The 68,889-nt window shown below is 33.5% G+C and overlaps 4 protein-coding genes across 7 annotated transcripts; 1 reads left to right on the forward strand and 3 right to left on the reverse strand.

Moving 5' to 3' along the window:
* Window positions 1–1,013: 1,013 nt before the first annotated feature.
* On the reverse strand, window positions 1,014–2,409 carry LOC110092203 (probable sugar phosphate/phosphate translocator At2g25520). The gene has a single exon (XM_020816643.2). It carries the CDS (start codon window positions 2,184–2,186, stop codon window positions 1,116–1,118), a length of 1,071 nt encoding a protein of 356 aa, XP_020672302.1. The 5' UTR covers window positions 2,187–2,409; the 3' UTR covers window positions 1,014–1,115.
* An 18,510-nt stretch (window positions 2,410–20,919) lies between these two features.
* Window positions 20,920–25,969, reverse strand: LOC110092205 (pentatricopeptide repeat-containing protein At4g21065). 2 transcript variants are annotated; one of them, XM_020816645.2, is made up of 5 exons: window positions 24,277–25,969; window positions 23,979–24,175; window positions 21,624–21,843; window positions 21,351–21,512; window positions 20,920–21,175 (listed from the first exon to the last, which is right to left on the reverse strand). In XM_020816645.2, exon 1 carries the CDS (start codon window positions 25,884–25,886, stop codon window positions 24,327–24,329), a length of 1,560 nt encoding a protein of 519 aa, XP_020672304.1. In that variant the 5' UTR covers window positions 25,887–25,969; the 3' UTR covers window positions 20,920–21,175; window positions 21,351–21,512; window positions 21,624–21,843; window positions 23,979–24,175; window positions 24,277–24,326. The 2 variants fall into 2 exon arrangements, with proteins under 2 accessions (XP_020672304.1, XP_028550953.1); XM_028695120.1 differs by lacking the exon at window positions 23,979–24,175 and having other exon boundaries at window positions 24,176–25,969.
* A 626-nt stretch (window positions 25,970–26,595) lies between these two features.
* LOC110092198 (50S ribosomal protein 5, chloroplastic) lies at window positions 26,596–30,530 on the forward strand. Its single transcript, XM_020816639.2, has 2 exons — window positions 26,596–26,818; window positions 30,006–30,530. Exons 1-2 carry the CDS (start codon window positions 26,641–26,643, stop codon window positions 30,350–30,352), a joined length of 525 nt encoding a protein of 174 aa, XP_020672298.1. The 5' UTR covers window positions 26,596–26,640; the 3' UTR covers window positions 30,353–30,530.
* A 5,307-nt stretch (window positions 30,531–35,837) lies between these two features.
* Window positions 35,838–58,949, reverse strand: LOC110092189 (translation initiation factor eIF-2B subunit gamma). 3 transcript variants are annotated; one of them, XM_020816620.2, is made up of 14 exons: window positions 58,729–58,948; window positions 58,537–58,632; window positions 58,375–58,452; window positions 55,716–55,796; window positions 55,426–55,645; window positions 55,292–55,350; window positions 48,060–48,109; window positions 47,893–47,980; window positions 47,634–47,825; window positions 47,093–47,185; window positions 44,776–44,880; window positions 44,531–44,647; window positions 38,153–38,235; window positions 35,838–36,228 (listed from the first exon to the last, which is right to left on the reverse strand). In XM_020816620.2, the coding sequence occupies exons 1-13, from the start codon at window positions 58,792–58,794 to the stop codon at window positions 38,170–38,172; spliced, it is 1,311 nt and encodes a 436-aa protein (XP_020672279.1). In that variant the 5' UTR covers window positions 58,795–58,948; the 3' UTR covers window positions 35,838–36,228; window positions 38,153–38,169. The 3 variants fall into 3 exon arrangements, 2 of the variants coding, with proteins under 2 accessions (XP_020672279.1, XP_020672278.1); XM_020816619.2 differs by having other exon boundaries at window positions 38,157–38,235; window positions 58,729–58,947; XR_003700805.1 differs by lacking the exon at window positions 35,838–36,228 and having other exon boundaries at window positions 38,212–38,235; window positions 44,776–44,852; window positions 58,729–58,949.
* Window positions 58,950–68,889: the final 9,940 nt, after the last annotated feature.

Consider the following 68,889-nt stretch of genomic DNA (forward strand, 5'->3'; position numbering starts at 1 on the left):
TATAAGTTTGCTGAAATCGGAGTTCATATGGTCCAAAATTTAACTTTTGGAAATTTCCAACTTGATTTTGCCACGAGATTCGTGCTTAATCAAGATAAATTTTTGATGATATATCAAAACAAATAAAATTAAATATAAAATTATTAATTCGACAAATTTATTCTATTTCAAATGACCAAATTGATATTTTTATATAATATAATAAAATCAATCCTTTTCCTTAAATTTGTATGTTCAGATAAATAACACCCAAATAAAGCCAAGCCAAGCCAAAAAAAAAAATTTACAAAAAGTAGTTTATCAAATAAAAAAATCTTTTGATATCTGAACTTTGCTCATGAAGATAGATTTTTGGATAGATGCTAATTGACATATAGGACAGCAGAAGTTACAGTGAGAAACAAAATTAGATCGTAAATAAATGAGCATTAATTAGCTAAATATCTCAAGGAGATAAAATCCATTAGCATCAGAACAAATGAGGAATTTTGCTTCAAATGAATCGAAATTCTATGAGTAATCAGAAGACTCTGAAATTTGTTTTATCCCTAAACTTTCTTCAGATCTTATTTGATCAAAATCAAAACTTCAAGTTCAACGCTAATTTTCTTCTTCAACAAACTAAAACTTTTCACTAATCCAAAAGCCCTTTATTTCATCAAATTTATTTCTGCTCTCACAGAGCAAGTTGGATACAAAATTTCTAGTTTCACATTAATTTTACCTGCCCTAAAAACCAGTAGCCATGGATATAGCAAGTCGTTTAAACAAGAAGAAAAGATTTATGATTTCGCTCAAGTTGAAAACTACATATATATGGAATAATAAGTAATGGGCAGAGATTAATAATAATAATCGAAGTCCCTATATCGCATAGAAAAAGAACAAAAAAAAAAAAAAAAAACCCCAAAAAAAAAAAAAAAAAAAAAAAAAAAAAAAAAAAAATCCTAACATAGATCCTCCTCTCTTCACTCCCTTTTCCCATTTTTTTTCTAGTAAATAATCATCTAAGATGGCATAAATAAAGATATAGATCGATTGAAGGGGGCACAAACCGAACCAATGGATGGATCGCTAACAACAGCTCGTCAAAATTACAAACTTGATCATGGAGATCAAACCTGGGACTCATTCTTGCGCCCCAAGTCCTCACTTTCCTTCTCTTCAATAAGATTTCGTGCCTCCTCATCATTGGGTACTGTTTTCTTCTGAGCTTCCTTGGCCTTAAGCCCCTGCAGCTTGATGTGGTTATAGTAAGCCACTCCGAGGAAAGCGATGCCGTAGCCGATGAGGTTAATAAATGTGACGGTGTCACGGATCACAGACCATGAGAAGGCGATGAGAAGCCAGTCCTTGACAACACCGGCAACGTTCATTGTCAGAGCAGAAGTCTTCCCAACTAGCAGGAAGACGGCGAGATTGAGCGCAAAAGCGCAGAAGGAGTTGGTTCCGAAGACAAGAAAGTCAAGGTGGAAAGAAGAGGTGTTGCGGAGTATGGGGAACTCAACGATGGCCCAGGGAAGGGTAAGGAAGACAAGGCAACAGGGAGATACATAGTAAAGAGTGGTGATGGGGTTCAGGGTAATTCCCTTGGACGTGAGGAGGATCTGAATCAGCACAAGACGGGTCGCCTCAAAGGCAACAGCGCCAAGCTGGAGCAAAACCCCCCATGCATCAAATCTAGCCTCACCATAGGCAGCGATCGCAACACCAAACGAAATAGAGAGCATATTAGCCATCGTTGAGCTGCGGAAACTCTCCTTGTTAAACAGAATCGAGATGGAATACACAGCCACAGGCATCAGGGCTTTGAGCATCTGAATAAAAGAGACGGATAGGTATATATATGCCGAATTCGAGAACCAGAGTGAAAAAGCGTAGAGTGCCCCTATCGGCACAACGCTGGAAACATAGAGTTCCCGTGTCATGGTAGGGGAAGATGGAAGGTCAACCAGACGAAGAACTCGGACAAGTATTACAGCAAGAGAGGAGCAAAAGGCCATGTGAATCATGGTGAGAGAGATAGGGTAGGGCCAGTTATACATCTTAGGATCGAGAATGTATTTGTTGTAGACGATGACGGTAAAACTGAGGAAGATCCATATTCCGACATAGAAGTATGAGAGAAGTACCTTCTTCACCACGCTCTCGCTTGCGATGGAGCCCGGTGACCCCTCGCGACCCATCGATCTTCTTCCGGCAGACTCAGAATCGTAGATCGATAGATCTGTAAATCCCTCTCTTGCTCCGATTGAGAAGAACACACCGCTATAGAGCGGTGTCAGTGCAACCAAACCCTAAACCTAACCCTAATTTATCTGCGAAGAAGGTAGAGGGAGAGGAATGTACAGAATGTGAGATCTGGAGAACGGAGGGGGGTGAACGGGAATTATAAAGGGAGTGCTGGCTGCTGACGGACTTTGGGTTGGAGTAAAAAATTCCAAAAATAGCCCTAATAATTTGTGAGAAAGATCCTTTCTCCTTCGAGCACGGGTCTGGCGATTGCCTTCGGCTTTAGCGCTTGGCATCCCCTCGAATTTTTTAATTTTATTGATTCTTCTTGGGTTTTACATGTGTTGAGGGCTAGAAATTTTATGACAAGACTAGCATATAATTATTGTTGTGGAGTAGAATATACGCGGTGGTAGAGTTAAAAAATTTTCATCTTAGTGTTGTACGGATATCTAGCACACAAACATAGAAGAAATAATAACACAAGAATTTTTATGTGGAAACCCTGAAAGGGAAAAAACCACGGGGTCTCGCCCAGTTGAAATAGTTCCACTAGCGTTTTGTTTGAAATACAAGAGGCTGACTCGTCCACAAAGTTAGGACGATCAGATTACAATGATTCTCTTCTAAGTTGAGATTCAATTACAAAGTTGAGCAGAGTTCTGACGTCACTAAGGAGATTGGGAAGAATTCAGGTGTCGTCCGAAAGTTGGACTGAATTCCGGCGTCGAACAGAACTTTGATGTTGCTTATGAAGAACTCTGGCGTCACCTGGATGCCCGGCCGAATTCCGACGTTACTCAGGCGGCTGGAAGAACTCCGGCTGTGGTCGAGGAGGAGTTATTCCCTCCAATCCTTCTCTTCTCTCTTCTCTTCTTCTTCTCTTCTTCTTGTTTGGGGTCCCCCCTTATGAGAAATGAGGGGTCTATTTATAGGTTTTTTGGAGTGGCATAGCTAGCAAATAGGTGTGAGATCAGGGGCCAATAGGGAGTGGTCGAATGGACAGTTGATATTGAATCCCTTGATCATGCACCGTTCGTTAGACATTTGAAGGTCTTAATGATGTCGGAATTCAGCAATTTTGGGCTCGTTGGATTCGTCTCGTCGAGCCGTTCGATTCTACTATAAGCTCATTAAAATCAGAGACCGTTTGATAACTCAAATTGCGGTATGAACTTTCCAACAACACTTTGTGTTCTTGACTTGGGCTCATTTGGGCTCGGATTGAGTTGAATTTGGTGTCGTTGGGTTCATATTTCCGAGACGCTCAGTTCGACTATAAGTTTGTTGAAATCGGAGTTCAGGTGATCCCAAATTTAATTTTTGAAGTTTCCGGGTTGATTTTGCCTCGAGATCGTGCCCGATCAAGATAATTTTTTGATGATATATCAAATATATAAATAAATAAGTACAAATAATATCATAGTTTTTACATAAAAAAATTATTAAACTTATCTAGTTGAAATGATTTCACTATATAAACGTTGATAATTTCACTATATATAACATTGCTTAATTTAGAGGTGACAAAATTGCAAGAGTATACATAGCTAATATAAAATATTGCTGAGCCTAAATGAGGTGAAAGATGTTCAGACGGTTGTAAACGTGTGAGAACGATTTGACGGCGTTGGTTAAGTGTCAGCAATCAGACAATTGTGGTTGTGGGGTGGCGAATTGACATTGATGGTCTAATGATGGTAGTTGTCTGACGGTTGGGGTTGATTGATGACAACGCAACGATGGAAGTCAAGCAATGAAAGTCTGACGAGGGTGGTAGTGCGGTGTTATGAAGGAAGTGGTATGGCCGTGGTTGGGCGATGATTTGATTGTGATAGTCAAGATTTGGTTCGACGATTAGGTTTAGACGGCGAATGATTAACAACGATGGTCGGGTGGCGGTGGTCCAATAATTGTGATCGGGAAGCGGTGACTCAACTGTAATTTTTGGTCAACAAAGATTTGATTGTGAAGGTTGGGCGTTGGTTCGACGATGGTGGTAAGGAGGTACAACCCTAACTGCTTAATGAGGCGCAACAAACCCCCTTAAGAAAATAAATTATATATATTTATATATATAAACGGTGAAAAGATAAAATAATAAAAAATCTTAAAAATTTAAAACAAAAAAAATCCCCCTCTTAGATTTATGAGTACCCTCTTTGAATGTAAGAGAGGCATAGTTCTTCTTAAGCTCTGATTCCCCCGATAAGATAAGAGAAAAAGTGTTTAGCAACAATTTAAAAATCATCAAAGATGATCAGGGCTTTGCTCTCTTATGTAGGATCTAGTTCTCCCTCGTGAAAGGTGTGAAAAGTTGTTTCACAAGTGTTTAAAAATCATTAGGGGAGATCATGGCTTGGTTCCATACCTTGGGTTCTAGTTCTCCACCATAAAAGGAACTTGTCTATCCATTGAGAACTTGCGTTGTTGGCGACCCTTACTATCTTGCAAAAGGGTAAGTATCTATCTCTATAAAGGGCCAAGAAGTGAGATAAAACTATAGTTCCCCATTCAAGAGCTACACTTCTTTAATATTTCTTAAGGGTGACTTGATCTGCTTGGGATTGGCTTCAATCTCGTAATGAATGACTATGAATCTAGGAAAAAATTTCTAATATGACTCCAAAAATGCACTTGGCTGAGTTGAGTCATATATTGTGATGTAGAATGAGGAGAAAGAATGGTTCCAAGTTAGCGATATATTAGGATTTTCTTAAGTTTTTTACAAATATATTATCAACATATACTTCCATGAGTTCTTTATAAGGTTTTTGAAAATTTTATTCATGAGACATTGGTTGGTCTTGAACCCTTCTTCCTGTGTGCTCGATCGTTTTCGATCTCGCAGGCTTGTTTCGATTGGAGTTGTTGTCGGCGTCAAAGACCGAAGTCTGGTCGTTCGCTTGTGTCCAATTCCTCTGATCTCCCTGCTTGGTATAAACCCTAACCTAGATTTTTTTTTTCCAAATGCTTGCACATTAGGTTGAAGAAGATGATGATTAACGAAATTACCTCATTATTGTGAATTTGTTTATATGATTTTGATGAGTTTACAATGTTGTTTGAACGAAAATATTGATTCAGTAGTATGAGTTGTAAACATTTAAAGTTTTTTTTATGCATAAAATATGTTTTGGGTTTTAGAGTTTACAATGATATGGATGCCTCCAAAATTAGTAGATAAGCTATATGAACATGCATAATAAAGATGTGAATGATCAAATACGATTCCTAGGGCTTCATATAGGGTTTTGATTAAATTTAAACTTTTTCTAAAAAAGGCAAAAATCTAAAGTGCTTTAGGATTTGAATTTAAATTGGATTTTAAGGTTTAGATTTCACACTAAATTTTTATTTAAGTATTTAAGGATTGCCGCATGATTGAATCTTCATTGAATGATTGAATAGTTTTTAAGATATTGAATGAATAAAGTTCAATGATTGAATATAGATAATTGATTAAAGTTTAATGTTTGAGTGAACATTTGATTAAAGTTTATTGTCTTAATGTAGATGGTGTTTATGGTTTTTTTTACAAAAATTAAAACCTTGCATCAATTAGTTCTCTGTTATCCTCTGTTCTTCAAATCATTCTTGATCAATTACACAATTTGTGTTTCACCCACCACGGCACCAAACTTAATTAAAAAGGAAAAGAAAATTGAATTTTGAGCCAATTGAATTTAAAACTATTCTTAAACTTATGATATATTAACCAAATGATTTAAAAATTCCTAAAAAATATAAAAAGTAAAAGAAAATCAAGTGAGTAATTGATCCCAAACTTCTTACAAAATAAGAAGCAGAAAAAGAAAGCTATAACGAATCGTTCATTACCAATAATTATTTCTTTATTTTGATGTACAAGATGATGAGCTAATTTAGTAATTTTTTTCTCAGAAACTATTTTTAAATTATTTTTCTCAGTTTTGATGGACAATTCATCCGATGCTTGACAGACTTCTAGAAACTTATGTTTGTTCTGCTGATAAACTGTAGTTTTTTTCTTCAAGTTGTATGGATTGTAGTGGATATTTTATGTATTTTTGAACTTATGTTGTTTTGATTTTGAATTGTAGTGGTTCTTGTAATATTTGAAATCGTAATGCTTGCACTTATCTATTTATAATTTAACATGTATGATTTTGCTATCATCTGATCTCTATGCCTATTATTGGTCTCTCAAATTCTATTTTCAATGTGAAGAAAAAATCATCTTATACAATGAACTTTTGGAGAAATAGAGAGAGAAAAAGAATAATTGAATGTACTTCTAAAGGAAGAAGCTAGTTGAATGTTATGTGCGTAGTTGTTTCATAAAAGAGAGATGATTTTGACAATTGAATGTTATGTAGGGTTTGATGATAGATTGACAATTTATTCAACTACTTGTTTGTAATAAGCTTTACTTCTTCTTGTTTGTCAAAAGCTTCTTTTTGGTAGTGATATAGCATGAACTTAAGCTAATAGGTGACTTGGAAGATAATATTTTGATTCTTTCTTTTTTTTTTTTGGATATTTTATGCTCGATGCCAAAGTGATTTATAAGTGAAGAAGTGACATTCTTTGTATGAGATCCTACATGATTTCAAAATGTTAATCTTATTGAAAATCGTTAAGCTTGATTGTTATTAATTTTTTTTTGTGATGTTTTGTTAGTTCTTGTGCTATTTTTCTTGAGATGTTAAGTTCAATTATTCATGATCATAATATGTGGGCTTTTGTAAAGCTTATTGAATGAGTTTGCATCTCATAATGAAGTCAAATTCGTTTTAAAAAAAAATTCTGGGAGGTTGTGGCGATTTTAACTGCCACAAGATTTCAGACATATTGTGGTTTTAACCCTTGCTAAATTTAGCATTTGTCACTTCTAACCCGCCACTAATATTTTTGAAGCGATTTTATGACTGCTGAATGTCTAGCGTGATTACAATTCGGTGCAACGACATTCAGCGGCAAAAATCTGATTTTTTGGTAGTGAAAGTATTGTGAAATGCAATTTTCTATTTAGTTTATGATGCAATCTCTATGGTTGTTTAGTTTAATGGCTACCAAATGATCATATCAAGAAGAAATTATTATGTGCGGAGTCCATATGTGTCCGGATTCCAATCAAAATTGGGCACTTCGCATGTACACGTGGTGTGCATTATACACATCACGTAATACACACCACATGTACAAGCAACGCGATCAATTTTGATTGGAGTTGGGATGCAAGCTACGTCCAGACTCCGCACAGAATAATTCCTCCACATCAAGAGCCAAGTCAACATATTAGAACAATACTTCTAGCATTTATTTTTTAATAATTTCAACTTTCTTTATATTTTTTTATGATAAATTTCTTTTTCTTATATTGAAAATTTATGTAAAAATATTAGGTGCTGATCAACCAAAATTTAAATGATTTTTTTTTAAAACATAAATGTTTATTTTAATTTTAATAATTCATTAAAGTTTTTGTAGACTTCGAGCAAATGCTATCATAAACTTCCACGTATATAAGAATATGTCTTAGACAACTTTCTTATTACTTTGTTTTTCATACCGCAATAGCAACTTTATAATCAGTTTTATAAAAAGCTATAGCCAACCCAAACAGACCTTAAATAAAGTTTTTTGAACCCAATAAAACTCGGTTGAAAGATAAGCTCATAATATCCTAAGGTGGGCTGCATCAACTCAGTGGGACTGATTGAATTATGAAAAAAATTATATTATGATATCTTAATATAATTTGTGATAGAATGAGTTTAAAAATTATAAAAATTGCTTATAGTTTAGTGTTGCATGTAAAAAAGTTATATTACACTAAAATCAAAATAATTCTAATAATTTTTATGCTCATCATAATTTAAATTTTATTATAATATTTTGATATAATTTTCATGCTCAAGAGTTGGTTGCAGCATCCTATTTAAAAATTTATGTTGAGTGAGATCCAAACTATTTTTTGGGTTTAAAATATGATAGATTCCAAAAGGTTATGATTTCATAGTGTTAGTTATAAGATAAATCTTCCAAATAAAGAAGCTATGTATTGTTTGTTTGTGAAAGGATTCCAAATCCATTAAGTACTTAAAAAAAAATTATGAACTCATATGGCTGAGGCTGATAATTGTGGGAGGTGAAAATTTACTATACATATTGGAAATTCTTTATTTGATTTGAAGAGATTATAAAAATGGCAGTACATTTGAAATAATAGTTGGTCGAAGTTGGTTGATGATAGGCGATCAAGAAGTGGGTAGCTAGTGGCAGTGACCTCCTACGTTCGGTGACTATGGCGGATAGTTACGACCAGAAACGATAGGTGGTCACGATGACAAGAGACATTGACTGATGATGGTCGTGGCAGTGTGGGCAACTGTAGCAGTGGTAGTAGGCGACAACAGACTACTGGTATCACTTTTGCTTAAGCCATATATATTAGAAAATTACTTAAAATTGATGGATTTTAAATACACTAAAAAATGAATTAGAAGTGATTTTCAAAACGTTTGAAACATAGCCAAACAATTGCATTTTCAAAATCACTTCCTTTACTTTACAATTATTTTTAATATGTTAAGAGTATTCTATTCTATTAGATGACTTAAAAATTAAAAAAATATTTTAAATTTCAACTTTAATTAAATATATTTTAAATTAATATCTTCTCCTAACTTCTTAAGATCATCTTAAGTAAAAGGTGAAAGGTTTATGTGCCTTACAAATAGAGTTATAATCAAATCATACATCTTTGATGAACAGTTTGATATTTATTCATATAATGCTTTTTTTTTTTAATTTTGCTATTTTGAAAATTAAATAAGATAAAATTTATTATTTAGTACTCAAAATGTAAATAAATTAGCTTAAATATTATTCCTATCCTTCATCTGTGATTATATTGCAAAATCAGGTTTGATCATAATAGAATTGAATTATAAAATTATGATTTAAGTCTATTATTTTTTTAGAAAGAGATTTTTTAATATATTTATCATTCATCAATAAATCTCAAAATAATTTAAAATATGTCAATTTATATTATCAATAACATAAATTTATAATTAAAAGAATAAGTTTTGCAAAAAAAAAAAAAAAAAAAATTTTCTAAAAAAAATATTTTGATTTGACTCACCGAATTGATAGTGACATGCAAGCGTGTATGCGAAATTCCACAAAGTTTAGCTTTCCAAAGTTCAACGCCTGAATTAAAAATTGGACAAATTTCAGCTTTCAACCACTAACAAATTTCATTTGCAGAAAGTCTGGCTTTGTTCGGTGGTACCGTAAAAACCGGATCTAAGCATTATTAGATGCTAGAAATTGCTGATTTACACCCTTCATTTTACTTAAATTGCATATATATCCATGTCTATTTTCTTTTATGAGTAAAGTTTGAGTGAGAAAAAGTTATAAGATTGCTATATATATTTCCATTTCATAGCATAAGTTATGTATAATTAAATATTGTGCTTAACCATTTAATAAAAAGTAGTATTCAATTTACTTTTACTACCAATAATATTTAAATTTTGATGTCTATCATTATTATAAGTGATATTAGAATAAAAAAATTAATGAAAATTAAATAAAAGACACTAATAACAATATCATGTAGATGTACACAACTATTTTTTTATTGGCATAGTTGTCAACTTCCTCTGATGAGAGGTCAAATGGTGTTAAGAGTCGTCCCTAATAGGCGATATGTCAAGCTTCACTATGGTCATCCTTTCAATACAAGGGCTAGAGATTGCTATCAAGGTCATTTAGGATTGTTGACTTAACTGGAATTGACTTGACCTCTCGTATCAGGCTAAGACTCAAAGCTTTGTGATCACATTGAGTAGCAATCAATGGAATTGAAATCTTTAAAAGCAATAGTTGAATAAATTAGACATCATTATTGTTCTATAAGCATTGGGTATGCCCCCTACGACTCTATCTCTTAAGGTAATGTGTCGCATAAGTATATTTTTGTATAACCAAATTTACTAACTTAAGTTCTCTATGATCACCCAATTTAATAAGTTACATGTAAACTTGCCACCCACTAATGGAGATGTCATCTTCATGATATCATGTGATTCACAAACCTTCATCATACACTATCTATAATGATGTTATGGGCTCATTCGATCGGCCTCAAATTTCTCAAGGGATAATTTCAAAAAAGGATAATTAATGATGAGTTTACTAACTTTTTCATGATTGAAGAGCCATATGTTTCTTTATAGTTCTATTCAAATTAAGCTTATAATTGTCTTCCCAATAACATTGGAAAGATCCTTGGATTTGTTAAGTTGTTATCAAGTCGGCTAAGGTTGAATAGCATAATGAGTATCATTTCATTTGCAATGTTGTTGCAAATGCAGAAGATTGTCTAGAACTTGATGGGTTGTATTTTGCTATATTTTCTCAAACTTAAGGGAAAATTTTATAGGATGGTAGTGAGGCCTGCAATGCTTTATGGTGACGAATGTTGGCCATTAAAAGAGAAGCATAATACTAAGTTATGTGTGGCAGAGATGAGGATGCTCAAGTGGATGAGTGGCTTTACCCTTAGAGATAGGATACGAAATGAGCATATACGTGAAAAGGTTGGAGTAGCTCCAGTAGAAGATAAGATTAGAGAGAGTCGCCTTAGATGGTTTGGTCACATAAAACGGCGACCTTCCGATGACCCGGTTAGGAAAGTAAAGGTATTAGATTTGACTTATGTTAAGAAAGGTAGGGGTAGACCTAAAAAGACTTGGTTAGAAAATATTAGGAATGACCTTCACTACAGGAAAAATGCCTATTACCGGCGGTTTGGCCGCCGGAAACTACGATACCGGGCGACCAAAGCTATGCCGCCGGTGTGAGACCTCGTTCCCTTACTGTTCCTCTCTGACTTGGATTTTCCTCCCAGGATCGTCCGGGACGATAGTGAGATCGTCCAGGCTGATCTGTACTGTTCAAAATATCGGCCTGAAACAAGTTCTGGGAACTGTCCAGGACGATCGATTTTGATCTGATCGTCCCGGGACGATTTGGTGATCGGCCGGGCCGATCAGCTTAATGATTGAGTTGATTCGATTGTTCGATGGATTTCCCTGCTGATAGATATAATTAACTGGAAAGTACTTTATTGATTGAGATGATTTCTCTATTGTTGCATCGTACGTCGTCATTATTGAATCTGCCGTAGTGTCATTGAATATTGTATATTGATATCGAATGAATCGTATTGAATAATTGGATTGACTGATTTGCAAGAGTACGTTCTGACACGAGTCCTTTATTGAATTAATTGATGCTATTGATTGCTATTAATTGACACAGACATTCTATTGATTAAACAGATGATATAGATTCAACGAATTGACTAGACGATACGATTGATTGAACTGATAGTATTGATTGATAGATACTGCTAAGATGGATAGATATTGACTTCCAGTCACTTACTGATTTGATTGCTGAGACGTATTGATTTATCGATGTTTTTACCGCTGTATTGATTATTGATTATTGATTTCCGTACTGCATTGTCTACTGATTTGATTTCCGCTGTACAGACTTGATTTCATTGACTTTGGATTTCCGCATTGCATAGACTCATTGACCATTGATTGACTTGATTTGATTGACCTGCATATTAATAGCATTGCCGTGCTTTGATTTCAGTTGTAGGCTTTGGTCACCTGCTGGGCTTTGTAAGCTCATTATATATGGTTAAAATTTTCAGGTCCGAGCAAGGCAACTGGAATGGAGTTCGATCAGAATGTTAGACGAATCCTTTCACTATTGATTTCTGGGGGATCACAGCTGGTAATTCCCTTAAACCGCCGGTACTATACCGGCGGTTACCGACGGCTTCCGGCGGTTATCCGTTGAAAACCTGGCGGTGTATGCCGCCGGTACTACCGTCGGCCTTGACCGCCGGCACCGTCGGTAAAATAACGAGCGGTTTACCGACGCTAGCCGGCAGTTAAGCGAACACACGACAGACTCTTTAACCGCCGACATACCGTCGGTAAAGTGACCGCCGGTTAGCCATCGGTAATATAACCGGCGGCTTAATGACCGGAGAACCGCCGATTACAAATCCCGTAGTCGCCGGCAGCATATGCCGCAGGAAAACCGTCGCCTAAAAGAACTGCCGGTAAGAAGCCGCCGGTAAAAGTTTCCTATGCCAATTATTCCGGCGGTTCAAAAACCGCCGAAAAACTGCCTGTTTTGCCTTCCTAACCGCCGATGTTTGGCGTTTTTCATGTAGTGCTTTCTTTATTAGATTTAAAAGAAAATTTGACTTTTAATAGGACACAATGGAGAAAAATGATTCATGTAGCCGACCGACCCCACGTAGTGGGATAAAGGCATGATGATGTTGTTGTCGTTGTTGTTCATGATGAATGGAATGTGCTATTTACTAAGAAGTTCATAAAGATAAATGGCCTTAAAATAAGAATAAAGATTGAAAGAAGAGCTTCATCCTCATTAATATCAATAGTTGGAATGCCCCAATGAAAACCCAATGGATCCATATGGATAGATTGAGTTTGCTTAGCTTTCTCAAGACATAACTATATTGATGGAGATCCATGTGGATTCCACCATTTATTTCAGGATCTACATGACCTTGGTGACTGTGCAGATCATCATTTTACACTCCTATCATAGTCGATATATGCAAATTTACAGGTCAGAATCTATAAGTTACAAGATCATATATGTGCTAATAAGTATTTCTTAGCTACATTAAACATAAATCTAATATTAGTCATAGCTTACTCGTTATTTTCACATCTTTCAACACATCATGAAGCCTATTTTGCCTAATAAAGTTAATAATATATGGTGAGTTCGTCGGCCCACTAATAACCTTGATCCATTCATATAGATTATATTATATAACATGGTTAATTAATCATGATGTTAGTTGTAAAACATGATTAATAATAGCATGATTAGATATCAATGTGAGTGAAGCAAGCATCATCTTGCTTATGAAAACTTCATGAAATATAAATAAATATAATTATCTAGTGATGCGATAATGTAGTAAAACATGCTAACAAAGTATTCATTTAAAACATATGATATATCATAAAAGATAGGGTTATTGCATCATTTCATTCTTTTCCTTAATTCATCATGTAATAACTAAGCTTGCAATTCAATTCTAAAAGTATCATGTTCAATAATTTTTTCAAAATATTTTTTAATCTATACATTATTTTTTTCGTATATTCTTAGTAATCTCATTAATATCACACAATTACATGTAGCATGTTCAATTCAATTCTTAAGATTACACATAATGATAGTTTATCATTTATAACAATAAGTTGGGAGTTTACGACTTAGGGTGTCCTATAATATCAAAATCATAAATTTATTGTACCATTTATACCACCAAGTTCACAAAGTATAGTGATATTCTAGTACTCAAATTAATATTTCTTATTTAATATACAAATGAATAGATTTAATTATTTCTCAAAGTTCAATATTTTATTAAGGCTTTGTTTGGGACAACTTTTTTACTACTGCTTTTTAGTATAAAAATTTATATAACAAATTTTTGTACAAAAAAGCTTCTTTAAAAAATAAAAAAGTTGTCCCAAACGAACACTAACTCATTATTAGATAATCAAATTGACGATTATCAATATACATGATGATTAATAATAATAATAATGACATCAAATGAGACTTTAACTTGATTATCACCATGTATTCATTCTTGTAAAGCATTATCATATGATTGGCATGCTTACTAAATTAATCATGGCATGCTTATAAAGTGATGAATATAATTAATAATATTACATCATTCCACTATAGCAATAGCCACATCAAGTATAGAAAAAAATTAAGCTTTGTCACAATGCTATTTCATTTAAATCACTATTTCATAACATACAAAATTCTATGAATAGGTCAAAATAATTAACCTATGAGTTAAATCATAATAAAATACAATGAATGAAAACATATATTTTGCATGTAAAATCATTGGATATATCATTTACTTTATAGTGTAAGTCTCATAATTAAAATCATTTAATCATAATAATAAATCATAATATAATGATTTTTATGTTATATTTTTTTCTTCAAAACTGAGCGCATGTTCATAAGAATGATTAAAAATCTTATAAGATATTTAGAATCATCAACAAATGGATATATAAAACATGCTCATATGAATGAATAAGAATTATATTCATATGAATCCTATATGTGGAAGCATAAATTGACTATATAAAATATTAAGATCAACATAACTCAAATCTCTATAAATCTTGGATTAATAACCTCAAATATCAATCATTAAACTCATTTAATCACTTTTTGAAATTTTTGTTAAACATTTATAATAAGTATCATTCTCAAACAAAAAGCCTACCTTCTACAAGCTTTTATATTAAACCATAATTTAAGGATGACATAAGCCTCTTAACTCCATTATCATTTGCATGTATATTTATTCACCTAGCTAATCACTTATGAATAAAATGTTTTTCAATCCTTATAATTGATTAATGATTTTATATCTATAAACAACTTCTAAGTTCAATGTCGATCTCTAAGAAATTGATAATGAAGTCAAGTTTCCAATAATTAAGGTGTAACATAATCATACATTTAACAATTTTCATAGCGCACAATATTCACAATAACTCTTTATAATTAGCAATCATTTATGATATGATAGTGAGTCATATACTAAGCATGAAATTCACAACATTCTTGAGAAGCCTCCCATATTGCTTTAGCTTTGGTAACACAATTTTTAATGAGTGATTCAGTTTAAATGTAACAACTCGAAGATATAAAAAGTATATTAAAATGAAAAAAAAAATGAAAATGAAAATTTTTATTTGAACTAGAGCGCTTTGACACTTTGTGTTGTAGTGATGCAGTGTTATACTTAAAGCACAACACACCAACAATCAGTGTTGTGCCGTTTGAGTCTCTGTTATATAGTAATTTTTTGGATTCAACATGCAACACTGCAATATTGGGTCTGAGCGTCGCGACGCTAGGCAGCTATACTAAGCATTAAGCCATCCCTCTTCATCGTCGTGGCTTGCTCAGGAAGGAAGAATGAGAGAGGGAGAGGAAGGAAGAGAGGAATGAGAGAGAAAGCATTCAGGACATTTTCGTCCATCAATTATGTTTAGAGATTTCTTCTAATCATTATAAATAACCTAAATCTCATTTTAGTTTTCAATAATTTTGAGTTCAACAGATTTATCCTCTCCTAAATCGATAAAAATGCATTTTCTCCTTTTTTATTACACTGTCACCGTATAACTTTTTGTATATGATAGATATGAATTCATGAATATTTTGATTGTAATATTATTGAATTTACCAGATAAAATGATATCATGATTTTCTAAAGCTATAGACTGATATATAGATTTCTTTCCTTTATGAGCATTTCATACATTAATACAAATTTCATGAAAGCAAGGAAAACAGATTGTCAACACTATAAATCAATACATATTGATTCTTAAAATATATATTACCATACGTAGGAGGGTGGAACGATGAACTTTCTTTTAAAGATGATTTGTGATGTTATCTCGGTTGTAGCCTTTAATTGATGACTAGTTACGACGACGGGCAGGGGGTGACTACTCTTAATGATTTTTGTTTTTATTATTGATTTTTGAGCCTTAAGAATGATAACTGATCATTGATGAAATTGAATGATATTTATTATATTAATTGAACTGAGCATGCATATTGATTCTTTAAGCGATGCATTGAAAGCTTTAGTAAATTTGAGTTACTGTTGGGCTTTTCAGCACATTATATGAATTTTAATGATTTTAGGCTAGGGAAGAGATTAGGACTAGTGTAATGAGGTTGTCAGATATGAGATATCCTTAGGTTTTCTTTTTAATTTCGTATTTTCTTTTATTATTTTATAGTTAAGAGTTATTGATAGATTAGTTATTGTATTGATCTTCTGATTATTGTATATGATTTTGGGAGAATGAATATAGTGAAAAATTATGATGTATATGGTTTTAGATATTTCCACTGGAGTGATTTATATTAATGAATTCATAGAAGCTCTGATTGACTATTTTAGCAATTAAAAATAAGCAATTATCCCAAATTTGATCTTGTGGCGTAACATTAAATATGCAACTTTTTTGGAAAATATAAAGATAGTTACAAAAACACACATTATTTCTCCGATAACGGCGTTAAAATAGGATGGGATGTTGGTGCTGCTTTTCTATGTGAAGTTTACGAGTTTGCTTACTATTATGACTTTATGTTCTATATATTTCCAAATAACACAAGTGCACATGTCGATTAAGTAATAAAGTATTTGAGAGAGTGTAGATCCCACGAGAAAAATAGTATGCAACAACTAACTCTAATATAGTCTACTGCGCCTAGAATTTATCCTACGCAATGAAATAAAGAGTAGATATTATAACTACTGAGAAATGTAAATAGTAGTGAAGATACAAAAAAATTTCAAAAAATTAAAGTTTTTTTGGGCTAATGATAGTGAATGAACCTATGTTTTCCTAAGCAGATTCACCTATAGTAGTGGATCAAAGCATATGTACCCTTAGATCTCTATCGAGCTTGTAAGGGTGTATAGAAAAGATTATGGCCTTTCTACAATGATACTATCTCTATAGAACCTAGAATCCTATCCTATATCTAAGTATGAAAGTATTCCATCTCAATTCTCCTAATTGTTTCAATATTCTTCCGTCAAGGCAATGTATCAAATTAGATTTTAACTTCATACATGATCATTGCATAAATTAAATGAAGCATGAGAGAAATTGAGAACAACCATTCACATTTATATACAATAGTCTACATTAAGATATACATATATTATTCACATCATCAACTCAAAACAAAGAGTTTTAGCCAGTTATAGAAATAAATTGGAGCAAAATACTTTCATTTTTTGCAAAAGAAAAAGTATAAACAAAAAAATGAAGAAAATATCACCTGAATAGAATAATCCCAAACAAATCCTGCAGATGGACTCTTTTTAGAGTGAATCCCTCCTTACACCTTCACTCTCCATACTGTTTTACACTCCTAAGTATTATTTTATTCACTACAAGAACGACCAACTGCTCCACTAGACATAACTCACTATGTCGTCGTCTCTCTCACACACACACAAACACAAAAAAATTATTTATATGTTTCACACAAACTGACTCAGGCACCAAAATGTCCAATTTTGGTGCCCATCGGGATGTTGAAGGCGCTACAATGCTGGTTTTAACTTTACAAATTTTCACCTTATTCTGAGACATTTCTACCTAACATAAACTAAAACAAATATTTTTACGATAATTTATGATAATAAAAATTAACATGATTTTCGCTTAATACACATCAGCACTTTACAAGTTATAAATAGATAAAATAATATCATACAAAAAGTATTTAAGAGAGAATAAATAAATATGCACAACTCACATTAGCCCTATAATTGAGAGCACTAACTCCCAACATAAGATCTTGTATTAATGACATTCCGCATAGAGTGTATACGTGGGTTAAGTTTATGATTCTTCTCATTTAAAATTCAAAGTTTTTTTTTTTTTTTTTTTTTTTTTTTTATAACTCTTCTCATTTAAAATTCATTTTTTTTTTGATTGTGCTAAATTTGTTAGGTAGGAAAATTTTCCATAGAAGAAAAATAATAATACTAAATATTTCTAAATACGCACAGAATTTCCGAATATGTCAGGAAGAAGAAAAGTAATCAGCTACCGGACAACCTAAGAAAAATAGAAACGGTCAAAAATTCAAATCTAACAAGTGGCGGTGCGGCTAAAGAAAAGTTCCAACTCTCTACTACGAAATATTTTTATAATTATTTCATTTGTCATCAGATTGATTTTGCAAATATTTTATTTTAATACCGTTATCGTGAATAATAAGAGTGTGCTGGGGCACTAACTCTGATACCTAAGCATATTCTACTTAGGTTAGAATTAGTCTTATTATCCCTTTCAAAGCGTGTTGAATGATAAAATGAGTGACCTAAATTTTTATTTTGATATTAAAATAAGCGCTACTTTGAGATATCCCAAGAAAAAAAAAATATTTGTGGAAGGGCTGATGTCTACATCTTTGATTTTTAATCTACCTATCCTCAAAATTTAGGCTTATAAAAATGTATGATATGCCTAGATCTAGATTTAAATCAATCAAAATATTAAAAAAAATTAAAAAATAAAAGAAAATAAAAAAATAAAAATACTTAAAAGAGACTGTTTGATTTGATAAAATATGAGAATAAAATATTTCAAATATAAGGGTTTTCAAAATTATGTATGTTTGATTTAATGAAAAAAGAATGCAGAATAAAATTTTAATGAATTTGAAATTCACTTTGTATTTGAATTTTTATGAATTTAAAACTCGTTCATTTTTTTATTGAATTTTAAAATACACTGCAAGTTAACTCCACTCTAGCCCTCTTCCCATAATGACACCCATTATCGATTGCCTATTGCTAGAGGTGTAAGTGACTCAAACTCAACTCACTAACGAGCTCACGAGTTGAACTTATCGAATTTTGAGTTTGAGCTCGAATCTATAATCGAGCATGTTTACTAAATGAGCTCAAGTTTTGTCTCAACCCAACTTAACTTGTTAGCTCGTCGAGCTACTCGATTTTAAAAATTTTTAATATATCATTTTCTTAAGAATTTTTTAAGACAACAAAAAAATCTAAACTTCATAAATGAGCTGAGTTTGAGCCTTTCAATCGAACATAGCTTAAACTTTTTAAACGAGTTCGAATAATGGAATCGAGCTCGAGCTTAGTTTTTATACAGAGAGTTAAGTTCTAGCTTGTTAAACGAGCTTAAGCTCGAGTTCAAGCTTAGTATAAGTTAAGCAAGCTCAGCTCAATAATGTCACTACTTAACTCAACCCGTTTACACCTCCACCCACTAGCACTACCCACCACCATTGTAAAACTTTATATTTCATTCATTTTATTTCAAACAAGAAAAAAATCACATGATTATTACATTTATTCAAGCACCTTCAAATATATCGCATTCCGTTTACATTCATTTTACTATAAATTACAATTTACTCCATATTCTTTTTTCAACAAAAAAAAAAACAATAAATCAAATCAATTCAAATTAAAATGAAAATTCATCTACTCCTAGCAAATGAGCCACCAAGCTCCCTGTGTTCAATTAATATTAATTGATGTGAGCTATAGTGCCACAAGCAAAGTACCAAAATATACAATTATGTACTCATTGAGTGATTCGTTTTTCTTTAAAACTCAAAATTGTACACTGATATATAGTCACTATATATGTTCTATTTGATTAGAGCATATAATTACACACTCATAATTTATAATCTACACCTAATAATATTTTTTTGTTAAATAAGCAAAAAGATAGCATCGAGCTCGAGCTTGAATTCGAGCTCAGTAAGAATTAAACGAGTTTATCTCAATTAGACAGATACTTAACTCGACTCGACTCATTTATGCCCCTACAAAAACATAATTCAAGAGGGATTTGCAGTCAGAAAGCTAAATGTTGAAAGAATGCAATATGTTGCAGATTGGTCACAGTAACTCAACAAGGCCTCAGGAGAAACTGCAAAGCATATTAGACACTGAACAGCACAGCCAGACTCCAGAACAATAACAAGCATAGGCAACAAAAACCTGATTAGAACTATGAATTTACTGCATGAGTTGATTAGTAGGAAATTTGTAACAGAAAAGTATCCAAATCACCTATCATGAAGCTTGAATCTCTGGTAGTAGAGTCGACCGACCAACGGCTCGGTGTATGATTCAATAGCTTGTCGCATAAAAACACCTTTCCATGCATCAGGAGTTCTCCATGCCTAAGCAATTAAAGCTGTAATAACCTTCCTAGTGCAGGAGCATTGTCCATTAATTGTATCAGCTAGGGGTGTCAAAATGCGACACGATCCGAAATCTGACCCGAATCATACCCAAAAAAGTTTGGGTTCGGGTTAACCCGTTTGTCATATGGGTTGGGTTCGGATTTGTAATTCCGACTCATTTATAAAACCAGGTCGGGTTCGGATTGACCCGAAAACTTGAAACCAATTGTATTGGCCCATTTGTAACATCCCATGTGACCTGTCTCGTCACTCGGTCTCTACATCATCGTGTCACTCGCGTTGAGTTCGAGCTGCCACTGCCAGCCTACCACGGTGCCGCCGTCCTGCCTGTTCTGCCACTGTCGTCGTCCTGCACGTGCTGGCTCATCCTGTAGCGCAAAGCCGCAAATGGCTGAACCCACTGTGCGCCTATGCCGCGAGCGCATGATTGCTACACCCTCGCGAGTCGAGTTTGATCAACCAGACAACCCGCACGGGTCGAGCCCGGGTTGACAATCCTGACCCGTTTGCAAAACCAGGTCAGATTAGTGTCAAACCCGTTTGAATCCAGGTCAATTCGGATTGGAGCCAAACCCGACCCGTCGACCCATTTTGACACCCCTAGTATCAGCCTTCACTTGTACCATGTACCAGCATTATCTCTATTAAGGCTTGTTTGAATGCTTTAAGTTAGAAAACCTGTATTGAAAATGGTGAAACTTATGAAATACATCATTTAATTGTATGTAATTAGAAATCTACACTAATTTCAAATTTTAAAAATATCCTAAAAACTCCCCCAAATATAATGATTTTATTGTCACATAAATGAATGAATGAAATAAATTTCTAAAACAAGTTCTCTAACTACAACCAAATGAGCCCTTAGGGTAAATTAAACTGCACCTCTCCCGCAAATTTATTTAAAGCAGTCCCTGATGTTCTCTGCCCATCCATTTCTTGTTTTTTTTTTTTCTGGTACCAATTTCCACCACTAGAATTGCCTAGTATGAGTAAGAACCATTACATCCAAGACTGCTTCCACTTGCTGCATGAAATCATGAAGTTTTTTTTTTAATAATATCATGCAAATTTAATTAAATGACTGAAAATATAATAAATAAAATAAAATAAGAAAGACAACAGGTGCTTTATAAAAGATAATCACACCTCAAACATCCAAAACATATACAAGATTAATAATTCTCAGGCTTAAGAATTACCCAGAATTCCACAAACGAAAGAGCCTGTTGTGTGTTCTTCGAGCATTGCCCGGTGAAACAATGAATCCAAGTGCAAGAATGAATCCTGCAACGAGGGCTTAATTTCCATTGCACCATATACTAGATTGAAACTTCCATAGTGATGGTAATTCCCGAGTAACACTGCATAATAAATATAGAACATTACTAGCTAGCCAATGTGCTGAAGGAATGTCTTCATTAATGAGTAAAAACACATCTATTAGGTGATGAGGATGGCCTTATTATGTTTACCGATTAAAGGTACACATCAGGTAGAACAGAACAGTAACAACGCCACACCAGGTTCAATTGAAACAGCTCCTCCAACGCATTTGGCCAAGCCTAACTGGCTGAGAAATCAGGGGATTTCTTTGAATGTCCATGCCCAAGCATATAAGGAACAGTGAATAAGATCACCAGCCATATCCCAGCTACAAAACCAGCTTCATTATTACTTCATCACCGTTCATTCCTACAAAAGAACGGCAATAGAAAGTAACATCTTAGAAAAAGGACATATAACATATATGTACATATCGAAGTATGAAAGATTAACTCATTTAAACATAAAGTCAAAAAAACATTAGTCGTAGGTCAAACAAACCAATGGCTTCGTGAAAAACTTGAAATTCTGCTTGATTGATACATATTCAAACTCATTCAATTTAAAATTAAACAAATTTGAATAATTTTTAAGAGCATGAAGTTTAAGTATATGATTCAAGATTTTTTATATATGTTCAGTCATAGGTTTGTTCATAGTTCAATTAGTACCTTCTTAGGATGTTCATCTGTCTATCAATTAAAACTTGTTCAAATATAATTCATTTAGCTAGACGTTTAATATAATATATATGTAGTTTTTAAGATTTAGTAAGGTCTATTTGGTTGCCTGAAAAAAGAATAAAGTGTAAAGAGAATGTAATGTAAAAAGAATGCAGTATAAAAAGAATACTTTAGAACTGTTTGGATGGTGTAAAAGAAACACATGATTTTACTTTTTTTTTTTTTTTTGAAGGAAAGTGAATACAATGTAAAGTTGCAAGGTGGCGGCCGTCGGCGGCCGATGCCTGGGGTGGTGGGAGGTGAACGACAACGTTGGGCAGAGGTGGGTGGCCAATCACGGGTGATGGACGATGGAGACGGTGGCCGTAGGCGGTGGCCAAGTAAGGAGCGAGATGTGTAAAGCATTCTCGTCCAAATTTGGCGAGAAAGCTTTACCTAAAAAAATGAACTAGAATTAAATACACTGCATTTACTTTAACTTGGATTTGCTTTTCATCCAACCAAATACCCAAAAGTTCAAACCCCATGCATTAGAAATGCAATGCATTCACTTTTCTTCAACCAAACAACTCCTAAGAGTATTTTGGTCATTTCTAGTTTCTAATGAGATCCCATTTTAGGGTTTGATTTTCTTCCTCTGCAAGCGGGATTAAACAAAAATATGAGCCATTTACTTCATCCACATTTCTACATTTCAACGAAAAGGTTTTTCCTAATCATGCTTTTCTCAACACTCTAGACCTTTGGTGTTACCACTCCATCTCCTTTAAAGCAATAATTACTATTTCACGGATCCACAAGACCTTGCATATTCGTGAAAATCTAACTTTTGCTCTTTGTTCCCATCAATATGATACCACTCCCAAACTAATTTCTCAATCCATTGTTGACCATCTCATGCAAATGCCAAATTACCACCTCTTTCTTTTAAGTTATCTAATTAATTACTCTTAAGAGAAAATTCCGAAATAGAATCATCCAAAATCATCCTATAAAATTCTTTTTTTCCCCCTCTTAATATGCATGTTCAAGTTGATATAGCAATCTGGTTGGTGAACCCTAAACTAGCTATTCATCTAATGATCTTGATGCAATGCAGGATAGTTATTTGTTCTGGCGACACACGTTATCCCCCTAACGAACCACCTAGTCTCCCACTACTCTATTTACTATTTTCTATTTAGCTGTTAGTTATAGCCTTTTTTATTACTTTTTACAAATATAGTATTTAGAAAAAGGTGTTTATACATAGAGGAAAAGGAGAGAAAGGAGCTCAGTTGTCTTCTTCCTTATTACAACAGTAATACAAACCAGAATACAGAGGTATTCTTATCCGAATCCTGGTTTTTCGCTTGCCATTACTTGTATTTTTCTGTTCCAGGTACACAGATCCTGTAGAAGGCGTCAGTTGGTATCAGAGCCATCACCTGGAGAGAAATGGCGGACAAGGGCAAGGAGCCGGCGACAGAGGAAGTTCGAACTCTTGAGATGCTTTGGGCTGATCAAGAACGCGTCAAGCGGAGAATTGACGACGTGGCGGCCGACGTGCAGCGGCTGACGGTGGAGATTCGCCTCTCATTCGGGCGATGCCAATGTATCAACAGCAGGTTAGGGAAGAGGTCCGAGCAAATCGACCTTTACCCAGGCGAAATGATCTCTCCCTATTCTAGAACTAATCCAGCAATTTAACCCTGACCTTTAGTAGGGTGCAGTGGTCACAGCATTACATGAACCTTCAGAATATACAAATTGCTAAAATAAATTATGTCCGAATTTATAAACATGATAATGCAAATCAAAACATGATGTGAAATAAAGCACTTAGGCCTTCTCCAACCGAACTCCAAACGTATGAATAGCGTTGCTCGCGAGCTTCAGCCGAACGGTTAAATTTCCGCTATTTGGTTGCAGGTGAATAATGTGACGCCAATATTGGCGTTGCACTGTTCATCTCCGTTATTTTTTTGTCTCTACCGAATTTGCCGAAGAAAAGTGCGAAAGAAGAGAAAGACCGTTACCTTCACAAAAGAGATGCCCTTACATTAGTTTCAATCTACGAACATTAGTTTCAATGTATTTTGGAGTGAAAAATGATATTTTTGATTGGAGATGCCCTTACTTCTTCAGTATGTTTCCAAATCGCTGGAAATAAAATCTGTGCCTTTATTTCTATGGTATACCATGTGTAGGGGTCAACATCTCGGCACAAGGAAAGGAATCAATAAAGCTGTTTCCTGGTTGCGGCTTCTGAACTCCCACCCCTAACATATCCTCTCTAACATTAAGCACATCATTCCATCTTCCAACCATTGCATACATATGTGAAAGTAGTACAAAATCACTGCTATGGTCAGGCTCCAATTCTATAAGATGCTTCCTTACACTCTCCCCCATCTCAAGGTCCCCATGAACTCGGCAAGCCCCCAACAATGTTCTCCACATCACAGCATTCCCCCCACTGGGCATGCTTCTTATGAGCTCATAGGCCTCTCCTAACAGCCCAGTTCTCCCAAGAAGATCTACCATGCATCCATAGTGCTGCACAGCAGGGTCAATTCCATAATCCCTTTTCATGCAATGGAAGTATCTTTTTCCTTCTTCAACCAAACCTCCATGGCTGCAAGCACAAAGAACACCAAGAAAGGTAATGCCATTGGGCTCATCAACCTCTCTTAGCCGCATTTCTTCAAATAGATGCAAAGCATCACGTGCACGGCCATGCATTGCTAGTCCTAGAATCATCGAATTCCATGACACTGTGTTCCTCTCTTTCATCCCTTGGAAAACCAGGATCGCCAAGTCAATAGCCCCACACTTTGAATACATATCAATCAAAGAATTTGATACAGAGATGAACTCATCCAGCACACAGGTACTGATTTTGGAATGAATTCGCTGACCAAAACTCAGCTCACCAAACTCTGCACAGGCAGAAAGAACCACGACAAATGTGGCTGCATCCGGAACAATGCGACTTTCCTGCATTTTCACAAACAGTCTTAATGCTTCTTTATACTGCATACAATGGACTAGTCCATCAATAAGAGCGTTCCAGGAGACCAAATCCTTAACAGGCATTTCATCAAATAGGTGGCGTGCAGCTGCCAAATGTCTGAACATTGCGTACATATGAATAAGGGTGTTCCGCACGAAGGTATGAACCTCGTATCCATCCTTAAGAAGAGAGCAATGCACCTGTTTCCCTAGCTCGACCATTGATAACTTACCGCATAGCTTCAGGAGGAAGGAGAAGGTGAAGTTATCCGCTGCTTTCCCATCCTTCCTCATCCTCTTGAAGCAGGTCAAAGCCTCTTCGTCGCTTCCCGTTCTCACGAAGCCTCGGATCATGGTGTTGTAAATAAATGCATCTGGCAAGTTTAGTTCTTCAAAGACACCATTGCCGTACTTCATTGAGCCCAATTCGGAGACGGCGCAGAAGGAGATAAGGCGGCCGACGACGAAGACATGCTGAGCAAAGCCGGATCTTATGATGAGAGCGTGGATTTGGGAGAGCTCGCGCATAGTGGAGCATGGATGAAACAGGGAGACGAGGACTTGTTCTCGCAAGTCGAAGCTCGGGAGCGCGACAGTGTCTTGTTCTTCTCTGGTGGCTGTTGCTCCGAGGCACGAGTAATGGCTCACAGCACGGAGAAGAGATAAAGGTGAGACCTTTCTGAGGACAATGGTGCTAATGGCGGTTTTAGGATTCAAAAACGTGAATGCAATCATTCTGAACGAAAAAGGCCTGCTTGGTGATCCATTTATGCTTTGCAAATACTACGAATTGTTGAAGCCATTATGCGCAGCTTTAGATTGTGCATTTACATTGATATCACAACATTTTTATATGTAATGATTATTTTTTAATTGGAGATTTACATAAATATCATTTTATTTTATATTATTTATATATCTAATATCTAAAATTTAATATTATATACTTACCATTCACAGCTTTAGATTGTGCATTTACATTGATATCACAATTTTTTTATATGTAATGATTATTTTTTAATTAGAGATTTACATAAATATCATTTTATTTTATATTATTTATATATCTAATATCTAAAATTTAATATTATATACTTACCATTCATAGAATAAATATTCGTATATAAATTTAAATACTAAAGTTTATATGATGATGTGAGCGGAATAAAATATATGAGTGATATATTTGATATTAAAGTTGTATATAAGATGTAAGAATGTAATATTAAAATTTTAAGTATTATATAATATATATGTAAATAAACTTAAAAATAAAATGATATGTATATAAATTTCTTTAAATTTAAATACTTTATTTAATACACTCATAATTATTTTATGAATGATAGATATTTAATATTAGAATTTTAGATATTATATATATCCACTCGATCTATATATATCCCTTTTTTTAAATGATTATTGGACGGCACCGGTTTGAACCCGGTCCAAATGACCATCTCTAAACCATGCAAGTCGATATCGGATAATGTCCCTGCGCACCCTCTCGATCTATCAATTCTTAAAAAAGGAAGAATCAGAAGCAGCTGCCGCAACCATGGCAGTTTCGCTGGCTCCAATCTCCTCCCTCTTCGTTCTCACTCAAGCAAACACAACTACGGGGATAAGAAGTCCTCCCATTCTCCCAATGGCGCCCTCTTTCTTCGGTAGTCACTCACTTTAACCGTTTTGAGCTCCATTCTTTCTGTGATTCTCGATGATAGCAGATGATCTGCTTGTTTTGGCATGGTTCTCTTGTGAAGCACATTGATTGAAGTTTTTTTTTTTGTTTTTTGTTTTTTTTTTTTGTTTTTTGCTTTTTGTGTTTTATGTGATTTCCCTGTTGCGAACTTATTCTATGGGCATGGCGGCTGTTACGAACTTTTTTTTCTTCTACTTGTTTAAATTGGGATAAGCCAAATTTTGAATTCGAGGTGGTTCTATTTGAAAGAAAGAAAGAGAAATTACCGACAAAAGCTATGCTAATGAGTTTTGTTGATTTTGATCAAGTCGAATTCTGAATGAGATTGGAGTTATTTTGAGTCGAAAAAACCATGTGATATTTAGGGTATGTACCTTTCATTCAATCTCAAAACTCAAGACACATTCATGTTCGAACATATCATACAACCAACTATGATAGCTAGATATTTATTAATCTTTTGGATGCATCAGTAGACATAATCACATAATTGAAAGCTCTAAACATAAAACTGAAGAAAATATATAAAATTCTCACAACATGATTTTGTATATTTGAGTTAAGATGAAGGGGAGTTGCTGTAATCCAACCAGGAGTTCAATACAGAGAGTATTCTTGCTGTTTTCATCAAGAATGAAAAAGATTTGAGAGGGTAAATCAATTTACAATGTGAAATAATGCTCAAGGTATCTTTATTTGATCGATAGATAAACAAAAAAATCTTGAAAATTTCCTAAAACCTTCTTCTCTCCATTCTAGCCTCTTATTGTGAAATTTCATCACATTGTTAAGAGGTTGACTGCAGCTTAAGTTTGTATCAGAGCATCAATCCTTTATGCATGATACAAACAAAGGGAAGATATAAAGACAAAGGAGAGGCACTTTTGTCTCAGAGATGCATCGAATGACTGTTAAGTGGTGACTTTGGGGTTGTTCAAGAAGCTTATATATTGAGAATTCTTCCCAATGGAGTAATGTAGAATATTGGTGGAAGTAGCATAGTTTGAGGCAGTAGCGAGGGGAATCCATGTAGGAATACATCACAAAATTTTAACATTAGGCAATCACTTTACAAATAAATTATGAGGCAGAACAAGCTGTGGAAAAATACACCTCATAACTTATTTTCTTAATTGCAAATGAATTTCACTTGTTCCAAATCATCGATTTCAAGCAGAAACGCATGATCCATGGCCATAAAGCACGAGAATGAAGATAGAAGGAGAAGGCTCAATATCTATCCGAAGAAAGTTCTTTTTCTCCCAAAAAAAAAGTAAGGAAGATTAGTGATGGCTCTCCCAATTACAAAATCAATTGCTCTAGTAAGTTCTATGGGCCTTTTGAAATTTGATTCAACATTGACAACCTTATCAGTGACAATTTACAACTGAAATACCATTTTACTGAGAAAAGACTGTTGCACGCCAATGGCAGATGCAGTAATAACAATGTAAGCTGGTGGACTCATCAATGCAGGTCAGAAATTCCTGTTGATGTTGGCCCGCCCTGTTGAAGAGGTAAAGTGAAGTCATGCTGTCTCTACACTGGACAAAGAAGGTGACATTCAGATGTATAAGCTGATTGAGGAGCATCACAATGGACTATCACCAACAAATCATTGCCAAATCTGCCAATGTACATTAAGTTAGTCATCAACATTAGCTAGGGAAGGCATTCTAGGAGTGGCTAAGGTCACGTACAACCTCATGCAAATACAAAATGATGTACCTTCAGCCATCCGAAGACATCCAAAAGGAAGAAAATCCTGTCTTATAAAAGAACAATGGACAAAGAAATAGCAAAACTGGAGAAGACTTCATTACTGTAAAAGGAGCATGAAGAGTTGCCATCGTGCCAATGCAAGCATGATGAGAAGAAATTAATGCTTCATCAAATTTGACATGTTTGAAAGACAAAATATTACCATAGAAATATGTCAAACCAAGTAGCACACTTGAGGTATGACTTTGGACATTTGTAGGAGGGACCTAAAGGCGAAATGCCATCCAAGCTACATGAATTAAGAAGTTCTCAAAAGAAGTTTCTGAAATATCGTAGAAACATTCTATAAGGTCAGTTGTTAAAGACAAGGACGTGGTATAATAAGCTAGAAGTAAGCCTTACTGCACATGAAGTTTTGATTTCATATGTATGAAATTCTCCTAAGTGAGGACCCATGATTTGGCCATAAGATCTATTAGGTGATCCATCAGTTTACTTATAATCATGATTTTGCCATCAGATTGTAAAAATATTAAATCAATCGTTTTCATTGAAATTTAAATATCTGATTTCTCCATAGTTGCCAAGGATGGTAATTCTCATATTACACCATTAAGAATGTATAGGATGTTACAAAAATCCATAGGCTAAATCAGATCATTAGTCAAACTTCAAATGAGGGAGATCAAGCCTTCATAACAGAATATTGTTTCAAATCTCAGATTATAGCAGGATAAGCATAAATTTAATTTTTTATTTTGTTTGGATAAGTTGATTATATTAAAGATCTGCTGTAATTGCTTATTTATAGTCTTGAAATTCATAAGAAATTAATCAGAGAATTCTTGCTCTAATTTCTTTTCCTTCCCCTTTTCCTCTCTAAAATCCCATGAACCGACTTTGTTTTCCCTGTCCTGCAGCAAGTTGCAGGCTTCGGTGTGTCCACTATAGCAGCAAGCTGAAGGTTTGTAATTCTCCATGCCGTTGCTAACCCGTGTTATGCTTCACCACTGCATTGCTGCCATTGGCTGCCGCTTGTTGCTAATGCCCTTGTTGCTACTGTAAATTTAACTTGTCTTTTGTTGTTCAATTTGCTTAAGCTTCTAATTACTGACTGCTGCATGCTGCCTTGCTTTTTTGCTGGTTGTTTTTTACTACTGCTTTCTGTCTTGCATTCCAGCAATGGAAACATCATCTGGTTTTTATCATTCATTTCTAATGGCACTTTTCAGAATTTCTTTCATAATAAGATTGAAAATAGTTAGGCATGAATCAGTTTGATTTCATATTGGTCAGCTTTCAATCTCCCAGCTAACTTGTCCTTTCTGGTCATTTTGCCCGTTCTGTAACTTCATTGTTCCAATGGGTTTTCCTATAAATAAATTTGGAGTTTCATTTGATAATTTGACTTTCATATTTTTTATTCCCAGAAATGAAATTATGGAGGAAATACTCCACCTTGCAAAAAGTGTCCTCTCGTGGAATTAGAGTTCCTGGTTTTTATGGAGTTCCTAAAAGAACATTTATAGTAGTTCATGCTTCTCTGGAGACTAATGCAAGTGGATCAGAATTGCCACCCTTGGAAGGATCAGACAAGCCTGTATCAGTGGAAAGCCTTCCCTTGGAATCAAAAAAACAAATGTTGCTTGAGCAGAAGTTGAGGATGAAGCTTGCAAAGAAGATCAGATTACGAAGGAAACGTCTTGTTCGAAAGCGAAGAATGAGAAAGAAGGGTAGATGGCCTCCATCAAAGATGAAGAAGAATAAAAATGTGTAGCTGGTTGTCTGGTTAACTCTGCAGGTTTGGCTCCACGTCTCTTTGGTTTTACATTTACTGTAATGGTTTTGCTTCTTGTTTTATAAATACTATTTTTGTTGTGCTCAATTTTATGTAATTGACTGAATGAATTAGCCAAATTTCTTTTCTAGAAATAAGGAATTGCTTCTTCATATCATTTTTTTTTCAGTTGCCAGCATTAATTAGATACCATTATTATTATTTTTGTCCTATGTTGTTATCTCTTTCTTTCTCTTTATTTGACTTCAAATTTAATCTTAACATGAACAGAAGCACAAATTGTACAAAAAAGATTTGTGAAACATAGATTTAACGTCTCATATAACAGTTGATGAGAAGAAATAGAGAGTGAGGACAAACAGGCATTATTATGTACACAATAAGGCACCCAACATGTGTATGTTTAAAGGCCTCCGTTTCTAATATTTTTAAAAGTGCTTTGATAATTTGACTTTTGCAGAAACATGAAAAATACAATATTTATATAGTTTTTTCATGACTTGTGGATTTATCTATCCATCTCTCTAATATTTGTGCAGTTTTAGTTTAGGAAATAACACAATATTAACAAATCGTCCTTTGTGAACTGTGCTGCTCATCAAATCCTTTATGAATGCAATGAGCTGGTTTCCAGAAATATTTTTCTTGTAGTTTGAGGGAATTAAATCTAAACTTAGATATACTATATGTAGAAGCCATGAACTCGAGGTCTCTTGGTTGACAGTCTAAGCTCTCAATGAACATGCTAAGATGAGCTGCATATAATGTAATTGAATGTGAGCGCTTGAATGCTCACAACTGCTTAGGGGTGATCGCACCGTACTGCTACACCGTGACTTCCCATGCAGTAGCTTTAACTATCTTTTTAGTCTACATTTTTTTAAAAAATTGCATATGTTGTTCTACTTGAATATCTTTTTGGTCTGATAGGCTATTTTTTAAAAGTTGTTTCTGCTCTAATGAAGAAATAAGAGTTCTATTCTTGCAACTTCTGAATGAGTTTTCTTTTGGAATTTCCTCTTACAATGCATGAAAAACTGCTTCTTTCTGTAAAGTAGATTGAGAAGTTGTTATTGAATGACTGATTTAACAAGAAATTTTAGAAGTCCATTTGAAGAACTTTAGATACACACATTTATTGTGAATTAACATAATAAGTTATAGGCAAATGAGATATAATCTGTTATGTGTACAGAGGTCAATTAAATTACTATAGAAGTGTAAAAGGGATATTTGTGGCTTCTCAGCACTGGAAATGAAACCTTAAACATGTAAGTTGAAATGAAGTGTTCTAAGCATTATTGAAATTGGTAGATGAAAAAGTTTGCTGAGCAGGTTCATGCAAAGCCGGTGGCTTGTAGAGCTCATAATTATATTTAAAATTTGAAACTCGCTGGATATATACTCGTGTTTTCTTATATACATATATGCGCGCTAGAATATTATGGTGATAAAACGAGAGGAATTTATTGTCTTAGGTTTTGTTTGAGGCTGGTTTTTTACTGCTTCTTAAAGTAGCTTTCTAATACAAAAATTAAAATTTCAATAAATTTTTATTAGAATCTATCAATTTTGTATTAACATCAAATAACATAGGTCTTTTCATCTCATAAGTGGTTGATTGGGAAGGTGATTGAAGATCTTGCACTTCAACTACCTTGATGGACCTACATGGGTAGGGCTAGCACAAGAGAACCATTAGGGGGTCTGTAGAGAAGATAGAATCATAAAGAACTGAGTGAAGAAAAGTATAGAGCTGTAGCATCTTTTGTATTTCATTATTGTTCATACAACTTTGGTTATGCCCTGTGTTTATATATTAGTAGAAGGAGAAGCTTATCAGCATCATTTGTGGTCCTGTTTGGGGCAGACCCTTCATCAATATCATTTTGAAGATCTCGAAGTTACGAATTCAAAAGAGTTGATAGATCAAAATTTCAAAGGCTAGATAAATTTGAGAATTTGTAAAGATCAAATTTAGGGTTGTCTGAAAATAAAGAAAATATAGTATTATTTGTGTCAAAACATTCTCATCTTCAAAAGCACTCCAAAATTGCAAATGACTTGTGAATCAAAGGCTTGTTGAGATTGCAAGAACTCTAAGAAGTCCATATCTAAATAGTTGAACAATGTGATATATGATGAGGTGGTGAGGAGGTTGCCCTCAAAATTAGCTTGAATTGGGCCAATTTGATATGCAATTCATGGATCAAACATGGTTAACAATACAACCATTTTGAATATAGATTTGTAGAATTCAAAGTCTATTTGGTTCTTGAAATAATTTACAAAAGTTAGTTCAATTCATAAGTGCTTCAAGATCTAAAACTTGCATCAAAATTCATGTTAATTGGATTAAAAAAAATTACAATCCCATTAATTTCTCTTATTTTAAACATATAGATTTATAAGACTATAGACAAGACAATTCATGTCCTTAAAACATGGAAGATAAAAATGATTGTGATTTTAAGGCGCGTTAACTCCTTAAACATCAACAAGGATCTTCCATCGAGATTGCGAAACAAGTTATTCCTCTTTGATATAATTGCATGCGTATAAAAATAATAGGTGTCTTTGGTGTATTTTTTCGAGTAAAAAATTCTTTAAAAGACAGGCTAAGGAATTTTGAAATACATTTAAAATACATTGCCTCCCTTGTTTTAAAACTATATATATATATACACTATGAACGGATTTTCAAAAATTCTTTTAAAAGAAATTAAAAATTATTATGAAAAAAAAACTCAACTTCGACCAATTGATTAAGATTTGAAATCCCTAATTAGAAACTCCATGTTTTTTCTAAAAATAAGTTGATTGTCTTATTAGAATATAGTTATGAAATGAGTTTAGGAGGTCATCTACTTTGAAGTTTTTATTTTCTTTTGAAAAGAGGTTGGTTTTTGTAAAATATGGCATTGTTGTAAAATATCACAAATATCACATTGTTTCAATGTCAAGTATGGTAAAGAGATTGAGGAAAGGAGGATTAATAACAAATGTCAACAACCAAAATGACAATCTATTTTTATAGATCTTGATCGATTTTGGAAAGCTTTTTCTACTTTTAATTTGATGTTTCCTTCAGACTTTTGCATTGCCTATTCTCCCCGAATGTTCTTTATTAGTATCTTTTTCGTCGCAAATTTATGCCTATTCGATTTTTGTGAGTTTTTTTTTTTTCTAATTTTTGGGCTAGTAAGCCTTCTTCCTTCTCATTTTATTGAAAATTATTCTAGACTAATATGCTTCTTTCTTTTAAGTTTTATAGTAGCATTTGGATGAAGATATGGGCACTATTTTGGATAGTGTGAATACAAAGTTTATTGAGGTAATGCACTTTAATGTCAAAGATTAACATAAGAGAGTAAATATAGTCAAAGAAGTAGTGATATTAAAATATCAATTATTTGAGTGTTGTGTTAAGTTAGCAAAAAATGACAACCACTCTTTCTTTGTAGCGATAAGAGATCAATCATTCTCATAATAAATTTTGTAGAGCAATGAGCAAAAAATTATAAAAGATTGAATGAGTTCCAAGTCGTCAAGACACTTAGGGGCTATTTGATTGGCTGAAAAAAAAAATGCTTTAAAGTTATTTGGATGAAAGTTAAATAAGTGCAAATGATGAAGGTAGTATAACTCCAAAGACAGTGATCGTCAGTGGTTGATGGAAGGACGGTGGTGATCGATGACGATAATGAGCGGCCGATGGTGGGGTTAAACTTAACTAGATAGTTTTGAAGCTTGGCCACCATATTCATATATCTTGCCTTGGAGAGGAATGTCATTAGGCCCAATTAAATTTATATATTTCAAAATGATGCCTTCAAGGCAATATGAGGCAAGTTGAGGGTGTCATACATTGGTATCACTATTCATTATGTGAACCCTGACCCTTGGACATCCCGATCAATTATTTTTTCAATTGAAATTAAAAATTATGAAAAAAACTCAACTTCGACCAATTGATTAAGATTTGAAATCCCTAATTAGAAACTCCATGCTTTTTCTAAAAATAAGTTGATTGTCTTATTAGAATATAGTTATGAAATGAGTTTAGGAGGTCATCTACTTTGAAGTTTTTATTTTCTTTTGAAAAGAGGTTGGTTTTTGTAAAATATGGCATTGGGTGAGAGTGAGATGGAGACCAAGGCAACATTGTGTCAATGTCAATTATGGTAGAGAGATTGAGAAAAGGAGGATTAATAACAAATGTCAACAACCAAAATGACAATCTATTTTTATAGATCTTGATCGATTTTGAGAAGCTTTTTCTACTTTTAATTTGATGTTTCCTTTAGACTTTTGCATTGCCTATTCTCCCCGAATGTTCTTTATTAGTATCTTTTTCGCCGCAAATTTATGCCTATTCGATTTTTGGGAGGTTTTTTTTTTTTCTAATTTTTGTGGCCAAATTCTTAATGCTTCTGCCTTCAACCAATTTTTATGACCAAATTAGAATTTTTTTTTTTTTTTTTTTTACATATCATTATCTTTATCCATGAAATTTTTTATGTGAAAAGATTGTTTGGTTTAGAAAAAATTGCTCAAACCAAAGTTTTATCTAATATGAAATCTTATTTAGAATTTTAATTTTTTTTTTTACTTACTCTTTTATCATCAATCGCCAAAACATTTTGTGGAAGCACTAACAAATATGCAAATACTTCACAAAAAAATTGGAAAATCTTTCAAGTATTTTATTGGAATACTTATCTTGTTTATGCAAGTTTAATTGTGATGTCCAAAGACAAGTCTCTTGCAAAAACATTCAAAAGTATCAGGGATTGCTAGTCAAGGATTCTTGGCTTTTGAAAAATTGATCAATTACTTTCTTCCTTATAAATAATGATTTCAACCTCACACATAAGGGGGTACCCGCACTCGGTACCGCTGGGTACCACTGAATAACGCTAGGTACCCAATACTTGTGCGGACGGTGCTCACTCCGCACCTAATAAATTTTCATGATTATGCCACTTCATTTGATATCACAAGTTCACAACCAAAGTAGATCCATTTACATATAGGTGAAAATAAATTGGCTGATCCATTCTTGTTGAAAAACTTTCTGCGAATAATTTAAATTTACATATATATTTTTTTCAAAAATATCATCAACCTTCTTCATTAATTTGAAATTTTTCATTTTTCAATAGCCTCTTCCATGCATATTGATCCTTAATTTAGTGACCTGAATTACCAGATTTGAATTATTATTTTTTCTTTCTGTTAGCAAGAAAGAGACCATGATTATTTATCTTTTGTTGCATGTTTGCAATTTCTTCCTTCAAAAAGCTCGTGTAACATTTAATTTCATTATTTAAAAAATAAAAGAAAATTTTATATGCAGCATCTGAATCTTAACTAAAAAACCAACAAAAAATCTTTAAAATAAATAATTAAACAAGGAGAATATGTAAAATATAATTGCAAAAGCAAGAGAGGATGTGCAAAATAGTTGGAACTAAAGATTGAATAGATGCAAAAGATTTATTGTCGCTATTAGTTCACGATCATAGAAAACAATCTAAAAAATACCATTAAAAAAGAGAATTTTTACCAAGTTATTGTTCACTCTTTTTCTGGGCAAGGATAGTTCCCCGCAGAAACGATCAAAACTTGAGGCCATAGAGCCAAAGCAAGACATTTGGGATTATTTTTCCATCGTAATCAACACCTAAGGATCATTAAGAACTGAAAGGAACAAATTTTTTTTCGCAGCAGAAGACACAGATGCAACAAGGCTTCGGAGACTACCAATGGCTGCATAACTACTGCTTCCTTTGCTTGTTTCATGCTCTGAATAGGAACCTGGCATATCTTCTGCTCTTTCATATTATGTACACCTGTGCATAATTTGGCACATGGAATTAATTTCATCAGAACTGATCTCCAAGAATTTTTGCTGAGATTCAGGTTTCGTTTGGAACGGCTTTCTTACTGCTTCTTAAAGCGGCTTTTTTGTACAAAAATTTTAAATTTTGAACTAGAAAACTGCTTTAAACAGTAATAAGTAAGTTGTGCCAAACGAAGCCTCAGTAAGTAAGATTTCAAACTATCTATATGAAGGGTTCATTTGTTGCATGTAGATAAAAAATATATGTTTTCGAAATAATGATTTGATATTTTATTCTTTTGATAGAATAAACTTATAAAGAAAATTTGATGGATTTGTAGTGTTGATTTCTAACTTAAAACAAAAAAATCAAAACAAATTTCCTAACTGCAAGCAATCAAATGAACTGGAATAACTCATTTGCTTGCTTGAATTTAGAAATAAGGATTTCAATGTGATACTCAGAAAAGAAAAAACTTAAATTATCAATTTCTGAAATATAGTTTCCATCTACAAGCAACCAAGTGAATCATAAGTAACAGTGACATGATAATAAAAGAAGCTTAACAGAAAGACTGTTGTTTTGCCCTATACAAGAAAAAATAAATTAAGTTTTCCTTATGATGGATTAAAAATCTTTCGCAAAAAGACAGTAAAAGGGGCAATTAGAGCACTAACGAAGCAATCTATGGTAAATTATTCTTCATAGTTAAGCGTTCACTCATGATAACTTGATCCAATTAAGCTTCCTTATCAGAATGTAGAAGACTTCTGGGATGTTCCAGTTACCAACAACTCCTAATGTTCTAGAAGGAATTCTATTTTAAAAGACAGCTCATCTTCCAATAGCCATGAATACTCCAAAGGTGAGGTAAAAGAGAGCTAAGGGGTGCATTATTTAGCCAAATCTACCATTCCTGACATTTCCACAGATGTTCCAAATCGGAAGACATTAAACTTTCCAAAGGGAATATCTCCAACGTTTTTAAAGATTTTCAAGCTTAACATGACAATCAAAATCATATTCATTTCTTCCAGATTTGCAATTTTAAGGGTACCCGCCACTTTCTACAACCTTTTTCCATGTTACTGAAGAAACCCTTTTTTGTTTGTTCTTGTTCTCATATGCTCCACTTCATAAAATATCCCTCCCCGGTCTAGTAGATAGGGCATTTATATAAGATATTAAAGATAAAGGCTAAGAGAAAACTGATTCAGATATGAAAATACTTCCTCAAGGAAGAGCGAAGCCTTCATAGCTAAAAGTAATTAAATAGATATTCCCAGTTCCGGAAAATTCAGAGTGAAAACCCAGAAATATACACCTTGTTAACAATTCATCCTCTTTATAGATACATGCATATCTTTTTTTATTGTTCCATTACTGTATTAGATCCTCTTGTTAATGGCATTGAAGAAGAAACCAGTATGCTACGACCTGTTCTAAAAATATTATACCGGACCGCAAGAATTTTTGTTTCCTAAAAAGTGAAATCTCCTAACGGAGCAGCCAATTCCTAAAAAAAATGTGATCGAAGGAGTAGAAAACAATTCATTTGGAAAGACAAGCTTATTGAAGCAAATCCAGATGCCCGTAAAGAGTCAACCACACACATCACCAAGAGAAGAAGATGAATGAAATAAGTAATATAGAAGCCAAAAAATTCGTTAATAACAAGATTTACTAATCAGAAAACTAAAGTTATCAACCCTTATAGGATTAAAAGTAAGAAAAAATCAGCACATTTGTAAGAAGTATGACTAGGTAGGCTTAAGCACAATAACTTTGGAAAGTTTACTTAAATGATTAAAGAATTCATGTTTAAATATACCTCACTTTTGCTTTCCTCAATCAATTTCAATCCTATGCAGCATGCGCTAAACATTTCTAATTTCAGTAACAATGCAAAATAAAAATAAAAACTAATACATACTCACAAAGGCTGAAGTTTTATTTCTTTGACAAAGGTTCAGATTTATATTCACTTCCAACCGTCAAAACGTATCCTGCTCCAACCTGGTAGAAAACATAAGATAAGAATTAAGAATAAAATAAGATAAAACTTTCATAAGAATTAAGAATAAACCAAATCAAGTTTGACCTTTTAAGCCATACTTGATGCGACATTTAGCAAGCTAAAATTTTGGTAGTAAAACTTAAAATGTAAGATCGAAAAAATTTATATTCAAGTAGAACGTTAAATAATAGCTATATAAAGGAATGTGATCAAACCAGATAAAGAAATGGGTTGTTTGTGTTGACATCAATATAAACTACACAGCACAAAAAACGGTTGAACACGACAGCAAAAATGGAAAACAAATGCAGCTTCACATCAGAAGAATTCAAGATGCTTAAATCATAATTAGAACCACTTGAAACATTATTTATTTAGTAGAACATAGTGTGCCAATGTATTTGGGACATCGAAATCACCGATGTAACTGATTCAATAGAGCATACTGAAAATGATAGACACCGTATACGACGTTGAGCAAATCTAGTCCAAGATACTTCGGCTGCAACCAAAATTAATAATTTGTCACTTGTTTTGTGAAATGGACCGTGTCGAAGCGGTCCAATGTCGGCATTGCCTAGAAATGACCCCCCACATTATCAAAATAACCGCATGAGAAAGATCACGAAAATCCAACAGAGCGCATGAAGCACTAAGCACAAAATCAGGACACATAAGGCGCGGTCTCACAAGTAAATTGCCGATGTGCGCACATGAAAAATATGAGACAGAGGAGTTAATACATAATAAAAAAGATGAAGAAGAATTTGCTCTAATATGTGTGTGCATATATAATTTCTCTCATCCATAATCCTGTTGCTTGATATCTATCACTCATGGTTCCACTACCCATGTCCCATTATGCCCATCTAGCATCCTATTCCCTACCTCATCTCCACATCATCCACTTCACGCGTCTTGTCACTTATATAATAGGAAAAACAAAAAACACAAAACCACACATCACTTCCTCTCCAGAATTTTCGTAAAAATCTTTGTCGCATGCCCTAGTCTTCTTCCTCCAATTTAAATTATGTAATTTTGGTCTGAAGTTAATCAATTAATTAAATGAGTATTTTAAAATGAATTAATTATATTAAAAAAATAGATTTAAATATCTCAAAATTTCTCTCCAATGGCTCCAAAATATATTTCTTGCAATATTCCAAGCGATTTCAACAGCCTACCGACGTCCCCTCCCCTCGCGGGTGTTGACCTCTGTTATATAGCCAATATGTTATACAGCCAATATATATATATATATATATATATATATAGAGTATCGTACGTCAATGTTGTTTATCAGTAATCGAGAGAAGACGAAAATACCTTCACTGCCAAAGAGAACTGAAAATTAGAATATTCGATGAAAGAGGTATTAAGTGTGGTCGATTGATTTGATGTTGTGGATATGAAATAAGATATTTAGTTTTTATATTTTAAATAAGTAAAAAATTTAAATACAAGAAATTATATTTAAAAAAATTCATAAAATATTTAAGACACATATCGGACACGCGTGTCCAATTTATTTTTAATATTTTTTTAATCGGACACATTTTCGACGTGTCTGACACGCGTCAGAGCGTCGGGCGCGTGTCGGTGCATCATATATATACATATATAATACCTGCCCGAAATCATGCGCAAATCCTGCCATGTCTACATAACCCATTCCTCTGCAAATGACATTGACTATTGCCTTCTCACGCGTGCTTGGACAAGGTCTTTGTCTCACACACAAACGAAGCTCAGTTCGTTCGGTTCCTCCTTCCCCACGCTCAAACGATCGTCCCTCTACAGCAAAAACTTCCACACCTGGACTCCGCCTCTTCCCTTCGATCCACGAACAACCCAGACGAACAAGAAAATCTTCCACACAACATCTCTTTCCATCACTGCCTTCCGCCTACAACACCTATCCCGATCCCCACTCTTCCTCCTCTCTAATTGCCTACACCCAATCTCTCCTCCTCATTGTTGACCTCTCCAGGCTCATTCCTCCATCTCCCACGGTAGACCCCTCTGCCCTAGCTTCGCCTGGCCTCCTGATTTCTCCGACCTAAAGATAGAGGGAGAGAGAGACCGACCTCTCCGCCTATACTAACTAATTACCAAACCCCGTGAAACCCCTATTCCCTCTGTCCAGATCTCCATTCCATGCTCCGACCAAGCCCTAACCGACCCCTTCTTTTGAATCAGAAGCCTCAACAGAGACGGGAGCTCGCTCACTGTGAAGGTAACTCCCTCCCTTTCACATGCTTATTCGACCAAATCCTACAAATCTATTGGGCTAAAATGCGAGAAATGGAGGCTTTAATTTGTTGTGGGAATTAACATTCCCTAAATCTTGTTTGTAAATCCCATTTGGATTTACAGTAAAAAAGAGGGAGACAGAGGATTCAACTGCTATCAGATTTAACAGTTCATTGCATCCTGCTGTTTAAACAGGAATTTGCTCAAATCATGCTCAAAACTACATAAATCCTATTAAAATCATGTTAAAATCTTATTTAAATTAATCATAATTAATTAGATTTAATTATAATTAATTATTTTTAATTATAATTTATTATTATTAATTATAAATTAATTATAAGTAAATTAATTATAATTAACTATTTCTAATTATGCATAATTGTTACTAATTATAAATTAATCATATTTAATTAAATTTATTTATGATTAATTATTTTAATTATAATTAATTATTAATTAGTCATATGTTAATTATAATTAATTATTTTTAATGGTAAATAATTATTATTAATCATAATTAATTATACTTAAATATATGTTATAATTAATTAAAAGAAAAAGAAAATGAAAAAGAGAAAATGCTTTCTTGGCCTTGATCTTCATGCCAACTCCGTCAACATCGCCATCGTCCCACGCAGGCATAATCTTCTAAACCCGAAAACCCGTCCTCGACGCTTGTAGTGCGGCGAGCAACCACATATGCACGCTTTTCTTAGCATGGTGGGAGGAAGCTCGTTGCGATGCTTAGGACAAGGCGGGTAATCTCCTAAAGTCTTGTTTTCGGCATTTTCGGCACGCTGAGAGACACCCTATGCACGCTTTTTTAGCGTGGTAGGAGGAAACTCGGTGCGACGCTTACGATAAGGCAAGCGAGCCATGTGCGCACTTTTCTTAGCATGATGGGGCAAAAGCATAAGTAACCGTACGTGTGCTGTCGAAGAAACAACTGTGTTTTCAAACAGGTACCCCTGAAGACCTATACACACCTTTCTTGACGTGCTAGGATTGAATACTATGGCTACGGTGTCCCCCGACACCGACCGTACACGTCTTTCTTGACGTGGCAGTCAGGCTATGACTATTGTAGTTTCCCCTAAACGGGGGAAACACCGGGAGGCTGCCGAAATTTTCGGTGAATCAAGGCAAGACTTGAAAAAAAGGGACTTAATCGAACATATGGAATATATTTTGGACTCAAAAGAACGATGCAAGGAATCTGATTTGAACTCAAGTGAACTTGCACATCGAACTCGAACTAAATTCAAATAACTTGAACTTAATTTGGACACTAATTGAACATGACATGAATATAAGATTGAACTCAAATCAAATTTGACAAAATGTTATTGAACAAGAACCAAGTTTGAACCTAAATCAAAATGTTAATCAATTGAAATCACATATGGGACAATAAGAAACATAGTATGAACAATTTCATGCAATTGAACATACAAGTCGAACCATATGAAGGTCCGATGACGGGCCGAAGTTCGACGTCGGGTAGAAGTTCGACGAAAGTTCGGTACGGGGAATAGTCTGGCGACGGGCAAATGTCCGACGTTGGGTAGAAATCCGACGAGGGGAGGAGGTTCGGTATTGGGTAGAAATCTGACGATGGGCGGAAATCTAGCGTTGGGTAGAAATGTGACGAATGGCAGAAATCTGGCACCGATCGGTCGCCGGGAGGTGGTCGAGGAGGAGTCTGGTGACAAGAGAACCCTTCCTTCTCTTCTTCCTTGGGCTCCTTCTTCCTCTCTCCCTTCCATGAGAAATGAGGGGTCTATTTATAATTTTCTGAGAGTGACATGACCAGTAAATGGAAAGAAGATCAAGAGTAAATTAGGAGTGGTTTGAATGGACAACCGATGTTGAATCCCTTGATCATGGAACGTTTACTGGACATTTGAATGTCTTAATGATATCAAAATTTGATGATCTTGGGCTTGTTGGATTCGTCACATCGAGCCGCTCGATTCGGCTATAAGCATGTCATGTTTGGAAACCATTTCGTAATCCAAATTGTAGATTGCACCTTCCAAATGTGCTTTGGGTCCTTGATTTGGACTCATTTGGGCTCGGATTGAGTCAAATTTGCTGTCGTTGGGTTCATACTTTCGAGATGTTCAGCTCGACTATAAGTTTGCTGAAATCGGAGTTTAGATGATCTCTGATTTAATTTTTGAAGTTTCTAACTTGATTTTGCCTTAAGATTCTCGATTAAGATAATTTTTTTGATGATATATCAATTACCCCCCTATTTTTGGATGACGAAGCTTGTAGAGTTCGAAAATATATGTTATAACTTTTGGGGAATTTTTGACACGATTTGAAATTGCAGAATAACTTGTTCTTGGGCTTTGAGGTTTCAAATAACTCCAAAAGGATCAAATTTTGATGATATATCATCTATTAATTTAAATCCTAATTTTTAATAATTATTATAATTTTACATGGTCTTTCCGACCTCAGTCGCCCACCGACTATGATCCTTCCGACCAGAACGCGTCAACAATAATTCTTCCTACTCCCACCATGTAATGATGCATATTTGTTACATCAATCCAAGGCCTTCCCCTCAAGGAAGGGCCTCATTTGTAATCAACTGCAAATACTAGTAGATTCATTCAAACTGAGCCAGACCCTGTGGTTTTTTCCCTTTTCATGGGTTTTAATCTCTTATAAATGATGTACCATCTCTATTTTATCTGTATGTGTGCTGGATTTTCGTACAAAGCTAAGACGTTAAACTTTATATTTCTTCACCGCCGCGAATATTCTAGGACACAACAATATTAATTTCATTAATTTGCATGCAAGAGAACCTATACTCCAAGTTCTTATCCTAATTCTAATTTCTTAGAGTAACTTCTTTATAAATCAAAAACTCTTATTAAAGAATTCATGTCATAATTATTTGACAAATTTTAAATTGGTTGTCGACTACCTAATGCAATGTGAACCCCTTAAGTAAAAAGAAATAAAACTCTTAAACATCGAGGCGCCTTTTGGTATGATGGTGGAAATTTCATTAAGAGTTAGCGTAGTTACAAAAGGTATCAAAGAATACACCAGCCGGAAGATGAGAACTAAATGTCATACAAGATAAAGTGCTACGTCATGTGAGCACCCTCTTGAACCCTGTATAGGATAAAGTGCTACGTGGTAGCCCACCTACAAGTTCAGACTTTTTACATACAATCTTCCCCACCACGGAGTCACTACTTGAACTTGTAGAGGTCACCTCTAGCATCCTATTTGCTTGGTTGATGATTCTAGAATAAAAATACTGATGAGGACATCAATTACTTAAGTGGAGAAGATTGTAAAACCCCTTAAGTAAAAATAAGTTAAACTCCTAAACATTGGGACGCCTATTGGTGTAATAGTAGGAATTTCATTAAGAGGTTGGGTTGTTACATGCAACCCTCCACTTTTTCATCCACTATAAAAACATTCATAGAGTTGATAAAAAGTAGATATGGTTAAAGCTTATAGTGAGAGTATATTTTAAATATATGTAGATAGGTTGGTTCACAACTATGAAGTTTCAAATTGACACATCATTATAAATAGCACCATATACTTCTATGAGACAGTTCTATGAAATTAATGTTTCAATTATGGACATTTAAAGCAAATATTAGCTAAAATTGTTAGAAAAACATGGGCTCGCTAAAGCTATAACCAATAGGTGGATGAGCTATAAGCAATAGGTGAATTGTCATCCAGAGAATGTTCTAACCCAAGGCAAAGCACAACTTAATCTTAATCTACCATACCACATCTAAGGTAGACTCTACATATGTACAATTCACTATAGTTATATTATCGCCGAGTATATGATTAACATTGGTACAATGATCTACTAGTATTACAATTTTTAAGTTATATTTCTCAATCATCCTAGTGAAAAGGAGCAACTGTAAAATGCTAGTTAGATTTGAATACTAGTAAACTAAGTGGAAATAAAGTTTCACCAATCAGCCAACACGCAAACAATACATTGTGAATCTAAATGTAACAAGGAAAGGTTACCTGACAATCCTTCAAAACAACGCGCTCTTGCAGTTGTGCATTATTGCAAATAACAGAACCTTGAATAAAGCAACCATCTTCAATGGTGACATGATTCATTACAACAGAGTTGAAGATCTGCAAATCGAATTTCATGTCACAAAGTCATCCCGATTTGACAAGATAGACAGCAGATATATATTACGATCAATGTTTAGCAAAGGTAAAATTTGTTTCAGAATGAGTAATTTTCAATCTTACTCTACCTTCACATTAGAACCAATTCTGCAGTGTCTGCCAATAACAGATCGTTTAACACTACATTTGTCACCCAGCTTTGAACCTTCATCAAGCATGCATTGTGGTCCAACCTTACTCATCATAAACAATTCCAAAACCATTGATAATAAAAATAAAATAAAATAAAAGATAATGAAGACAAAATAATAAAATAAAATAATATTTCCGAAGAGATATACTGCAAAAAAAGCAAATAAATGAAAATATGGTATATGTCAAGGTAAATAATTTTTTCAAATAAGAATTTTTAAAAAATAAAAAAATAATAATGTTTAAGTAAACATTTGAAATGCTTCATGATGAATCCACCATAAAGAATAATTTCTTATGAATGTATGTAAAAAGCAACCCTCTCTAGCAGCCTCTCAAGCAGCTTCATGCATGCGAGAGAACCTCAAGTAATTTTTTCAAGGCGAAATGATTTTATTGACCAGGGTTCCCCAAGGTTGATTTATATCCAACGTTGAGACCATTTATAGGCATAAATTCCCATAATTAATTACGTATTTTGATCAAGAGATAGTACTCTCAATTAAGGTCACATAAGCTCGTTGTTAGGCGTATATTTAGTTTATATAGGGAATGATTGTGGCAACAAAGATAAATCCGATTAAGATCCTAGGATTTTGTTATCTCAAATCTACCAGTGAACCCAATTTGCCAATGCCAAAACGCTTTAAGTCTTGACATCTAGAAAGACAAATTAGTAAGCTAAAAGAAACGTGAAAACACAAAAGATTGTCTCCACTTGGCTAAAAGAAACGTGAAAACACATAAGATTGTGGTTTGTTTAGTTTTTAATTATTCTCAAAATATAAATTCTGGTTAAATAGTATATAATTTTTAGGACATATAATCAAGGGAGAAGGAATATTAGTGAATCTTGATAAGGTAAAAGCAATATTAGAATGGTCGACACCAAAGAATGTAATGGAAGTTCGTAATTTTTTGGGTTTGGTTGGGTATTATCTGAGATTTGTTAAAGGATGTTCACAAATGGCTAAGCCATTGATAAGTCCACTGAAAGAAGGAGGTTAAGTTTGAATGAACAGAGGAATGCGATAACAGTTTCCAAGAATTATAGAAGCGTCTAACTGCATAAGTGTTAACTATACCCTTCCAGAATAGAAGAATTTCAAATTTATAGTAATGCATCATCAAAGGTTTGGTGCAAAATGGAAAGGTGACAAGGCAACTAAGTCATATGAGAGAAACTACCCAACCCATGATCTAGATTTGGCAGCTATGCTTTTTGCTTTAAAATTTTGAAGACATTATTTATATAAGGTTAAATGTGAATTATTTACTAATCATCATAGTTTAAAGTACATCTTTATACAAAAAGAGCTAAATTTGAGGCAAAAAATGACTTAACTTACTAAAGATTATAACCTTAATATTTACTATTGCCCAAAAAAGCAAATGTAATAGCTGATACATTAAGTTGGAAATCCCAAGTATGGTAAATTGGATGATTACTCTAAGAGTTTGAATTGATTAAAAATTTGAAGCCTTGCAATTAGAAAATCCTAGCGTAATTAATCAAGTTGCGGTGTAAAACCCCTATTAAATAGGATCAAGAAAGCTCAAAAGGCTAGCAATTAATACCAAAAACTAGTGGAGCAAGTACATTCAGGAAATAGGCAAGAAATCACTATGGATAAAGAAGGTACAATTAGGAATAAGCTACGTCTATGGGTACCCAGTGGTATGGATTTGAGGTGAGAGGTTTTTCATGAAGTACATCACTCAAGATATTCCTTTCAACTATGAAGTAAGAAAATATATAAAGATATACAGAAAGCAGTTTGGTGGTCAGGCATGAAAGAAGTAAAAGAAATATGTGGCCAAATGTCAAGTTTGTCAAATCGTAAAAGTTGAACAAAGGCAAAGTGGACTATTGCAGTCATTACCCATCCCAAAATGAAAATGAGAAGAAATTACAATGTGCCTTGTCATGGGATTACCCATATCTAAAAAGTCATAATTGCATATGGGTAATAATCGACAGATTGACTAAAACTGCTCACTTTTTTCCTACCAAGCAAACAGATTTAGTCAAGAAACTAGCAAGATTGTATGTAAAAGAAAATCATTCGCTTACATGGCATTCCAAAGGTAATAGTATCTGATAAAGATGAAAGATTTACTTTTAAAAATGGCATAATGATGGAAGTGTAGTAATGGCATGGCCCAAACTTGGGATCTTATAGGTTTAAAAAAGAGAAAGAATAAACAGTTGACATAGCAACTACAAGAGAAAAAAAGCTAGAGAATGCTTACAGTAGTTTTGGATCCGAGTTCTGCAGAAGGATGAACAATGTTGTTCTGTGCTGAGAAAGAATACCCAGAAAGGTGACCCGCCTCCCCTACCACCTGCATTTAGAAAATGATCGGTAAATGTTAAGGGTCTAAGGAAGAATTGGATAATGATATAAACAAGTACAAAATATGCACGCCACACGCCAATGACACATAAACAAGCATATTCAATTCAATATGGTCCAATTAACTGGTAATGCGACATGCCATCTATAAGCACAGCAATTTAGTATATGAGAACATATCTTCTTGTTTAACAAGGCGCAATATCCCCTAGTACAAAAACACATCAGTAAAAGAAACTTGAGTACCTAATGGGAAAAGTAAATGGCAACAAAATTTGAAGTAATCTTAGGGCTGTAAAACACTCCGGCCCACCATTCCACAAGTTAGTAGATCCATTCTAACATGCATTCACAAACTTGTAAACACATAAATGCAAGTACACTAATTCTCTACTTCAAAGTTCCTAAAAAAAACATGAAATAGATGTAGTTCTTACATCACGATTAATATCACAGAAAGCTTGAACAGAATTCAAGCGGGAACAATACTTGCTTTTGTTGGCAATATAAGCACAGCACTTATGCGTTCTGTTGGTCAAAATTTCAGATGCGGGTTCCGAACCGTTCAGGGTATAATCTACACCATTCAATCCATTTTTTGGCGCCCCTTTATCCGAAATTTCTGACCTCTGAATTGAGAATAAGTTAAAAATATACAAAATAAAGTATAATGCAAATTTGATATGTTTATAATACCAGTTGTGTCCTAACAAGATAGGGGAAAACATCATGTTTAATGCTATGGAACATTTCCTTTTGATCCAAAACCTCCTGAAGAATTGTCCTGCATATACCAAAGTGTCACTACCAAATAATGGCAAATTAGAAATAATAAGTTAGATCCTCATGGAAAGGTTTTGAACCTTTGGAATGCGTACATATGTGCGTCCATGAGATCAGCTCGAATTTCCATCTGCATTGCCAAAATATAACTAAATAGTCCTCAAATATCCATAAAAGAAGTGCATCATCTTATTACTTAATCGGAAAAGACCGTGTACTTAGAAAAATAAAGAATCAGAACATAGTAAAAACAAAACTTGGGAATAAAGCTAACACAACCAAAACATTTTAAAATACACAGCTGAGCAAGGTCAGCATGACGAATAAATTACAAGGCATGTCCAACAGGCCTTTCAAACCAAAAATTGAACTAACAATTTAATCCTAACTTCATAGTTTATTTGGATCTTCTTTTCATACATGAATCGAAAAATTTATTCCCAGATAAATATGTGAAAAAGACTGTATATCATTGCGAAAATGATATTCAAGTCTGATGGGCATAAATATCTTAAATCTATTACACAAAAGAATGGGCAGATTGAACGATGATAGAAGATAATATCTTAGATTTAACAATAAATTTTATAAGATTCTAATTAGGTTGACTTATGTTATATGGATTGGTGTGTGAGTATAAAAAGACATCGACAAGCAAGTTCCAGGAAGGATAGATTATAAAGACAAATGGATGACAAAATTAGAAAGGATAGATTGAGAAATGATTATATAAGAGAAACCATAAGAACATCTATTAAAGACAATGTGGTGGAAATTTCCCATGGTTGGTTAGGATAAGTACAGCATTTACACAATAAACTTCTTAGATGGGTTGATAAAATCAATGTTGAAGGCCTAGGAACAAAAAGGGATAGACTCAAAGTGACCTGAATATAAGTTAAGCTAAAAAAAAAATGCAAAACATTTCATACAATACTCAACATACATGAATGAAAAATGATAATTCATAAAATTGCCCCAAAGTTAGCTTTGATAAGACTAATGATGTTGACACTTAATGAAAATTAAATAACTAATACATATCAAAGGAAAATTATAGCTACTTATATTCAGAGTTCATAGACTCGGACCAAAGTTCTCGAGCTAATTAAGATGTCTTGAGATTATAATCCATTTTAAAAAGAAATGCCTAACTTCCTTACAAAAGTGCAAGTGAAGCAAAGGCTGAAAAGAAAAAAAAAGGGAGGGCGGAGAAGAAACCAAAATTCTATTAAAAAAATATACAAAAAAGAACAGGGAGAAATAAATATATTTCAAAATAACTAAAGCTAATAATTTATGTTTAATTTATTGACAACATTGCATTAAATTTAAGCATTAAACTTGAGAAAAATAAAGAACAATTGCAAATAAATGCAACACAGAAGTAACATGGTGGGAATTATAACAAGGAAAGAGCTTCGTACATTTTAAAAAGGGCTTAATTAAAAATTTATTTATTGATATAGGTGCCACTATGGGAGAACTTTAAAGGGAGAAACTAATTTTCTAAGTAAAGGCGGGTAATTATATTTTCTATTTTGTAGTAATTAGTTTTGCTTCATCTAAATCAAACGCATTGATTTTATAATTTCTAATATGTATTAAGAATATTTTCATCTATACTAGACTATTATTACAAAATGCCTTAAGTGATTATCACTCTTTCATTTATGAAATCTTATCACTCTTTCATTTATGAAATCCTCATATTGAACCATCACAAAGTACTTTTCATAGTTGAATCTAAAAAAACTACTTCATGATATGTTAGGCAAATTATATAATTAAAATAAGTACATGACAAGAATAATAAAAATGAGTATATTATATATGAGTAATTGCATGTCCATTTTCAACAATAAAGTTCACTCCCATATTGACTAGAGATGCACCGTATACGTGCACATAAATAAAAATAGAAAAACTTACCTACCCTCCAGACTTAGGTTTGAAAAAGGTTATAAGATAGTGAGCTTTTAATAGAATATAATTTAGAGAGTGACCACCGTAACGAGTTCTTTAACCTATCATTTAGTTGATAACTATTTTTCAGAAAAATCCCTGTTAGCCTAAATTCATAAAGAGAGTTTCGTGCATATAGAAGGATAGCCTTCGATCTTAGTTAATCTAAAATTTTAAATGTAATAATTTTGCGCCAGTATTTATGTAAAAATGTATTATGAACTGAAAGTGTATAATATCTGAAAAGTTCATAAATAAAATTTATGAGTTTAGTTGGCTCTTCTCTAATTGAAATATTTTGTTCTATAATGATGTGAGAATGTTCAAGAACAAAATTCTCATCCCACCATTTGTTCTCAATATGATACTCTAAGCTCTCAGGCCAAGTTCTGACACCTTACGCTCTCTCACTTGTCATTCTTTCAAGGTAATATAATTACAATCTTAAGAAGAGCAAGGAAACTTACTTCCCATAAAAATACCATTACAAGAATGGCATTTTGCATCATTACGAAAGTCCATGGTCTTCTCACTATTCTCTTGGCTCCCCGAGACAATGAAGTTAAAATCTACATGGTGGTGTGATATGTTTATTTATTAGAGCTACCTATTGTGTTAAATGTAATTTAGCCAAATCATGTAACTCCTCTTCACCAGTAATTTAGCCAAATCATGTAACTCCTCTTCACCAAGATGAAATCAGTTAAAGTTTACATTGTGATGTCATAGTTAGCAATATAATGCATGGCACATTGAGATCAAATGCATGATACAAAATACACCCTAGAGAATACCGAGATTAAAAAGTAACAAATAATAAAAAAATATCAATTGAAACTCCAGAAATTGTCCATGTGATGCATTCAAATTCATTAATTTAACAAGCAGACTACAAACGGCAATCATCGGCAAAGACAACTGACAATCTAATAAAGGTGCAAATGATGGAATTCAAAGAATGAAGCTCAATAAATAGAACTACAAGAGATGAGACTATTTGCTCCTTGCAATCCCATGACACCATTGCTCGATCTAGATCACCAATTGTTGAAGAGCTGCTGATTGCAGTGAATAGCAAACTAAGAAGAAATAAAGCAAGAAAAGTAGACAAAAGTTGAGATGATGATGATAACAACAACAACAAGCCTTTATCCCACCGCACGGGGTCAACTATATGAATTTTTTTTCCTCCATTGTGTTCTATTAAGAGTCAAATTCTCATTTAAATCTATTTTTTTTTTAAAAGTAAAATTTAATACTTTCTATTCAAGTCTATTCAAATATACCTCTACTTTTCTTAACATAGGTCAAATCTAATACATCTACTCTCCTAACAAAGTCATCAGAAGGCGGATGTTTTATGTGACCAAACCATCTAAGGCTATCTTCTACAATATTATCTGCCACTGAAACTACTCTAACCTTTTCATGTATATACTGATGTAATATGATGTAAATCCAGGAATCAAATCTTATGAGGTACACGTGTCGGGATCTGATGCCCTCATCATATACTCATTTCAAATTTTATCTATAAGAGTAAAGCCACTCATCCACTTGAGTGTCCTCATCTCTGCAACACTTAACTTAAATTTATGTTTCTCTTTTATGTGCCATAAGCATTGCAGGTTTCACCATTATCTTATAAAATTTTACCTTAAGTTTATGGGGTACTTTTCTATAATACAATAGGCCCGATGCATTCTTACACTTCAACAATCCAACTTGAATTCTACTAACAATATCTCTATTTATTTCACCATCGCTTTGAATAATAGATCTGAGATATCTAAAACGTGCACTCTTTTTAATGACTTGATCATTTCACAATCCCACCACAAGATCTATTACTACTAAAATTACACTTCATGTATTCAGTATTAGATCAACTCAAACAAAAACCTTTAGACTCTAAGATTGAACTCCATAATTAAAGTTTTTCATCAACTCCCTCTCTAGTTTCATCAACAAGAAGAATATTGTGAGCAAAAAGCATACACCAAGGTACATCCTCTTGCAAATGCCTATTAAGAACATCTCTGACTAAAATAAAAAAGATATGAGCTTAAAACTAATCTTAGATGTAATCCAACTGAAATAGAAAAATACTTAGTCAAACAACCTTTATGTTTTGAGCAAAAGTAATAGCTCTTGTATATATTTACAAAAAAGTGGAGATGGAATAAATTAAATAAAAGAAGAAGAAGAAATCAAATCAACAATGAGTGATTCAACAAAAGAGTGTTTGCATCCAAATAATATACCAAAAAGAAGAAGAAATATAAATAAATAAATAGTGTGCACAATAAGGCTGCATGCAACCTAATCTACAAACAAGGAATGCACAATATATTAGATGTGGCATATCCTCAATATGAATGAGCATCCAAAACTCTACTAGATACTTATATAAAGCTTGTTCCAAATACTATCATAGATTACGAAATTATATCTATTATTGATGACTGATTTCAAAGCTATTTCATTCTCTAGCAGGATAAACCTATTTGTGATAGCTCATGGACCGTTAGCATAAAACATAAAATTTATGTATTGATTTGCATGATGAGTAACCAATGCTAAATTTAGTGTTGAATTGTCCATGTTGGGTAGATTTGATGAAAATTTGTATGTTTATTCTCATCTGAAGTATCATATCAAGCCATGATTTATGCAAAGTTTATTTCTTTTTATTATCTAGTTTTTTTATGTTGTTTAATAATTGAATAGTTTGGAACATGCATGTGATGATGGCCTTGATGAAGGGTTGCATTTGTTGCTTCCAAGTATTAGATTGGTTAATATGGCTTTGTAAAATGAGGTGTGGTTGGCTTGGTTCTTGGATATCCTTCAGTTTAAAGATCTATAGACAATATCAAAGCTTAATCAAAATTTCTAAAGCCGAGCAGATTGTGCAGGAATTTAGCAGGTATCCCATTCTGGATAATAATAGTGTTGGTTGCTTCTCCTGCACGACTTTTTTGTTTATAAAAATCAAAAGGTTATGCCACTATTTCATATTAATACTCGTAGAATTCTATTTCATGGGTCTTTACAAATATTGATTCACGTGTAGGCCAATTCAAATTATGGGATTTTGAAGTTCTAGGTTTAACTTCACAAGAAAACGTTTTATGCAACTGATTTAATTCCTATTGCTTTAGATTTTACATAAAATTTGAACTATATGATTATCTGGAATTAGATTGAGCCGATATTGCGTCAACCATATCTAGTAACAAAGGATTGATTAGTCAATAAATAGATGGTTGAAGAAATGTAATTTGACACAATTAAATTTTTTTTTCAATTTTTTAGCTTATGTGTGCAAGTTAGATGTGTGAATTCTTCATGTGCAACAATCTAGTTCCGATATAAGCCATCTCCTTATACCAACAAAAGTTCTAAATTTCCCAATTTGGTGAATTCTTTTCTTGGCCTAATTTCTTCAAAATGTCTTGTTATACCAACATTTCTTCTTGTTTTTTTCTGATTTATTCAAACATTGCATTATCATTTTTTTTCTAATTCTCATATTTATGATCTGCGCCTATAAAAAAGGTAAATTTTGCAAAATTAGTGTAGGACCAAGGTGGCCTCTTGAAATAGATAAACCTTAAAAACTTTGAATTTCACACTATTGGATGGATGGTTTCCTCCATATAAAATTATTAGGATGTTCTCAAATTTTAATGTCTATTTATATCACGTTGATAGTGGTTGTGATGTAATTCTATTGTTATGAGTTAGCTGATGTATCAGGACAATCACTGTTGTATTGGTTTAATTCATTGGCTTAGTTATTTGTATAGTTTGCTTTATGATATAAGTCATATAATGGTTATAAGAATAAGTCATAAGTCTTACTACAGAAGGTTGCATGAAATGATCACACGGTAAAATAAAACAAGGTTAAAATTACAAGATTAGGCACCCCTGGGTGTGGTTGGCCACAGTTTCATTATTTGGCCTTAATTATGAGAAATAATTAAAGGGGGCCTTCTAACTTTCCTCAAGCATAAAGGGATGTCCAATCAGTAGTTTAAGTCAATTTCAACAATCTATGAAACCAAATAACCACACTATCCATGAAACAACGGAGTGGTCATGTCATTGTCACTCCAACCGGCCAAATACATCCTTGAAACAAGAAACCACCCCAATCCTTGAGGGAATTTGAATTTCAAATGAAAAACATATAGGAAATGTTTCTATAAATGTTATTTTGTTGCAACAAAAATTATCAAAGATTTGGAATGCATTATACAAATATTTATCACACTTTTCACTTCTTTTGGGCTTGATGGCCGCGAGGCATCTCGTTTCGTAAGAACTTAAATTCGTACAATTTTTCTTCTGAAGTTCTCAAATAAACTTTTGTATTTGCTTCTCCTACGTCTCCCTTCATCTTATATAAAGAAATCCATCTATGTTTTTTTTTTGTTAAATTTCAAAGAAACAATGACATATCAAAAGTTGGCCAATTCAACACCTTAGACCCCTTAGAAAATTCCCAAACGCTCCATATCACATTTGGACACTTACCAAATCCATTTCCAAGAGGGTTTAATATCAGGAACCCATCATTTGCAAACCCTAACTTTTCAAATTCACCCTGCATGATCTCGGGTTCAAGGAGTATCTCATGCTTGACTAACCCTAATCTCTTCACCAACATTCCAACACCCTACCAGTTTCACCTCTAAGATTCCTAAGACATAAATGCCTCTTTCTACAGCAAGATTAGCTCTTGGAATACTTAAATCCAATGCTACATCAATTAGTGATTTTTGATTTGTGAATCCTAAGTTCCCTAGTTTGATATACATGTATTGCATCATTCTTTCATTAGGAACCTTAGCCTAAATCATCCTACACCAGACACTCCAAAAAGAGACCATTCAAATGCTCCATAAAAGCACTTTGAATTCTTATGACGACCATAGAATTGGAACTCTTAATCATAATCTTTATAAGTATATGTTCAATATTGCTTTACCATTTGATCGCAAACAGATAATAAACAAAAAAAAAAAAAAACAGATAATAACCAAAAATTGCTCAGATAAATTAACAAATAAAGGAGAGTCCTAGTGATTGGAGCAAACTAAATATATTAGAAATGTTAAGTATATGTTATTGACAATCTCAGTAACTTATCGTATTACAATTTTATACCAACTAAATGAAGAACTAAATAGCTTAGAATACTGCACATCGAAAACATGACACCAAACAGGTATTTAGCGGCCAAATTAGGTATATAGAATGGTAACATCTTAATTTGAGAAGGGGGGAAGAAAAATTAGCAGAGATGCCTTGCTAAAGATTTAATCCTTGTACTTACCTGATCATTAGCCCGAAGTATACTCTTCTGAATTTTAATATCTTTGCCAACCTCAGCACCTTTAGATTTTTGAGAAATTTGATAAGCATGGTATCACTTTAAACACAATGGAACAACATTTTGAATGCGCAAACCTGCTGCCACATGTAATAAGTATTGTCGTGTATGGTCCAGCCCGACAATATTGGCGCGGGGAAGCTTCCTTCCCTTGTCCTTTCCTACAGATGATACACTTTCAGAGGGTCCACTAACAGGAGTAATACAAAGCAGTGCGGTCACTGCAGCATCAAGCCGTCTGTGTGTTGCTGCCACAGCCCCAGGAGGCACATCAGAAACGAGATCCCCGCTGACAACCTACAAGGTGCAGAACGGTTCATGACAAAAATAAAATAAACCTTAGGTTCTTTGGAGGATGAAGAAATACCAAAATATCCTTTGCAGTGAGATGGTGAGCAACAGCACGCAATGCACCAGCAGTACCAACTTCCTCAGGAACTGCGGCTACCTAAAAAAATTACAATGGAATATCAAAAGGTTGTGAAAGCAGTGGAAAAAGCAAATAAAAAGAATTCGTATACATAGTTGTGAAAACTTTAAGGATGCTTAAAGATGTTTTCAAATAATATAACTTAAATAATAACATCCAAAATTTCTGTAAAACCCCCATTTACTAAATGCAATTAACTAAATTGAATACTCTACAGGTAATCGTCATGCACAGTGCCTATTTTCTGAAGAAAACTATTAAAAATGGAAAAGAGTAACAATCAAAGCTTTATAAATTTTTGCGAGATTGATCCTAACTTTAAGCATGAGGCAATTGGTTATTAGATAACCAGACTGCATGGTTCCACTTGATTTCAATGAAGGCAATGAATTATAATCACAGTCAACTTTATTGGAGGCAAGATTACTAGTGCTTTATAAAGAAAAGCTGAAATAATAATGCACAATCATTAATGATATAGCCCATAGAATTTATATAAAGATAACATAAATCTGATAGCTATAACAAAATAACCATCTGAATTCAGCATAAGACAATTAAAAAAACATTGTTCTTATAGGCTTAGAAAGATAATCTTACCTGATAATCATAACCAATGCTACAGAATTCCATCAAAGCCAAAATGGCGTATATAGGCATAATATAAGAGTATATAATGTTCCTCAATCCCAATTTATAGATACATTCTGAGGGCAAAATAAAAAACACCATTCACTCATGTTCAGCATAGTTCTATTGTTAACTGGTATATACTAAACTTGTTCCACTCTTCCATATCAAAGCAGACTGAAAATAAATCAGAAGTCAAACATATCATGCAATAAGTTCTAATAACTATTAACGAAGTAAAGTACATGGTTTTCTTTTTGGCAAATGATAATTCTAATAGGTGAGACATTCACCAAATCAATGAAAAATTAGAATCATTGAGAAATATTTAAGATATGTATTTTTAGTGGATGAAAATTAACAATTACCAATTAAAATTATTATAAGAAAAAGCTACCCTAGGTGTAACATGTTTTCATATTGGATCTATTAAATAGAAGAATAGAGATGCATGTGAGGATATAACATCTAAAATAAAGGTTGGTTGATTAAAATGGATAAGTACCTCAGTTTATTAGATAAGAGGCTTTCAAAAAGTATAAAACATAAACATGATAAAATCAGAATTCGGCATGCAACGTTATCTGAATCCAAGTGTCAGTCAATATTAATATCTAAGTCAATATTAATATCTAAGTTTAGTGCAGTATAAATAAGTATGTCAAGATGGGGGTATAAAAAAATTAGTAAAGATAAATTAAGAAGATCATATAAGAGGAATGATAATGGTGATGATGATGCTATCTTTTAACAAATCTAAATGTGAAAAGTGACAATGAAGTCAAGAATTTATGAATCACTGTGAAAAGGCCAAAACTATACTTTTCTCAGTGAAATTAAATAGAGATACACCATTTAAATCTTCTTTTAACTTGCAATGCAAGTTACAAAAAGGATCTTGAAACACAATCCACAACTTGTAGAAAACATGTTAAAATAAGAGGACACCAAGTAAGAGGGAAACATATTTTTGCGTATTTAATATAAATAGTGACTATTAGAACATGTGCATGCATGAATGCACTTGCACAAATGTTCCTACGCACATATGCAAGATCAAATGACTCACATATGCATATAAACATAGAGACAGGGAATGGATAGAGAGAAGAAGGGAGGGGAGGACATCACAACACAAGCGTTCAAGCCAGGTACCAACTTATGACTATAAGAATTTAAAAAAAAAAGTTTGAGAGAAAATTATTAAAAAAAAAATATTGCATCATTACCTAGGTTTTATTGATGTATTTCACGAAAAAATAAATATACTTTTTCAAAAGGTAGAAGAAGAATTTATTAGAATTGAAGAGGAAAAAAGGTTTGCAAAAATTAAACATAAGAGATTAAAATCGAACTATGAAATAAATTAGTTACTTAGCACAACAAGCTAACTCATAAGTCAACTATATGCTGCAAATATTAAATGGTTGTCACTATTAACCTAAATCTAATTATTTAATAATCATGGATATAAAATAGAGGACAAAGCAATTGTTAAACTGTTTTTCTCGAAGTATGTCAAACCTGCCAGCTTACTCGGTGTAAAATACAAGCAACCCCTAACTAAAAATGTGTTATTGAATTTGGTATTGACATCTTGGATGCAACCTCTTTTTCCTAATCATTGTACCTTCAAAATTGTGAACTTGTAACTAACACCAATGTCATATGTCACAGGCTTCACCACAAACTTCCTTAACTTCCAAAAATACACAAATATACAAATCTTTAACGGCCTTTAAATACCAGTACAAACCACCGCTACAACACTAAAAGAAGAATTATGTTAATTTTATATTTAAATGAATGCAGCTCCATCAGTCCAAAACTATCAGCCAAATTCAGTTAACTACTCCATGCACAAGAATCACACTCTAGAACTCCAGCAAAGAAGATGGATCACGGTATAATAACCCAACCAACCCATTCACGAAAAGAATTTATAAAATGTCACCCGAAAACATACCTCCACGTGAAGACGGTCAACATAGGCACCGGAGATCCATCCACCAACACGAAGAGCAACATCTTCTCCCTCAACAACCTGAGCATCTTGGAAAAATAATAAATTAACCAAAAACCTAGCTTTCCAAACCTAGCTTTCCAAGCTTAAGAGCCATAAACGTACTACAATTAGATCCTTGAGGTTGCTAGCTTCAAGGAGCTCAAGGACGTAAGAGAGGACGGGGCGGTTGGCCACGGGTAGCAATGGCTTTGGCATCTCCTGCATCGCGAGTGAAAGGCGAGTGCGAGTAAGAGACGATGGAAATCGAAATCGAAATGAATGAGAAACGAAAAAGAGGGGATGAAAAAAGTGTGCCTGGGAAACGAGAGGAACCAGGTTCTTCGAATAACCTCCGGCCATGACGACGACCTGAAAATCCATCGTTTCCGACGAACTAACGGCAGTTAGGATCTCGGAGCAGTGTTCTTCCGGCGTCCGTGCGTGAAGAGGGTTCTGAATTAGAGCGAGTCGCTGAGTCAAAACAACGAAGAAGCTAAACGAGATTTCCACGTTAAATCGCAATGTTTTAAAATCGGGAGGAGAGGTTCAAGTTCAAGCTTAAAAGTTTTTATTAGGATTGATTCGGGTTAAATGATATAAAAAAATGGTTAAAAGTATTTAAATATAATTTAAGTAATAGAATAATTATTAAAATATTACGTACATAACATCTAAAAAATATGATTTAAGTATTTAATTATCTATTACCCAAATATAATTCATTTCAACTAAATTATCCCTGTTAATATCGTCAAAACCCCTATCAGCCAGACCCCCTCGCATCTTCTTCGCTCAAGAAAGTTTGTTTTTCTTCTCCTTCATTTCTCCGTTGCTATCAGATCGGAGCTTGCCGCAAAGGTAAAGATATATCTCCCCTTTTATCGTGTTATTTTTTTCCGTCTTTTTCATTTATTTGTTGTTATCAGATCGAAAGTCTCGACCAGAGCTCGTCGCGAATGTAATGATATATCTCCCCTTTATCGCGCTTATTTAGTTAAATCCATCAAATGCTTAGCCAACCTACAACATAATCTCACGAATGCCCTACACCTGATCTGTAATCTCGAGAATGTCCTAACTCTCATTGTGTCTATCTTGTCTCTCGACTCTCTTCCAATCTTTCCAACAAGTAGAATGCTTGCTCTGTAGTTTATGGTATACCTATGGATGAATGTTTTGCTTATTAAATTTCTAAATAGATCAGTAAACATATGTTTGTTGTTACTTCTAATTTAAGTTTTTTTTTAATTTAAGTTTGGATTGATTTGCTGTTTCATTAGAGGTTCTTACATGAGTGAACTATTTAAGATTGGTATAATAGTTCTAAAGATCTATATCTTTTTTATTGCTTTAAATGATTGTTTTGGTTATGAGATATCTATAATAAAATTTGCATTCTTATTTTTGAATGTGTCTATCTATTGCTTCTCAAGTTCTAAAGTTAACGTGCAGTGAGACGGTATTAATGAGAAACCTAAATAATCAATTGTATTGTCGTTGCAATTTGTAATGTACAATGTATACCTTCTGCAAAGCTAGTAGTCGTGAAAGAAAATTCCATAGATGTCCCCGGAACATATCTGAAGATGATTGTGATTATTTTAGGTGGTATGAAGAAATAAATGATTTGCCAACTGCTATTGTGAAACCCTTAATTTTTTATAAAAAAAAATTTTGACTTTGAACAATCAATAATTATTTCAGGAGTTATTACAAGTTAAAATCACAATCCGTCTCGATATAAAGTAGGGATTGGATACAAGCAAGGTTTACAGGAGAGGCATTTAGTAGGGGCTGGATACAAAGTTGCACTTTAGTAAGACATTTTATTCGCACACAGAAAAACAGTCCAAAATAACTATTCAAGTACTAGAGGATATTTTGAGACTGTGTTCTATATTTTTAGGATAGTTGGGAAGATCACATCTCACTGATAGAGTTTGCTTATAATACTAGTGTAGCAGCCCACACTTTAACTATCGATATATTATCCGCTTTGGCCTAAGAGCTTCACACTTTTATCCTATTGGTGTAAGTTTCCGATAGGTCACATATCCCAGAATTTCTTTGAGATGAGCATGCTTAACTATGAAGTTTCTCTGTAAAATTTCAACCATTACACAAAATGGTGTCTCGATGTTTAAGAGTTTAGCTTCTTTTACTTAAGGGGTTTCACAAATAGTTATCAACCCAGCATACATATGACTTCTTATAAAGTTCTGTATGATAGGAAGTACATGCCTCCTTTGACTTTATTAGAGATGGGAGACATATAGTGATAGGGCCAGCCTTTGTGGATGACACTATAATAAAGATATATTTGATCATAGAAAAATTGAAATCTTTCACATGATAGGCATAAAAAGTATTACGATCAGCAATACAAATTGGTAGAATTTTAGATTGGAGACTTTGTTTATGTTAAAGTTAGCCATATAAAAAGTGTTAGTATATTTGGGAGAATTAGCAAGCTCAGTTTAAGGTACATTGGATCTTTTAAAATCAGTTAGAGGATTAACAATTCTTCTTATAGGTTATTGTTACCTGGTCATATATCTGATATACATAAAGTATTCCATGTGTATTATATGAGAAAGTGGGTATCTAATTCTGGGAAGAGATGATATTAAAGATGTTTAGGTTTGTCCAAATCTATAGTATAGAGTGCAAACAAAGTATGATGATTAAGGTGCAGTGGATGCACAAGACAGCTAGAAAGGCTGCTTGGGAGAAGGAAACTAAAATGAGTTAGTTGTATCCTGGTTTATTCTAACTCATTCTGGTTTGGAGATGTCGAGGATGACATTTTTCTTAAGGTGGATATATTTTAAAACCCTTAATTTTTTTAAGAAATTTTTTTGACCTTGAATAGTTAATAATTATTTTAGGAATCATTACTAGTCAAAATAATAATCCGTCTTAGCCATAACATATATAATATAATGTTTTAATTACACTAATTTTTTCATAATTTTTAGGCACGGATGAAATTCCTTAAGAAATCAACATCTGTCGGCAGAAGTGTGATTTTTAGGTTTATTAGATTTTTGTTTTACAAACTGATTTCACCAAAAAATTTTAAATAAAATGAGACATGTCATGAATATTTTTTTTTTTTATTTTTGGGATCCCTAAAAGAACTTATATGAATTTATACCAAATAATAATATTATTATTATTTTATTAAAAAAACAAATATCTAAAACCATAATGGCTTTCTTTAATGTCATTTTTTTTTCCAAAAAGTCCATTTTGACCAAACATAGAGGATTTCTGGGAAATTAGGAAAAAAGAGAGTAGAGAGAGGGAGAAAATTTTGGTTTTGGGCTATTCTAAGTCATTTTTGTCCGTCGAGTCAGTTGGGAAATTTGTTCATCTCGAAGTAAGTCACATTATCCCATCTCAATTAAAAATATTTCTATAATTTTTATTACATTTTTTGATTAAAAATTTATTTCCGTTGGCGAAAAATAGGGATAACTTTGCACTGGTAAATTTTTCACAACATAACTTTTAATATGTTATAAATATTAAGATTGTAGACATTTTGAATATTTTCTGAAAATTTTACAAGAAGGGTTTTGAAAATTGTGGAGTTTTTATTGAAAAAAAAAGTCTCTACTATAAAAAATAGTGACGTAGTACTATAAAAGTCTTAAAATATTATTTTACACAATCTTTTATAATTTGGTTATTTTTTGAATATGTGCATTTTTTTCTAGTAGGATTTTATGTTGTCTACCGTTATAAAAAATTATGAAATTTTGACAATTGTTCAATTACTCTTTAACTATAATGATATGATGATATATATGCATATTTGATTAAATTATATATGTTGAGAGTCATAATGGGTCAAAAATTTTTGAGACTATGTCTGTGTCAGGGAATAGCTGAGAGTTATAAAGAGTCAAAATCTTTTAGTATTCTATATAGGACAGGAATATGTGATATGTTGTGATGCTATAAGCATAAAAAAAAGAGTCATAAGAGGTTAGAATCCTTTGAAATTCTGTTTGGATCTGAAAAATATGATATAGACTGATCTATGATATACATTGTAATTTATTTATGTGCTCAATATCATTATTTAAATAATTAGATAGCTGCTATGCTCCTATTATATTTCTTAATGCAGTGATTTATTATATTGCATTTAACTTCTTTTAAATATTTAACAAAATTTAATAATAAAAAAATAAAAAATTTAAATCAGATTGTATGGCTTGCTATTCTATTGTAGCTCATTGTAATTTTGCTTTTAGTTTTCAGGATCTAGAAAGGGAAATGTGATTGTTAATTAGTAGTTCAGGATTCAATTTGCATTTATAGGTATTTCCCTATTTTAATTTTTGTATAGTCACAGTTAGTTTATTATTCAGTTCTATAACATATACATATAGCCATATACTGTAGTGTAGATATATTTTAATGAAATGAAAGAGATCTTGTGGATGATTTTATTTCCAATATTTGAATGTTTTAGTAGCTTTGTGTTATATAGTTTATTTAAAATGAATATTGAATATTGAAAGAGAGTTTATTATATTTGAAACGGTGAGTTTATTATCGATCAGTTTTTAACTAAATTGTCTTATTCATGTTATGCCAAATATAAAACATCTCTCTATTTAATAAATTTGCGATGAAATGTTGGATGAAGCATCAAACATAAAACATGTAAGTGTTGGGGACAATAGAATGTCTTTAGCTGCATTTAACTTGAGAAATATAAGAAGATGCAATAAATGTTTTTAATGGCTTATTATTGAAAAACTACACTGATTTCAAAGCTTGTAAGCAGTAAAAACAAGCTCATTTAAGCTCAATTTCAATCCCACATGGATTTATTAACTGAAGCTTCCCAGTTTATTATTCATTGTAACAATTCATCAATAAAAAAAAAAGTCCTTAAGAGCCAACCTCTAAACTCTTACTACAATAATCTATAGATTTATCATATAAAATAATATTGTTCTTGTTATAAATTTTGCATCTGCTTGTAAAGTAAAATTTGTGCAATTTAAAAATACAAAAGTATGAAAGGGCCTACATAAAGTTGTCTAATTTCATTAGCCTTTCCAAAAAATAACTAAGCCATTTCAACTCTAACCCGAGCTTACGGAATCTGTACATCGAATTGGTAATATAGTTTAAACACCCAATGTACTTGTCAATTGATCACCATGCTGAATCCCTTTATCAATATTTTCACCTTCCAGAATTAAAGGGTTTTTGCAAGTACTTCTATGTTGCCCCTATAAATTGCAACAAATATATTTGTGGCCTAATTTTATTTTCTTTGCAACTTCTAAGAACTTTTTTATTCGCCTTTTTTATCTTCCACATGGCCAAAGTGAATTTGGTGTACCTACCAACTCACCATCACTAACTATGGTCCACAACTCACTCCTTGATGTGTTGAAATTGCACCATCATAAGCCATTTTGTATCTAGCCATAAAACAGAATAGTTAAGGCAAACAACATAAGCACAAGTTGCAACTGATAAAATCTATATGTGTAGTAATGTTCGTCGACGTAGGTGTTCCATAAGTTATGTTGTTTTGTTACAATGAAAGCAACACTATGTACATAGGGGAGTCCAATTAGTTGCAGAATCCACATCTACACTCCTATGGGTCTAACTCATGACATTCATGACTGTCTTCAAACTCAGCTTTGATAGCGGTTGATTGTCGAATAATAAAATATTATTTTCTTGCTGTAATATCTCTGATGTATTTCTCTACATGAAGAACGAGTGCTCCATTCCAAGAACTAGAATTTATCTTCCTCTATGGACGCAACTCCAAAAGCATCCCTCTAATCATGTCGACTAAATTAACCACGGGCTTACTTCTAGCTTGTTCTACCCAAACATTGAAATTAAAGACTCTGACATGTTTGTGTTATAGTGATTCTTAATATACTTTGAAAAAGTTGTCTTGGACCACTTGCATGTCAACGAATTTAGATATGAATAAACTTTTGGAGTAATACTGAAGATCTCTTGCATTTTAATATTAAATTCATACAGATTATAAGAATTCGAAGCTGTCCATACCTAATTCTACAACTTGTGGATATCATCACAATAGAAGTACTTCTTAATATTCTTCAAAAGGTGTATCATGCGAACTCTATGTTTAGTGTTAGCAAAGATAATATTGATAGCCTCACCTAACCCCTTCTCCATATCCAATATGAAGGCCAGATGTTCTATATCACAATTAAAAGCTTCTAACAAATTCCTCATGAACCACTCCTAAGTTTTTTTTTATATAGATTTGGCTACGACATATGCAATTATAAAGAGACTATAATTTCCATCCAAACAAGAAAGCAATGCACCTAAATACTTAGACTTCAGTTGACAGACAACAACGCCAACTAGATATCTACACCCAACAAGAAAGCCATCAATATAAACCTTGAAACTAATAAAAAATTGCTTGAATGAGTTGTTATGAATGTCACACATGTATGATATGTGTGAGCCTAGATTCTTGTTGATTAACTCCGACCTCAAATCAGACATGCACATGTAGTTATCATCTACAAAGCTGAACATGAGATCTCTTGCTAATTCTCTTGACTGTCATATTTTCATGCATGGAAAGGACAATTCAAAAGTGGTCTCCAAGTTATTTCTGATGTCCTTTAGCGCAATATCAAGATTCTTCTTCACAATATCCTTTGTTTCATGAGCTACCCGACTTGTAGTAGCTTGCTTCTTTCTAGCCCGATTGAATCCTAGACATAAATGCGTGGAGTATAATTTTCTAACTTCGAAGGAGTGGCCATTTGAACATAATGAAGCATGCATTCTCTATGGACAACCACGGTATTTACAATTAGCTATTACTCTGGATTTTTCACTAGCCTTTATCTTAATAGCAAAATTATATAAAATTGCATTATATTGAATTGCTTGTTTGAAACTTATTGCATCCTCATAACGTAAACCAACACACAGAGAATTTGCATCTTCAATCTAAGCTGGAAAAAAGCCATCTAATATTATGTCATTGTTCTCACCACTCTTCAAACTTGAATGATGCATTTCAACTAACTAATTATCATTTTCAGTTTCAATATTTTGTGGCTGACTCATATCTTCTTCATGAACTGTAACCACCATCTCAATTCTACTTTTTTCATAGGAACTGTTAATCATGTTAAGTACATCGATATCACTCATAATTGACTTTTAAATTTTGGCGACGTTCCATTAATATGATAGTGTAACTCAAAGGCATGACCTCTAAACCATAGACAAAGTACATCAGTTCGTTCTTTCAACAACAATAAACTAATTTCATTTCTTTCAAGCTTTAAAGCTTTTTTACTTCCACCAATATATTTCCAATATCCACAAAATTTGAAGACAATGATGTAAAAGTTATTCAAATCCCTAGCTACGAATACAAATAACAATGAGAATAGAAAATATCAATATCACTTATGTCCAATTGTTTACATTTGAATATCAAATTACAAAAACTTATACAATGCATATAAGAGAGAGATAATTTCAAACCCTGTAACTATAAATTTGAAAAGAGCTAAATTTAACAGCAATATGTACAATAATGTGCTCAGCCAATTTCTGCAACAGCAAGATATTCAGCACTCTTCATTAATAGCAGGATATTCCATTTATTTGGCCGATTTCTGTAACTCCAATAGCTTCAAGGTCATTTAACTGGCATTAATTTCAGCTACCATATGCATTAAAGAACTCAATTTGTATAGCAGAACTCAACCTGCATTCAATTAACGTAACAGTTTTCATTCAATTTGCAGAGAAATTATTACGGTCATCGGACACCATTGCAACCTCACAAATACTAGTGAATTGTAAATCAAAACTTTCAAATCCTTTGCATTTTATTTCAACTTAGTAGCTGGAATTCAAATTGTAAGTCAGAACTTTGTGCACCAATTGAAATTGTAAATCAAAACTAGTAGTGGACTATCTCCCAATCTTTAAGTTTCGGATTACAGTTTGCGTACCAATTCAGTAAATTCATGAATACATTTCAAAAGCTTTTACAACAATAACAGATTAGGGAATATGAAAAGCAGGAAGTACAAAGGCAGCTAATTTGATTTAATGCATTAAGGTTTCCATGGATTCAGGCTGGGAAGAAAATGATGTTGGAAGGTTCAATTGAAAAACTCAAATAAAGAGAAGCTCAAAGCAGCAACAACTAAGAAATGGAGAAGACAAAAAAAAAAAAATCCTAGAAAGGTAGAGATAATTTACTAAAATTAATAAGAGAGGGGTTCGGCATGAGTACCTGTTCGAGCAAGGAAGAGGCGAGGAGAGGACTCTTTTGTTTGGTTGGTCACATGACGCTCGAGCGAAGAAGAAGATAGGGTTTTCACACGCGAAAGGCAGGGTCTTGGTAGGTGTCTTCACAAAGTTGACTAAGTGTTATTTTTTATCAAAAGGGTGATATTTAGGTGGTAGGTATGTAAACAGTCTACTTTGGATGTTAGGCATGTAATTATCATAGTATGAGGTGTTATGTATGTAAAAACCCCTTAAATAAAATAATAATATGAAATAATGATACTTAAATTAATATAATATATAACATTTTAAATCTTAATATTTCATCATTAAATATTTTGAATATGATTCAAAATCAACTTTTTGGCATACAATATTTTAATCATTTATAAGATATTAATTTTCAAATAATAATAATATCTACTTTAAAAGTTCAAATATATAAATTAGAGAGGGCTTGAACTTGCTAAAACATCTAAAGATTTTATTACTATCATTTGATCAGAATCAAAAGATCAAAAATTGATGTATATTTGAACTGGCCGACCCATAAAAAATGGAATCACGTCACCGATTATTCAACCACTGATTATGGTTGGCTCTATGTAGAAATGGTTTTTGGGCTTGAGCAAATTGGTTGAGGATCAATTCACAATTGAAATGGTTAGGCCTACCAATCTAATTAGATTTTAAAAACAATGTGAGTCAGAGCCAATATCCTCTTTATATATTTCGCTCACATTAAATTTAATGTATGCTCAAATTCTCCATAGAAAATTTAGAGGTTATAATTTTTTTTTTTAAATTAAAACACATATTTTATTGCATCGTAAAAAGGAGTACAACAAGCACCTAAACGGAACGATTAAAAAGGAACATAAGATACAAAGGCATAGAAGCCCATCAGGCTCAGTATTTAGCAGAGGCTTCCAACAACTTCGAAGCCAGGCACAGACCATCTAGTTTGGAGCGAGAGCAATAACGCACGAAGTAGCCAACCACGACAGTCAACAGAGATCCCAACCGAGCAAAAAACATACCACCAAAGGTTGCCACGAGCCACGGCTTCAGAGTAGTGAGCCATAGCCACATTATTGCCCAAAAACTATGAATTACAACTGCAAATTTTAAACAAAGCTCCAATAAAACGGCAACCACCAAAAGTAACGGGTGTTGAAATAAACCATAGTGCCTTCCAACCAATGCAGGCCACAGTAAAATCCCACAGGGAGAAAAAATCCCAAGAATCAGACGAATGACCCAAATCGCGACTACCACTATAAAACCAACAAGCATTGAGAAGAACCAAAGGCAATCGAAATCAGCAACACATAAACAAAATTATTTCCTACAACGTTTACCCCTCCTGAGAGAGGAAACGAAAACAACAGGATGATCATTCTGCAACTGGTTCATCATCCCCACTTGAAGGGTCCGACCCCTCCAACCAATCAATTTGCTCAAGACAGCTACGATTCAAATTAGACTTTAAATGGATTTTCAATTCATCATTAAAAATAATTGAAATAGGGACTGCAATAAAAGGTTCACCAGACGAATGCATAGGTACTGGAGGGGACGAAGAAACAGAGCCTTCAACTTCCAACTGCACATGAGTTTCACTAGAAGGTCCAACCAACTCCTTATTAGTATTGCAATGACCCAATCCCACATTCACCAACGCATCAGAAGGATGCAATTCCCCAGATGAGACTAGATTAATATTACCTAGACTCTCAATAGACGAGTATGAATTAACCAAACAATAGTTCTCCTTCGCAAGATCATTACATACAACAGTTTCCACAGCAACCAAAACTCCATTATCCGCTAGTTGAGCACCCCCCCCAGGCTCCATATCAGACACAGATACACCATCATCAGCATTATCGTTAGCACCCAAAACATCAAGGGCAACGCCAGCACCTGTGACAAAACAATTCCCCTGAACACCCCGGGAATGAGATTTTGGACAATCTTTCCTAGCATGGCCGAGCGGCGAGCGCTTTACAATGATCACTAAAGGATGGAAAATCATCCATCAAAACTGATTGAAAATAGCCTAATTTCTTAGGACCCACCCATATCTTATCAGGATATCGCTTAGTGATATCAAGCTCCACCAGGATTCGGGTAATCGACGGCCGAGACCTACAACCATGGCATTATCAACAC

Source organism: Dendrobium catenatum, unplaced genomic scaffold (genome assembly GCF_001605985.2).
Source record: "Dendrobium catenatum unplaced genomic scaffold, ASM160598v2 fragScaff_scaffold_621, whole genome shotgun sequence".
Lineage (NCBI taxonomy): Eukaryota > Viridiplantae > Streptophyta > Magnoliopsida > Asparagales > Orchidaceae > Dendrobium > Dendrobium catenatum.

Coding starts and splice junctions, on each gene's coding strand:
- LOC110092203 (XM_020816643.2), bottom strand. CDS start 2,186: ATGGGTCGCGAGGGGTCACCGGGCTCCATCGCAAGCGAGAGCGTGGTG.
- LOC110092189 (XM_020816620.2), bottom strand. CDS start 58,794: ATGGATTTTCAGGTCGTCGTCATGGCCGGAGGTTATTCGAAGAACCTG. Junction 58,633..58,728: donor TGGTTCCTCTCGTTTCCCAG/GCACACTTTTTT, acceptor CTCGCGATGCAG/GAGATGCCAAAGCCATTGCT. Junction 38,236..44,530: donor TTGTTTTGAAGGATTGTCAG/GTAACCTTTCCT, acceptor GTTTTCTACCAG/GTTGGAGCAGGATACGTTTT.
- LOC110092205 (XM_020816645.2), bottom strand. CDS start 25,886: ATGATTGCATTCACGTTTTTGAATCCTAAAACCGCCATTAGCACCATT.
- LOC110092198 (XM_020816639.2), top strand. CDS start 26,641: ATGTCCCTGCGCACCCTCTCGATCTATCAATTCTTAAAAAAGGAAGAA. Junction 26,819..30,005: donor AATGGCGCCCTCTTTCTTCG/GTAGTCACTCAC, acceptor TTTTATTCCCAG/AAATGAAATTATGGAGGAAA.